Here is a 72,089-nt window from a genome sequence, read left to right as displayed (position 1 = left end):
TGCCTATGATTTGCTGACATGTGACCTCCCTGACATTCTCCTTTTTCCACAAAACACTTTAATACTTACCTAATTTCCCACTTAACTAACAGATCATTACCTGATGATTATATATTTTATGAGACAATATAATGGTCATTATATTCACAGCTCTACTTCTATCTTACAGCACAGAGCTGGAAAATTAAGTACTTAGAACATTTCTTGAATAAATGAGTAAGATATTCCAGCAGCTATGTCATGTGTTTCTTTGCCCTCAAAATATTTAATCTAGTAGAAGTAACGCTTGGTAAGATCAAACATGAAATGTCAAAGAGGCCATGACTTCTCCACTGTGTCCTGAGAAATCAGTTCCCCAGTCCCTGAGGTCTCTCAATAGAGGCCAATATTCAATGAGTGTCCAGGGGTTGGTTAAAGAGATTCCTGAATTGGCAGACCTGATTAAGTAAAATGATCTCCAAATTTCCTTTCAGTGTTTACTACTACTGTATATATCAACTTAACATTTTCAATAATTTTAGTGATTAAACAAAATTGAAACAAGTCAACCCAGTTTACACATTTTATATTTTGCTTACTTATGTTGGGAAAACTGGAGATGTTCTAAGATGTTCTAAGATACTCAATACAGATTAAGAAAATATCAGGTTCATCTTTTTTTTCTCAGTGAGCCATTTATTGATTTTATTTCATGTTCCTCCCACATTTACTATTTATCCATAACATTTAATGGACAACAATACTAGCAAATTAATATTTGAAGCCTCTAATTGAAGCTTGGCTTGCTTTTGAATATTAACACTTTTTTTTTAATTCTTATTTTTTAATTGGTGGAAAACTGCTTTACAGTTTTTAAAAATTTTTTTTTCCTTTTTTAAAATGTATTATTTTTATTTATTTATTTATTTTTAAATTAAATTTATTTATTTTAATTGGAGGTTAATTACTTTACAATATTGTATTGGTTTTGCCATACATCAACAGTTTTGTGTTGGTTTCTGCCATAAAACAACATGAATCAGTCATATATATATATATATATCTCCTCCTTTGAACCACCCTCTCCTTCATCCATCCCACCTCTCTAAGTCATCACAAAGCACAATCCTGGGCTCCCTGTATTATTGAGTTTGTCTTTAACGATCCATTTTATGGGCTTTTTAAAAATGTTAAGATCAGATCAGATCAGTCGCTCAGTCGTGTCCGACTCTTTGCGACCCCATGAATCGCAGCACGCCAGGCCTCCCTGTCCATCACCAACTCCCGGAGTTCACTCAGACTCACCTCCATCAAGTCAGTGATGCCATCCAGCCATCTCATCCTCTGTCGTCCCCTTCTCCTCTTGCCCCCAATCCCTCCCAGCATCAGAGTCTTTTCCAATGAGTCAACTCTTCGCATCAGGTGGCCAAAGTACTGGAGTTTCAGCTTTAGCATCATTCCTTCCAAAGAAATCTCAGGGCTGATCTCCTTCAGAATGGACTGGTTGGATCTCCTTGCAGTCCGAGGGACTCTCAAGAATCTTCTCCAACACCACAGTTCAAAAGCATCAATTCTTCGGCACTCAGCCTTCTTCACAGTCCAACTCTCACATCCATACATGACCACAGGAAAAACCATAGCCTTGACTAGATGAACCTTTGTTGGCAAAGGAATGTCTCTGCTTTTGAATACGCTGTCTAGGTTGGTCATAACTTTCCTTCCAAGGAGTAAGCATCTTTTGATTTCATGGCTTCAGTCACCATCTGTAGTGATTTTGGAGCCCAGAAAAATAAAGTCTGATACTGCTTCCACTGTTTCCCCATCTATTTCTCCTGAAGTGAGGGGCCGGATGCCATGATCTTTGTTTTCTGAATGTTGAGCTTTAAGCCAACTTTTTCACTCTCCACTTGCACTTTCATCAAGAGGCTTTTTAGTTCCTCTTCACTTTCTGCCATAAGGGTGGTGTCATCTGCATATCTGAGGTTATTGATATTTCTCCCTGCAATCTTGATTCTAGCTTGTGTTTCTTCCAGTCCAGCATTTCTCATGATGTACTCTGCATATAAGTTAAATAAACAGGGTGACAATATACAGCCTTGATGAACTCCTTTTCCTATTTGGAACCAGTCTGTTGTTCCATGTCCAGTTCTAACTGTTGCTTCCTGACCTGCATACAAATTATGTTAAAGTCAATATTAATTGTCATTTATGTAATGACCATTTATATTTGGGATTCCCTGGTGACTCAGATGGTAAAGAACCCACCTGCAAAGCCACAAACCTGGGCTCGATCCCTGGGTTGAGAAGATTCCTTGGAGGAGGGCATGGCAACCCACTGCCACATTCTTGCCTAGAGAATCCCCAAGGACAGAGGAACCTGCCGGGTTATAGTCCACACAGCTGAGCAACTCAGCACAGAACATTTATATCTGGATACAATTTTTAATTGGTTTTCCTGATAGCTCAGTTGGTAAGAATCTGGCTGCAATACAGGAGACCCTGGTTCAATTCCTGGGTCAGGAAGATCTGCTGGAGAAGAGATAGGCTACCTGCTCCAGTATTCTCGGGCTTCCCTCATGGTTCAGCTGGTAAAGAATACACCTGCAATGCAGGAGACCTGGGTTTGATCCCTGGGTTGGGAAGATGCCCTGGAGAAAGGAAAGGCTACCGTCTCCAGTTTTCTGACCTGGAGAATTCCATGGACTGTATAGTCCATGGACTCAAAAAGAGTCAGACAAAACTGAGCGATTTTCACTTCACTTAGCTTTATATGACTCAACTTTACACACAAAATGTGTTGGGTTTGAAGGACAGACTATTAGTTATTGACCAGGAGCCATGGAAACATGAAATGCTATTTTTTTTTAAAATGTTGATATTTAGTGCTTAAGCAGCTTTGGAAAATTATTAACATAGTTTCCTCTCTAATAATACTTTAAGAGGTGAGTGAAAAGTTCTGCTTAAAACTCAACATTAAGAAAACTAAGATCATGGAATCTGGTCCCATCACTTCATGGCAAATAGATAGGGAAACAATGGAAACAGTGACAGACTATTTTTTGGGGCACCAAAATCACTGAAGATGGTGACTATAGCCATGAAATTAAGACACTTGCTCCTTGGAAGAAAAGCTATGACTAACCTAGACAGCATATTAAAAAGCAGAGACATTACTTTGCCAACGAAGGTCCATCTAGTCAAGGCTATTGTTTTTCTAGTGGTCATGTATGGATGTGAGAGTTGGACTGTGAAGAAAGCTGAGTGCCGAAGAATTGATGCTTTTGAACTGTGGTGTTGGAGAAGACTCTTGAGCATCCCTTGGACAACAAGGAGATCCAACTAGTCAATACTAAAGAAAATCAGCCCTGAATATATATTGGAAGGACTAATGTTGAAGCTGAAACTCCAATACTCTGGCCACCTGATACAAAGAACTAACTCATGTGAAAAGACCCTGATGCTAGGAAAGATTGAAAGTGGGAGGAGAAGGGGAAGACAGAGGAAGAGATGGTTAGATGGCATCACCAACTCGATGAACATGAGTCTGAATAAGCTCTGGGAGTTGGTGATGGTCAGGGAAGACTGGCATGCTTCATTCCATGGGGTCACAAAGAGTCTGGCATGACTGAGTGACTGAACTGATTACTATAAAAAATAGATGTAATTTTTGTTTCTCTAGTCCATGCCAGCATTTTGTGCCTTGTATAAAATTGAGCTATAATATATATCTGTATATATGTGTGTATACATATGAAATGAATTTTAACAAACAAGGAAAATATAATTTCTTCATTCTCCTGATGTATATAACTGAACAATAATTTTATACCACAGATTCTAAAGTAGATAACTTAGCATATTGAGAAGTTTAAAAAGCAAAACTGCAGTAAGAACAGAACTTTTGTGCTTGTCATCATGAACACCACACTAGACTGAAATCTTTAATGACAAACCACTGCTTGAGTGTAGGAAATATAGACTATAAATGGAAAGCATATTTGAAAATTATCTTTTATGTATACAGAAAAATTTTAAGTCCAAATGTGATGTGTGTTCTAAATGAGATGCAACATCTAACAAACTTTTTATAGCATGCTTTTCAGAATTTATGATATTTTTGAAAACATATATAGATGTTGATATTTTCTATCAAGCATCTAACACAATAACATTTTTTTTCTTTATATATAAATGGTCACAGTTATTTGAAACTAAAACATATGAGCCCAAAACCCATGGGAGTCTAGTTCACATCACCAGTTTAGAAAATATAAGAGATCATGCTCAACATGGATTTTAGATGTGTTCTTGTGGATTTTCATGGAAGTGGGGCACATGCAGAGGGTTTTAGAACATATAAAAATATCCCTACATGGAGATTTGGACAGTCTGCAGAAGTAATTGCTCTTATACAAAGACCCCAAAATTAATTGTATGTATATATTTATCTATCTATCTACCTACTCATCCTAAATATTATGCTCACTCTGGGAAAGAATGATAAGATGCTAGCCAACAGTTGCAAGAGAAGGTGTGACTGAGAATGTGCTATGCAGTGACAGAATGCACACTTCCTTAAAATAAATCTAATTATTCAAAATGCTATACAGCCTTTGACAGAATTTTAATTACTACTCCAGATTCAATGGTCCTTCTTATTATCTGTCTTCTAGAAGCAGAGCACATAAACCAACACTAAACTCTTCATTCACTAAGTCAACCCAGGATTTAATTATGAAAGGGAGGAATAGGAACGATGCTGTGAGAAACATCGGGGCTTCCCTTATGGCTCAGCTCATAAAGAATCCACCTGCAATGCTGGAGACACTGGTTCAATTCCTGGGTTAGGTAGGTCCCCTGGAGAAGGGAAAGGCTGCCCACTCCAGTATTCTGGCCTGGAGAATTGCATGGAATGTGTAGTCCACGGGGTCACAAAGGATTGGACATGACTGAGCGACTTTCACTTCACTTGACTTCATGAGAAATATCCACCATGAAAAATACATCAGGCTTGAGTCATTGTCATATGAAAGACAGAATGTCTTCAGTCAGTCAGTCAGGTCTCTCAGTTGTGTCCGATTCTTTACAACCCCATGGACTGCAGCACGCCAGGCCTCCTTGTCCATCACCAACTCCCGGAGTTATTCAAACTCATGTCCACTGAGTCAATGATGCCGTCCAACCATCTCATCCTCTGACATCCCCTTCTCCTCCTGCCTTCAATCTTTCCCAGCATCAGGGTCTTTTCAAATGAGTCAGTTTCTCACATCAGGTGGCCAAAGTATTGGAGTTTCAGCTTCAGCATCAATTCTTCCAGGGAATATTCATGACTGATTTCCTTTAGGATGGACTGGTTGGATCTCCTTGCTGTCCAAGAGTCTTCTCCAAAACCATAGCTCAAAAGCATCAATTCTTTGGTGCTCAGCTTTCCTTATGGTCCAGCTCTCACATCCATACATGGCTACTAGAAAAACCATAGCTTTTACTAGATGGAACATTGTTGGCAAAGTACTGTCTCTGTTTTTTAATATTCCATCTACTTTGTTCATAACTTTTCTTCCAAGGAGCAAGCATCTTTTAATTTCATGGTTGCAGTCACCATCTGCAGTGATTTTGGAGCTGCAAAAAATAATGTCTGTCACTGGTTCCACTGTTTCCCCATCTATTTGCCATGAAGTGATGGAGCGAGATGCCATGATCTTAGTTTTCAGAATGTTCAGTTGTAAGCCAGTTTTTCACTCTCCTCTTTCACTTTCATCCAGAGGCTCTTTAGTTCTTTTTTGCTTTCTGCATAAGGGTAGTGTCATCTGCATATCTGAGGTTATTGATATTTCTCCTGGAAATCTTGATTCCAGCTTGTGCTTCATCCAGCCTGGCATTTTGCATGATGTACTCTACATATAAGTTAAATAAGATGGGTAACAGTATACAGCCTTGATGTATTCCTTTTCTGATTTGGAACAAGTCTGTTGTTGCATGTCAGTTCTAACTGTCACTTATTGACCTGCAAACAGATTTCTTAGGAGGCAGATCAGGTGGTCTGGTATTTCCATCTCTTGAAGAATTTTCCACAGTTGTGATCTACACAGTCAAAGGCTTTGGCGTAGTCAATAAAGTAGATGTTTTTCTGGAACTCTCTTGCTTTTTTGATTATCCAGTGGATGTTGGCAATTTGATCTTTGGTTCCTCTGCCTTTTCTAAATCCAGCTTGAACATCTGAAAGTTCATGGTTCATACTGCTGAAGTATGGCTTTCAGAATTTTGAGCATTACTTTGCCAGCATGTGAGATGAGGGCAGTTTTGTGCTAGTTTGAACATTCTTTGGGATTGGAATCAAAACGGACCTTTTCCAGTCCTATGGCCACTGCTGACTTTTCCAAACTTGCTGGTATATTGAGTGTAGCACTTTAACAGCACTGTCTTTTAGGATTTGAAATAGCTGAACTGTAATTCCATCACCTCCACTAGCTTTGTTCGTAGTGATGCTCCCTAAGGCCCACTTGTTTTTGCATTCCAGGGTGTCTGGCTCTAGGTGAATGATCACACCACTGTGATTATATGGGTCATGAAGTTCTTTTTTGTATAGTTCTTCTGTGTATTCTTGCCACCTCTTCTTCATATCTTCTGCTTCTGTTAGGTCCATACTATTTCTGTCCTTTATTGTGCCCATCTTTGCATGAAATGTTCCCTTGGTATGTCTAATTTTCTTGAAGAGATCTCTAGTCTTTCCCATTCTATTGTTTTCCTCTATTTCTTTGCACTAATCACTGAGGAAGGCATTCTTTCCTCTCCTTGCTGTTGTATGGAACTCTGCATTCAAATGAGTATATCTTTCCTTTCTCCTTTACCTTTGGCTTCTCTTCTTTTCAAAGCTATTTATAAGGCCTTCTCAGACAACCATTTTGCCTTTTTGCATTTCTTTTTCTTGGGGATGGTTTGATCACCACTTCCTGTACAATGTCACGAACCTTTGCCCATAATTCTTCAGGCACTCTATCTATCTGATCTAACCCCCAAATCTATTTGTCACTTCCACTGTAATCATAAGGGATTTGATTTAAGTCATACCTGAATGGTCTAGTGCTTTTGCCTACTTTCTTCAGTTTAAGTCTGTATTTGGCAACAAGGAGTTCATGATCTGAGCCAGAGTCAGCTCCTGTTCTTATTTTTGCTGACTGTATAGAGCGTCTCCTTTTTTGGCTGCAAAGAATATAATCAATCTGATTTTGATATTGACCATCTGGTGATGTCCATGTGTAGAGTCTTCTCTTGTGTTGTTGGAAGAGTGTGTGTTCTATGACTGGTGTGTTCTCTTGGCAAAACTCTATTAGCCTTTGCTCTGCTTCATTCTGCACTCCAAGGTCAAATTTGCCTGTTACTCTAGGTATTTCTTGACTTCCTATTTTTGTATTCCATTCCCCTATAATGAAAAGGACATCTTTTTTGGGCGTTAGTTTTAGAAGGTCTTGTAGGTCTTCAGGGAACCATTCAACTTCAGCTTCTTTGACATTACTGGTTGGGGTATAGACTTGGATTACTGTGATATTGAATGGTCTGCCTTGGAAACCAACAGAGATCATTCTGTCATTTTTGAGATTGTATCAAAGTACCGCATTTTGGACTCTTTTGTTGATTACTACGGCTACAGTGTCAGACTTTATTTTTTGGGCTCCAAAATCACTGCAGATGGTGGTTGCAGCCATGAAATTAAAAGATGCTTACTTCTTGGAAGTAAAGTTATGACCAACCTAGATAGTATATTAAAAAGCAGAGATATTACTTTGCCAACAAAGGTCCATCTAGTCAAGGCTATGGTTTTTCCAGTGATCATGTATAGATGTGAGAGTTGGACTGTGAAGAAAGCTGAGCGCTGAATAATTGATGATTTTGAACTGTGGTGTTCGAGAAGACTCTTGAGAGTCCCTTGGACTGCAAGGAGATCCAACCAGTCCATCCTAAAGGAGATCAGTCCTGAGTGTTCATTGGAAGTACTGATGCTAAAGCTGAAACTCCAATACTTTGGCCACCTGATGCGAAGAGTTGACTCATTGGAAAAGACCCTGATGCTGGGAGGGATTGGGGGCAGGAGGAGAAGGGGACGACAGAGGATGAGATGGCTGGATGGCATCACCGACTCGAAGCATGTAAGTTTGAGTGAATGCTGGGAGTTGGTGATGGACAGGGAGGCCTGGTGTGCTGTGATTCATGGGGTCACAAAGAGTCGGACACAACTGAGAGACTGAACTAAACTGAACTGACTGATGGCTACTCCATTTCTTCTAAGGGATTCTTGCCCACAGTAGTAGATATAATGGTCACCTCAGTTAAATTCACCCATTCCAGTATTTTAGTTCACTGACTTCTAAATGTCAATGTCCACTCTTGCCATCTCCTGTTTGACCACTTCCAGTTTGCCTTTATTCATGGGCCTAACATTCCAGGTTCCTATGCAATATTGCCCTTTATAGCATAGGACTTTACTTCCATCACCAGTCACATCTACAGCTGGGTGTGGTTTTTGCTTTGGCTCCATCATTTCGTTCTTTCTGGAGTTGTTTTTACACTGATCTCCAGTAGCATATTGGGCAGCTTCTGACCTGAGGAGATCATCTTTCAGTGTCCTATTTTTTTGCCTTTTCATACTTTTCATGGGGTGCTCAAGGCAAGAATACTGAAGTGGTTTGCCATTCCCTTCTCCAGTGAACCACATTCTGTCAGACCTCTCCACCATGACCTGTCTGTCTTGGGTGGCCCCACATGGCATGGCTCATAGTTTCACTCAGTTAGTCAAGGCTGTGGTCCATGTGATCAGATTGGTTAGTTTTCTGGGATTGTGGATTTCATTCTGTCTGCCCTCTGATGGAGAAGGATAAGAGGCTTATGGAAACTTCCTGATGGGAGAGACTGACTGAGGGGGAAACTGGGTCTTATTCTGATGGGTTGGGCCATGTTCAGTAAACCTTTAATCCATTTTTCTATTGAAGGGTGGGGCTGTGTTCCCTTCTTGTTATTTGACCTGAGGCCAAACTATGGTGGAGGTAATGAAGATAATGTGGACCTCCTTCAAAAGGAGGCACTGGAGTGCTGGCTGCCTGTCTGCTGGAGGAACTTTGAGAAGATACCCCATGTTCAAGGGCAAAGAGAAGCCACAGCAAGATGGTAGGAGGGGTAAAATTGTGTTTAGAATCAAACCCCATACCTGCCAGAGATGCTCAGATGGCTCAAACATACCTTGCACACACCAGGACCCAGAGACCCCACAGAGACTGAGACAGAACTGTGTTTGAGTGTTTCCTGAGGACGTAGTGGACTGCTCCTCAAGTCAGGTCAGCAGTGGACTGCTGCGGGGGCAGGGGCTCTGGGTGCAGTAGACCTGGGCATAGCACAAGCCCTCTTGGAGGAGGTCACTATTAACCACACCGTAGAGCCACCAGAACTTACACAAGACTGGGGAAACAGACTCTTGGAGCACACAAACAGAACCGTGTGCACAACAGGACCCCGGAGAAAGGAGCAGTGACCCCACAAGAGACTGACCCAGACTTGCTCATGAGTGTCCAGGAGTCTCCAGTGAAGGCTTGGGTTGGTGGTGGCCTGATGCAGGGGTGGGGACATTGAGTGTAGCAGAATGTCTTATCTTTTAATGTAATAATCCCTCATATCATATTGAGTAAGCTCTAAAGACTACATTCCACTTCGATATTGAAACCTCAACATGGAAGCAAGTGAACATTTCCTGTTCTCTCTGCTGATTCTTCCACAAGACTCCTGGTGTTGCCTTACTGCTGCACCCGTGTCAGCACATCCACCACTCGCAGGGGCCCTCTTGCTCCCTGACAGCTTCTGGTTTCCTTCCTGGCTCTGAAAACAGTGGCTCTTGTTAGCAGCTTCTCTATGAAACACAGGATCATGAAAGAGCACTGAGCTTGGTGTCATTTACTCAGAAAGCGGTTTTTCCCATTCAACACATTTATTGAAGGCCTATACTATGGAAGCAGTATCCTGTTTTAGCTAAAGTGATGATGAAATAGTGAGAGCATAATAGGCAGGAAGGCAGGGACCTCCAAAGGGAGGAAATAGGCTACAAGTGTCAAACAGTTTTTACCTCTCTCTTAAGTGGCAGGAGGAAACAAAAAAGTGTTAGATTTTTTTCCCCTTCTCTATACGAACTTAAAAAGAGGTTTCTCTTAAAATTCTGTGTTGCCATAACATCACATGGCTCCACCTTAACTTAACTTTTCTCAAACCTTGAGCTAACCAATATGTTTTTCTTATGGAAACGTTAGTCTTAAGTTATGTTAATGAAACTCTATATTTACCTGGAAACCTGCATTTCTTCAAGATTCATGTCAATCGTTTTGTGGACTGGGATGATTCACCTGGTGCCACTGTTATCTCAAAATGCATGTTGTGGGTGAGGGGCCTGGTGCCAGTCTCTGAGTTTTGAAACTTTTCCTTTCTCTAATTAGAAGCTTGCTAGTAGATACATAACATCCTGCTAAAGACTAGCAGAGGGGGAAGTCTTTTTGCCCCTTTCTGATGTCTATGTCAGAAGTTTTCTCTATCTCTTTTATACATTAATAAAACTTTATTGCACAAAAGCTCTGAGTGATCGAGCCTCGTCACTGGCCCTGGATTGAATTATTCTCCTCTGGAGGCCAAGAATCCCAGCATCTTTCATGGTTCAGCAACATCTTTTAGATAGTAATCTATGTCCATACCTTTATGGAGTTCTTACTTAAGAGAAAGGAGAGAGATAAATAATAAAGAAACACATAACAGTTTTCCTGATACGGTGTGTGAGAGAGAGAGAAACAGAGAGGGAGACAGAGAGAAAGACACACAGAGAAACAGAGTTTGAGAGAGATAGAGAGACAGAAAGGCAGAGACAAAGAGAAAGACACAGAAAGAGAAAGAGACAGAGAGAGCCATCAAAGATGGTCTTAGCATTTAGCTTGTACTAATGTGTAATCTGTTGTGTGTTGTTGTTTGTTTGTTAAATCACGTCCAATTCTTTGCAACCCCATGGGCTGCAGCATGCCAGGCTTCCCTGCCCTTCATTATCTCCCTGAGTTTTCTCAAGTTCATGTCCATTGAGTCAGTGATACTATCTAACCATCTCATTCTCTGTCACCCTCTTTTCCCTTTGCTTTCATTCTTCCCCAGCATAGGGGTCTTTGCTAATGAATAGGCTCTTCTCATTAGGTGGCCAAAGTATTGGAGCTTCAGTTTGAGCATCAGTCCTTCCAATGAGTATTCAGGATTGATATCCTTTGGGACTGACTTTTTGGTACTCCTGCTGTCCAGGGGACTCTCAAGAGTCCTCTCCAGCACCACAATTGGAAAGCATCAATTCTCTGGGGCTCAGCATTCTTTAGGTACTAACCTTCTTGCAGTGTCATGTACTAAATGGAGAATTCTAGGGAGCAACTCGGGTTGGAGTGTATGGAAATAATCAATCGAGATGCCTGCTACTATCCAATGGGGGCAATTAAAGTGCAGGGATTTGGGAAGAAACTCCTGGAGAGAACACAGGTATCTGAGAATGATATGCAGATGAATGATATGAAAGCCATAGGACATGATGAAGATATTTACAAAGCAATACAGATACAGAGCAGAGGTCTGATGAACAAAACTGAATCACTCAGAACAATGATATTGGGAATAAGAAGCAAGGGTCCTTCACTCCCAACTTTCTATCTGGGATGCTTTATCTGGACTTTTGACACATTATCCTGTCTCAGTTCCTCCTCTGGGAAAGGGTGAGAGTAAGGTTCATACAGATATTCTAGGACTGCTCACAAAGGACCAGACGCCCTGTGTGATCCACATGGATGGTCCTTGGCTGAACACAGCAGACATCATATTGCTTCTTGGCAGCATATTCTGTGCTTTGTTGCAGCAGCTTTCAGTGATTTCTTCAATAATTACTTTTGAAGTTCCTCTAATTAGTCTCATGTCTTTTGATACTAAAAGCATCCTCTGGCTATTAATTCAGTATGTGCTGTGTCCCTTCTTTGTCTTAAGACAGGAGCTGACTAGGTTGACTCTGGTGAGCTGTCCAAACCCAGATGCTGGGGGAGCCACTCTAGGAAGCACAGCATCAGGGAAGGAAATGAACCTCAAATACTGCACAAGGTTATGTTAGAATCCTCTCACCAACTCACTCACACTTCTATATTCTGTTTATTGTGAATTTCCAAATCCATTTATGATAACTTCTGTTTAACCTTAGCAGTGAATTCCCATGAATTCACCACATGAATGGTAAAGAATCTGCCTGCCAATGCAGGAGCCACAGGAGATTCACATTCAATACCTGGGTAAAGAAGATTCCCTGGAGAAAGAAATTGCATTCCACCCCAGTATTCTTGGCTGGAACATCCCAAGGACAGATGAGCCTGGAAGACTAGTCCATATGGTCTTAAAGAGTCAAACATGACTGAGCATGCATACATGCACCCTTTAAACCTAGTAGTAGTCAGATTAGGTAAAGCCACCCATTTATACATAAAAGCTTTCATTTCCCCAAAGGGAGTAGTGTGTGTGTGCAAATTAAGTTCTAAGGAAGGCCCTGAACTTGCCCTATTTAAGGCAACTTAGGTTTGCAGACTGAAATGAGTGTTTACCTTGAATGATAAGTCCAACTTCATTGATGCTGGCATATGACAACTCTATTTTTAGTTTTTTGAAAAAGAACAAAGATGGAGACTGTTGTCATATGTCAGCAATTCCACTCCTGGGCACAAACCCAGATAAAACTTAAGTTTGAAAAAGTACATGCACTCCTATGTTCACAGAAGTACCATTTACCATAGCTAAGACAAGGAAACAACCTAAATTTCCACTGACAGATGAATGGAAAAACAAGATGTAGTTATATAGAATGGAATGGACTCTCCTGGCGACACACCTGGTAAAGAATCCACCTGCAATGCAGGAGACTCTGGTTCGATTCCTGGGTCAGGAAGATTCCCCTGGAGAAAGAATAGGCTATCCACTCCAATGATTTTGGGCTTCCCTCGTAGCTCAGATGGTAAAGAATCTGCTTGCAATGTGGGAGACCTGGGTTCGATCCCAGGACTGGGAAGATCCCCCAGAGATGGGAATGACAGCCCACTCCAGTATTCTTGCCTGGAGCATCCCCATGGACAGAGGAGCCTGGCAGGATGCAGTTCATGGCGTCTCTAAGAGTCAGATACGATTGAGCAAGTAAGCACAGCACAGCACAAAGAATGAATGTTATTCAGTTATTTAAAAAAAATGAAATAATGTCATGTGTAGCAACATGAATGGACCTAGAGATTATCATACTAAATTAGGTAAGTCAGAAAAAGAAAAATATCATATGATATCACTTACATGTGTTAACTATAGTATGACACAAATGAACATATCTATGAATCAGAAACAGACTCACAGACATAGAGAACAGATTTGTGTCAAGAAGGAGTGGGTTAGACTGAGAGTTTTGGATTAGAATATGCAAAATATTACCTATGGAATGGATAAACAACAAGACCCTACTGTAAGGACTTTCCTGGCAGTCCAGTAGGTAAGACTCTGTGCTCCCAATGCAAGGAGTATGGGTTTAACCCCTGGTTAGGGAACTAAGATTCTGCATGCCAATGGTGCAGCCAAAAGTAAATAAATAAAATTTGGGGCTTCCCATCAGGCTCAGTAGTAAAGAATCTGCCTGCCAATGCACCATACACAAGAGACCCAAGTTTGATCCCTGGGTCAGGAAGATCCCCGGGAGGAAATAGCAACCCACATCAGTATTCTTGCCCGGGAAATGCCATGGACTGGAAAGTCTGGTGGGTTACAGTCCATAGGGTTGCAAAGAGACAGACATAACTGAGCAACAGAGCAGATAAATCAAATTTTAAAATACATATGTATATATATGTTAAGAAAAGCAACCCTCCAAAACAGGGTCCTACTGTATAGCACAGAGAGTGATATTCGATATCTTGTTATAAACCATAATTGAAAATCATATGAAAAATTATATATACACATATATGAGTCACTTTGCTGTATATCAGAAACTAACACACTTTAAATCAACTATACTTCAATTTAAAAAATTAAAAGACATTATTTGAAAAATTAGAAGGCAATCCAGAGATTAGAGAAGACATTCATAATTCTTATATCTAACAAAGAACTTATACCAAAAATATATCAATAACACTTACAATTCAATACTAATAAGAAAAACTCAAAAATAAGAAAAATATTTACACAGACACTTTACAAAAAAAATATGTGCAAATGGTCAATAAGCTTATGCGAAAATACTTTATATCACTAGGGAAATGCAAGCAAAAATGTCATACAAATCTACACCCATTACAACAGCTAAATTTAAAAAGTCTGGCCGTAAAATGACTACTATTGGCAAGGATATAAGGTGACTGCAACTTTCATGTATTTTTGTCAGGAGTGCAGTATCATATGAACAATTTGACAGTTTCTTATAAAATTAAGCATAAATTGAGCATATAACCCAGCAATATTACTGCTAGCTATTTACCCAAGAAAATGTCATAGCACATGTGCATACAAAGACTTGTAAAGGATAGTTTTTGCAACTTTATTGATGAAACTAGTAAAAGTGACAATAACTCATATGTCCAACCTCAGATACATGAATAAATAAACTGAGTGAAAAAACTAATTTTCATATATCCATATATTGGGAAACTACTCAGCAATATAAGAAGTGTGATACTGATTGATACATACAATAACAACTGGAATGAATATCCAAATCAATATGCTGACTGAAAATAGCTAGATTTTTTTTTAAAAAAGTATACAATCTACAGTTGCCTCATATGAAATTCTAGAAATGACAAAACAAATCTATATTTATGGAGAGTAAGTAAGTGGTTGTGTCAGACTGATGATGGAGGAGAATTGCAAAGAGATAATAGAGAACTTTGGGGGGTGGGTGGGTGATGGAATAGTTTCATAGTTGAGTGTGGTGATGTAACATTTCTAGAAACATTTCTACAACCAAACTGGTTATATTTTATTGTATGTAAAGTACATCTTTATAAAACTGATTAAAAAGCAAAGACAAAAAATAGTCAACAAGCTAATAATATGACATTTGGAGAATTGTTTGCTTTATTTGAAAATATAACATCATCTTATGGTGATGTATTTCAAGGATCAGTTGGTGTGGTTCTATTATCAAATATCCAATTAACTTGGGTTGTGACCTGTACAAAATCACTTAGTTGCTCTGTTTCTAACTTCTTCATTTCAGTATGAGAAAATCACTTTGGTCTTAATAGACTGGTACTTTTTTAGTAATTGATCACAATATGCACTGTAATGTCAGCTTATTCCTCACTGGTCCCCAAATACTCAGGAAATAGACTTAATAAAATGTTTTCCATATATGGATTTAAGGGAGCAAGAATGTACAATGAAAGTGTAGATTAGTATGAAAGGCTTCAAAAAAAGATGTCTTCATCATGTTTTTCTTTTTGTCCCTGAAACTGTTTCCAATGATGATGCCCTCTTGGTAGTGCACCACTTCTTCAGACAGAAAAACTTAGTTGTGACACACACATTTGTTGTTCAGTCATTCAGTCATGCTCCAACTCTTCTACAACCCCATCGACTGTAGCCCACCAGGAGAATCCTCTGTCCATGGGATTCTCCAGGCAAGAATACTGGAGTGGGTTGCCATTTCCTTCTCCAGGGGATCTTCCCAGACCAAGGATATAGAACCCATATCTTCTGCTTGGCAGGTGGATTTTTTTTTTTTTTTTTTTTACTGCTGAGCCACCAAGGAATCCTAACATACACATGTGACAGTCTTAAATGTATTGCTCTTCATACTGCAATTGGGTGCATTCTATATGCACAATTTCCTTGTCATGGAATTTAAAATAACACAAGAATCTTGAATAAATCATTGATATTTGGAAGAGAAAGTATAAACTAGATATACAGTTTTACTCTTTTCCTGTGAAAAGGTAGTTATTTCATGTTTTCCATATTATGAAGATAACCAGATTCAGTCAACTCAACATATGTCATTTTACAACTTCAATATTTGAAGTTCTTTTTAGAGGTAGTCCTGTGTCTTCAGATTACTCATGTGAAATCATACCTCATCTATCTCCCCACCTCTCTACCTTTTCCTCGCATATACAGCAACTCCAATTCATTTCTGGACCACTATGGTGGTGGTGAGTGGTGGTTTATTGATTTGGTTGTGTCTGACTCTTGTGACCACATGTACTGTAGCCCACCAGATTCCTCTGTCCATGGGGTTCTCCAGGCAAGAATACTGGAGTGGGTTGTCATTTCCTTCTCCAGGGAATTTTCCCTGACCCAAGTATTGAACCCGCAACTCCTGCCTTTGCAGGCAGATTCTTTACCAAATGAGCCACCAGGGAAACCCTGGACCATCATGATCCCTCTCTAACTTGCCTGCTTGCATCTCCTTACACATCACTTCCCAGGCAGCAGCAAGAGAGATCATTTTAATAAGTTAATCAGATCCTAATAAAACACCAATTTTAATGGCTTGGCAGAAGACTTAGACTATAGTTTTAGAGCAAACAATCTGCTCCCTGTGTGTGTTCTGGAATGTATCCCCTACCTGTGTGCTCCAGGTTCACCATCCAAACCACATTTGTCTGTTCCTGTCTCAGAATCCGTGCACCTAAAGCTGTATCTTAAAAATCCCCCAAATACTATCTGGGCACTTGTTTATCACTCAGGTCTCCTTCACACAAGATACACTGTTATCTTTCTTATGTAATTTATTATCACCTGCAATTACATTTTTCACATACTTATTTTCTGGGGCACATAAACCTTATTAGAACAAAGTTTATGTCATCTTCATTGGTATTGCCTCCTTGGCTGAATTACTCTTTAAAAAAAAAATTTACTCATTTTTCCTACAATTGTCACAGTATTTTTTCAAAAAATATATACAGTTTTATCATTGTCTAAATGATTTTTAATTTGACTAATATAAATGAAAACAATAATTTTTAGAATATTTATTTAGAGAGATGTAATATAAAATTGGAGGATAATTCAGAAAGTTTAAGCTTTATATAAAACTAAAAAGTTCCATATAGACCACATACAAACTTTCATTGTGGTTCAAAGCCTTAGATAACCAATTCAGAACTTGAGTCTGCATTTTAGCATAGTATTTTCAGCACAATTTGAAACCTTTAGATGACCAGCTTTATAATTCTTTATGGGATATCATTTGAATCTAAATTTTCATTAGCTGTCAGTACTATCCTACTGTGTAAAATGTTTCACCAAGAACAAACAGTTGGCCCCAAATGGAAACTAAAAAATTGGAATTATGAGATGATTCGACCATATTTTCCATTTGTTTAACTTAATTCAATTTGTTCTTAGAGCACATTCTAGTTTACTGCTTCAAGAAAAGAAAACCAAGTAGATGAATTTTATATAACAATTTAAATCACAGCATATGTTATTATTAAAAATACAAAAATGTAGTTTTTACAAGAAGATAGCCAGCGGGAAGCCGACGCTTCCACAGGAGGCCCAGTCTGGCGCTCTGTGATGGCCTAGAGGAGTGGATTGGTGGTGGGGAAGCAGAGAGACTCAAGAAAGAGGGGCTATATGTATATAGTTATGGTTGACTCGCGTTGTTGAGTCAACATTGATTCACGCTGTTGTACGGCAGAAACCAGCACAACATTGTAAAGCGATCATTCTGCAATAAAAAATAAAAACATTAATCCACCATAAAAAAAAAAGAACTTAGTACCAAGGGGAGTCAATAAATACTCCCTCAGTATAATGTTTAAATAAATAGAAATTTAAAATTACTACATCATTTACAATTTAAATTGCAGGAAGATTCAGTAGGCATATGGAAATCCATGGGTAAACCATGGGCTAATGGGATTTCTTTGGAAGGAATGATGCTAAAGCTGAAACTCCAGTACTTTGGCCACCTCATGCAAAGAGTTGACTCAATGGAAAAGACTCTGATGCTGGGAGGGATTGGGGGCAGGAGGAGAAGGGGACGGCAGAGGATAAGATGGCTGCATGGCATCACTGACTTGATGGACGTGAGTCTGAGTGAACTCTGGGAATTGGTGATGGACAGGGAGGCCTGGCGTGCTGCGATTCATGGGGTCACAAAGAATCGGACATGACTGAATGACTGAACTGAACTGAACTGAATGCATATAAATATTTTTTGAACTAAGTTTTCACTTGTCATCAAATTATTTAAAATTTATCATATTAAATTCGGTTCTGGCATTTTGGGTAATTCCAGGAATGTGGAACATAAATATGAGGGAAAAATTCAGAGTCTTTCGATTTTCACCTGCTACTAAAATGTATAAAATATTACATCCGTCTATTTTGATAAATATTTCTCAGAATATTATCTTTATTGGATATTTTCAAGTAGTATAGCAGAATTCCTGGAACCGTGTGAAATGTTGGAGAAATATTTTTTCAGCTTATTATATTTTATTCTTATAAAAAATGAACAGCAATTTGCTGTTGTTTAGTCGCTAAGTCATGTCCGACTCTTTTGTGACCCCATGGACTGTAACCCACCAGCCTGCTCTGTCCACGGAATTTCCCCAGGCAAGATACTGGAGTGTGTTGTCATTTCCTCCTCAACCCAGGGATCAAATCCATACTTCTGCATTGTAAGGCAGATTCTTTACCCCTGAGGCACCAGGGAAGCCTGAACAACAATAAAATGTACTAAATAAATCAAACAATTTATAGACTATATCTGAATACTGAGACGTCTTAGTGACATCATCCACTTAAAATGTCCACTCACTTCACTTCAAACTGTCTTCAGAGAAGACTCTATGTACTGAAGGTCTATGCCTAGCTCTGGGGTCCCTTGGCCTTCTGGCTACTTCAGAACTCCACTCAATGTGCAGAATTCTTCTGTCCCACAGACCCACTAAGCCATTTTCTAATAGACATCACTTATTCTCTCAAAGCCTACCTACCCAATCATTGGTGTCAGGTAGGAAAATCTGGTGTGCTAAATTGCTCATCAAGTTTTATTGTCACCACTCCTATCCTCATCTTTTTGTGCAGTGTCTATTCCTCATGAATGCACTGAACTCATGCAGCTCAATAACAAAAACCACAACAACAAAAAACAAATAGCCCGATCTAAAAATGGGCAGAAGACCTAAATAGATATTTCTCCAAAGAAGACACATAGAGGGCCTAGAGGCACATGAAAAGATGTTCAACATTACTGATTATTAGAGAAATGCAAATTAAAACCACAGTGAGGCTTCACCTCACAACAGTCAGAATGGCATCATCAAAACATTTACAAACAATAAATGCTGGAGAAGGTATGGAGAAAAGGGTACTCTTGTACCCTTGGTGGGAATGAAAATTGATGCAGCCACTATGGTGAACAGAATGGAGGTTCCTTACAAAATCAGTTTGTTTCTTAAAATGAATTTTGGATATAGTACTATTAGGTCCAGATTTTGCAAACATTTTATTCCACCTTGTCATTAGATACTGTTAATAGTCTTTCCCAGAACAGTTTTCAATTTTAATAAAGTATTCTTGTCTTTGGGCTTCCCAGGTGGTGCTAGTGTGAAAGATCTGCCTTCCAGTGCAGGAGACACGAGACACGGGTTTGATCCGTAAGTAGGGAAGGTTCCCCAGGAAGCCATGGCAGCCCACTCCAGTATACTTGCATGGAGAATCCCCATGGAGAGAGGAGCCTTGTGGGCTACAGTACATGGGGTTGCAAAGGACTGGACATGACTAAGAGACTGAGCAGGCACACACAAACACATATACATATCTGATTGTAGCCTGCCACTCTCCTCTATCCATGGAATGCTCCAGGCAAGAATACTGGAATGTGTTGCCATTTCCTTCTCCAAGGGATCTTCCTGACCCAGGAACCAAATCCATATCTCCTGCATTGCAGGCATATTCCCTACTGTTTGAACCATCAGGGAAGTCCGTACACACATGCACACACACACATGCACACGCACACACATATCTTTATAAATTTTGAAGTTCATGCACTATCAATACTCTAATTTTGCTCTCAGTTTTCTGTCGGCTATTTCTGCTCTCTGCTCCCAGCGAGCTCTGTGTCTCTATTTACAGTCTTTTTTTCCCTATGTACCTATATGATCACAAAGCCATCTCTTTTTAAAATTTTTAATTGGAAACTAATTACTTTACAATATTATAGTGATTTTTGTCATACACTGACATGAATCAGCCATGGATGTACATGTGTCCCCCATCCTGAACCCCCCACCCACCTCCCTCCCCATCCCATCCCTCAGGGTCATCCCAGTGCACCAGCCCTGAGCACCCTGTCTCATGCATCGAATCTGGACAGGCAATCTATTTTACATATGATAATATACATGTTTCAATGCTATTCTCTCAAATCATCCCATACTCGCCTTCTCCCGCACAGTCCAAAAGTCTTTTCTTTACTTCTGTGTCTCTTTTGCTGTCTCATATATAGGGTCATTGCTACCATCTTTCTAAATTCCATGTATATGCATTAATATACTGTATTGGTATTTTTCTTTCTGACTTAATTCACTCTGTATAATAGGCTCCAGTTTCATCCACCTCATTAGAACTGATTCAAATGCATTCTTTTTTAATAGCTGAGTAATATTCCATTGTGTATATGTACCACAGCTTTCTTATCCATTCGTCTACCATTGGACATCTAGGTTGCTTCCATGTCCTGGCTATTGAAAACAGTGCTGCGATGAACATTGGGGTGAACATGTCTCTTTCAATCCTGGTTTTCTCAGTATGTATGACTAGCAGTGAGTTTGCTGTGTCGTATAGCAGTTCTTTTTCCAGTTTTTAAAGGAATCTCCACACTGTTCTCCATAGTGGCTGTACTAGTTTCCATTCCAACCAAGAGTTTAAGAGGGTTCCTTTTTCTCTTACCTTCTCCAGCATTTAATGTTTGTAGACTTTTTGATAGCAGCCATTCTGACCAGCGTCAGATGCTACCTCATTGTGGTTTTGATTTGCATTTTTCTGATAATAAATGATGTTGAGCAACTTTTCAAGTGTTTGTTATCCATCTGTATGTCTTCTTTCTAAGGCCCACTTGACTTCATATTCCAGGATGTCTGGCTCTAGGTGAGTGATCATACCATCGTGATTATCTTGGTTGCGAAGATCTTTTTTGTACAATTCTTCTGTATATTCTTGCCACCTCTTCTTCATATTTTCTGCTTCTGTTAGGTCCGTACCATTTCTGTCCTTTATCAAGCCCATCTCTGCATGAAATGTTCCTTTGGTATCTTTAATTTTATTAAAGAGATCTCTAGTCTTTCCCATTCTGTTGTTTTTCTCTATTTCTTTGCATTGATCACTGAGGAAGGCTTTCTTATGTCTCCTTGCTATTCTTTGGAACTTTGCATTCAGATGCTTATATCTTTCCTTTTCTCCTTTGCTTTTTGCTTCTCTTCTTTTCACAGCTATTGTAAGGCCTCACCAGACAGCCATGTTGCTTTTTTGCATTTCTTTTCCATGGGGATGGTCTTGATCCCTGTCTCCTGTACAATGTCACGACCTCCATCCATAGTTCATCAGGCACTCTATCTATCAGATCTAGGCCCTTAGAGCTATTTCTCATTTCCACTGTATAATCATAAGGGATTTGATTTAGGTCATACCTGAATGGTCTAGTGGTTTTCCCTACTTTCTTCAATTTAAGTCTGAATTTGGCAATAAGGAGTTCATGATCTGAGCCACAGTCAGCTCCTGGTCTTGTTTTTGCTGACTGTATAGAGCTTCTCCATCTTTGGCTGCAAATAATATAATCAATCCGATTTTGGTGTTGACCATCTGGTGATGTCCATGTGTAGAGTCTTCTCCTGTTTTGTTGGAAGAGGGTGTTTGCTATGACCAGTGCATTCTCTTTTCAAAACTCTATTAGTCTTTGCCCTGCTTCATTCCATATTCCAAGGCCAAATTTTCCTGTTACTCCAGGTCTTTCTTGACTTCCTTCTTTTGCACTCCAGTCCCCTATAATGAAAAGGACATCTCTTTTTGGGTGTTAGTTCTAAAAGGTCTTGTAGGTCTTCATAGACCCGTTCAACTTCAGCTTCTTCAGCATTACTGGTTGGGGCATAGACTTGGATTACTGTGATATTGAGTGGTTTGCCTTGAAAACAAACAGATCATTCTGTCATTTTTGAGGTTGCAACCAAGTACTGCATTTTGAACTCTTTTGTTGACCATGATGGATTCTCCACTTCTTCTAAGGGATTCCTGCCAGCAATAGTAGATATAATGGTCATCTGAGTTAAATTCACCCATTGCAGTCCATTTTAGTTCGCTGATTCCTAGAATGTCGACGTTCACTCTTGCCATCTCCTGTTTGAGCACTTCCAATTTGCCTTGATTCATGGACCTAACATTCCAGGTTCCTATGCAATTTTGCTCTTTACAGCATCGGACCTTGCTTTTATCACCAGTCACATCCAAAACTGCGTATGTTTTTGCTTTGACTCTATCCCTTCATTCTTTCTGGAGTTATTTCTCCACTGATCTCCAGATCAGTGCACTAACAAAACTAGTGGACATGATGGAATTCCAGTTGAGCTATTTAAATCCAGAAAGATTATGCTGTGAAAGCGCTTCACTCAATATGCCAGCAAATTTGGAAAACTCAGCAGTGGCCACAGGACTGGAAAAGGTCAGTTTTTATTCCAATCCCAAAGAAAGGCAATGCCACAGAATGCTCAAACTACCGCACAATTGCACTCATCTCACACTCCAGTACAGTAATGCTCAAAATTCTCCAAGCCAGGCTTCAGCAATACGTGATCCATGAATTTCCAGATGTTCAAGCTGGTTTTAGAAAAGGCAGAGGAACCAGAGACCAAATTGCCAACATCTGCTGGATCATGTAAAAAACAAGACAGTTCCAGAAAAACATCTATTTCTGCTTTATTGACTATGCCAAAGCCTTTGACAGTGTGGATCACAATAAACTGTGAAAAATTCTTCAAGAGATGGGAATACCAGACCACCTGACCTGCCTCTTGAGAAACCTATATGCAGGTTAGGAAGCAACAGTTAGAACTAGACATGGAACAACAGACTGGTTCCAAATAGGAAAAGGAGTACGTCAAGGCTGTATATTGTCACCCTGCTTATTTAATTTGTATGCAGAGTACATCATGAGAAACGCTGGGCTGGAAGAAGCACAAGCTGGAATCAAGATTGCCGGGAGAAATATCAATAACCTCAGATATGCAGATGACACCACCCTAATGGCAGAAAGTGAAGAGGAACTAAAAAGCCTCTTGATGAAAGTGAGAGAGGAGAGTGAAAAGTTGGCTTAAAACTCAACATTCAGAAAACTAAGATCATGGCATCTGGTCCCATCACTTCATGGGAAATAAATGGGAAAACAGTGGAAACAGTGGCAGACTTTATTTTTGGGAGGCTCCAAAATCACTGCAGATGCTGACTGCAGCCATGAAATTAAAAGAAGCTTACTCCTTAAAAGGAAATTTATGACCAACCTATATAGCATATTCAAAAGTAGAGACATTACTTTGCCAACAAAGGTCAGTCTAGTCAAGGCTATGGTTTTTCCAGTACTCATGTATGCATGTGAGAGTTGGACTGTGAAGAAAGCTGAGCTCCATAGAATTGATGCTTTTGAACTGTGGTGTTGGAGAAGACTCTTGAGAGTCCCTTGGACTGCAAGGAGATCCAACCAGTCCATTCTGAAGGAGATCAGTCCTGGGTGTTCTTTGGAAGGAATGATGCTAAAGCTGAAACTGCAATACTTAGGCCACCTCATGCGAAGAGTTGACTCATTGGAAAAGACTTTGATGCTGGGAGGGATTAGGGACAGGCCAAAAAGGGGACAACAGAGGATGAGATGGCTGGATGGCATCACTGACTCGATGGACATGGGGTTAGTTGAACTTCAGGTTTTGGTGATGGACAGGGAGACCTGGTGTGGTGCAATTCATGGGGTTGCAAAGAGTTGGACACGATTGAGCGACTGAACTGAACTTAACTGAACTGATGTCTTCTTTGGAGAAATGTCTGTTAAGTTCTTTGGCCCATTTTTTGATTGAGTATTTTATTTTTCTAGAATTGAGCTGCACAAGTTGCTTGTATGTTTTTGAGATTAATTCTTTGTCTGTTGCTTCATTTGCTCTCATTTTCTCCTATTCTGAAGGCTGTCTTTTCACCTTGCTTATATTTTCCTTCACTGTGCAAAAGCTTTTAAGCTTAATTAGGTCTCATTTGTTTATTTTTCTTTTATTTCTATTACTGTTGGAGCTGAGTCATAGAGGATCCTGCTATGATTTAAGTCAGAGAGTGTTTGTCTTTGTTTTCCTCTAGGAGTTTTATAGTTTCTGTTCTTACAGTTAGATCTTTAATTCAGTTTGAGTACTTTTTGTGTATCGTGTTAGAAAGTGTTCAAGTTTAATTCTTTTACAAGTGGTTGGCCAGTTTTCCCAGCACCACTTGTTAAAGAGATTGTTTTTAATCCGTTGTATATTCTTGCCTCCTTTGTCAAAGATAAGGTGTCCTTCAGTTAAGTTCATTTGCTCAGTCATGTCGGACTCTTTATAACCCCATGAATCGTAGCACGCCAGCCTCCCTGTCCATCACCAACTCCCGGGGTTTACCCAGACTCATGTCCATCGAGTCTGTGATGCCAACCAGCCATCTCATCCTCTGTCATCCCTTTCTCCCCCTGCAACCAATCCCCCTCAGAATCAGAGTCTTTTCCAGTGAGTCAAGACTTCACATGAGGTGGCCAAAGTATTGGAGTTTCACCTTCAGCATCAGTCCTTCCAGTGAACACCCAGGACTGATCTCCCTTAGGATGGACTGGTTGGATCTCCTTGCAGTTCAAGGGACTCTCAAGAGTCTTCTCCAACATCACAGTTCAAAAACATCAATTCTTTGGTGCTCAGCTTTCTTCACAGTCCAACTCTCATATCCATACATGACTACTGGAAAAACCATAGCCTTGACTAGATGCACCTTTGTTGGCAAAGTATTGTCTCTGCTTTTGAATATGCATTTTAATATGCAGTGATTTTGGAGCCCCCCCAAAATAAAATCTGACACTGTTTCCACTGTTTGCCCATCTATTTCCCATGAAGTGATAGGACCAGAAGCAATGATCTTAGTTTTCTGAATGTTGAGCTTTAAGCCAATTTTTTCACTCTCCTCTTTCACTTTCATCAAGAGGCTTTTTAGTTCCTCTTCACTTTCTGCCATTAGGGTGGTGCCATCTGCATATCTGAGGTTATTGATATTTCTCCCGGCAATCTTGATTCCAGCTTGTGCTTCTTCCAGCCCAGCGTTTCTCATGATGTACTCTGCATATAAGTTAAATAAGCAGAGTGACAATATACAGCCTTGACATACTCCTTTTCCTATTTGGAGCCACTTGGTTGTTCCATGTCCAGTTCTAACTGTTGCTTCCTGACCTACATATAGGTTTCTCAAGAGGCAACTTGGTTGGTCTGGTATTCCCATCTCTAATGCAGAGTTCCAAAGAATAGCAAGGAGTGATAAGAAAGCCTTCCTCAGCTATCAGTGCAGAGGAATAGAGGAAAACAACAGAATGGGAAAGACTAGAGATCTCTTCAAGAAAATTAGAGATACCAAGGGGACATTTCATGCAAAGATGGGCTCGATAAAGGGCAGAAATGGTATGGACCTAACAGAAGCAGAAGATATCAAGAAGAAGTGGCAAGAATACATAGAAGAATTGAACAGAAAAGATCTTCATGACCCAGATAATCACTATGGTGTGATCACTCACCTAGAGCCAGACATTCTGGAATGTGAAGTCAAGTGGGCCTTAGAAAGCATCACTACGAACAAAGCTAGTGGAGGTGATGGAATTCCAGTTGAGCTATTTCAAATCCTGAAAGATGATACTGTGAAAGTGCTGCATCAATATGCCAGCAAATTTGGAAAACTCAGCAGTGGCCACAGGACTGGAAAAGGTCAGTTTTTATTCCAATCCCAAAGAAAGGCAATGCCAAAGAATCCTCAAACTACTGCACAATTGCCCTCATCTCACATGCTAGTAAAGTAATGCTCAAATTTCTGCAAGTCAGGCTTCAGCAATACATGAACCGTGAACTTCCAGATGTTCAAGCTGGTTTTAGTAAAGGCAGAGGAACCAGAGATAAAATTGCCAACATCCACTGGATCATGGAAAAAGCAAGAGAGTTCCAGAAAAACATCTATTTATGCTTTATTGACTATACCAAAGCCTTTGACTGTGTGGATTAGAATAAACTGTGGACAATTCTGAAAGGTGTTTGTAGGTGTGTGAATTTATCTTTGGGCTTTCTATTTTGTTCCATTGATCTATGTTTCTGTATTTGTGCCAGTACCATACTGTCTTGATGAGTGTTGCTTTGTAGTATAACTTGAAGTAGACTAGTAGATTCCTCCAGTTCCATTCTTCTTTCTCAAGATTGCTTTGGCTATTCGAGGTTTTTTGTATTTTCATACAAATTGTGAAATTATTTGTTCTAGTTCTCTGAAAAATACCATTGGTAGCTTGATAGGGATTGCATTGAATCTATGGATTCCTTTAGGTTGTATACTCATTTTCACTATATTGATTCTGTTGATCCATGAAAGTGAATATTTCTCCATCTATTTGTGTCATCTTTGATTTCTTTCATTAGTCTTTTGTAGTTTTCTATATATAGGTATTTTGTTTCTTTAGGTAGATTTATTCCTAAGTATTTTCTTCTTTTCGTTGCAGTGGTGAATGGAATTATTTCCCTAATTTCTCTTTCTGTTTTCTCATTGATAGTGTATAGGAATGCAAGGTATTTCTGAATGTTAATTTTATATCCTGCAACTTTACTGTATTCATTTATTAGCTCTAGTAATTTTCTGGTAGAGTCTTTAGGGTTTTCTATGTAGAGGATCATGTCATCTGCAAACAGTTTGAGTTTTACTTCTTCTTTTCCAGTCTGGATTCTTTTTATTTATTTTTGTTCCCTGATTGCAGTGGCTAAAACTTCCAAAACTATGTTGAATAGTAGAGGTGAGAGTGGGCATCCTTGTCTTGTCCCTGACTTTACGGGAAATGATTTCAATTTTTCACCATTGAGGATAATATTTGCTGTGGGTTTATCATATATGGCTTTTATTATGTTGAGGTATGTTCCTTCTATGCCTGTTTTCTGGAGGGTTTTTTATCATAAATCGGTGTTGAATTTTGTTAAAGGCTTTCTCTGCATCTATTGAGATAATCATATGGTTATTATCTTTCAGTTTGTTAATGCTTCCCTGGTGGCTCAGAGGTTAAAGCGTCTGCCTACAATACGGGAGACCCTGGTTTGATCCCTGGGTCAGGAAGATCCCCTAGAGAAGGAAATGGCAACCCACTCCAGTATTCTTGCTTGGAGAATCCCATGAAGGGAGGAGCCTGGTAGGCTACAGTCCACGGGGTTGCAAAGAGTCGGACACGACTGAGCTGCTTTACTTCACTTCACTTCACTACATTGATTGATTAGCGAATATTGAAGAATCCTTGCATCCCTGGGATAAAGCCCACTTGGTCATGATGTATGATCTTTTTAATATGTTGTTGGATTCTGTTTACTAGGACTTTGTTAACGATTTTTGCATCTATGTTCATTCAGTGACATTGGCCTGTAGTTTTCTTTTTTTTGTGGCATCTTTGTCTGCTTTTGGTGTTAGGGTGATGGTGGCCTCATAGAATGACTTTGGAAGTTTACCTTCCTCTGCAATTTACTGGAAGAGTTTGAGTAGGATAGGTGTTAGTTCTCTAAATTTTTGGTAGAATTCAGCTGTGAAGCCATCTGGTCCTGGGCTTTTGTTTATTGGAAGATTTCTAATTACAGTTTCAATTTCAGTGTTTGATGGGCCTGTTAAGATTTTCTTTTTCTTCCTGGTTCAGTTTTGGAAAGTTGTACTTTTCCAAGAATTTGTCCGTTTCTTCCAAGTTGTCCATTTTATTGGCATATAGTTGCTGATAGTAGTCTCTTATGATACTTTGTATTTCTGTGTTGTCTGTTGTGATCTCCCCATTTTAATTTCTATTTTTACCGATTTGATTTTTCTCCCTTTGTTTCTTGAGTCTGGCTAATGGTTTGTTAACTTTATTTATCTTCTCAAAGAACCAGCTTTTGGGCTTGTTTATTTTTGCTATGATCTCTTTTGTTTCTTTTGCATTTATTTCTGCCCTGATTTTTATGATTTCTTTCCTTCTCCTTCACCTGGGGTGCTTCATTTCTTCTTTTTCTAGTCGCTATATGTGTCCTGTTAGATTATTTATTTGATTTCTCTCCTGTTTCTTGAGGTAGGCTTGTATTGCTATGAACTTTCCCCTTAGCACTGCTTTTACTGACTCCCATATGTTTTGGGTTGTTGTCTTTTCATTTTCAATCATTTCTATGCATATTATGTTTTCTTTTTTAATTTCTTCTGGGATTTGTTGGTTATTCAGAAGTGTGTTTGTATTTTTTAATATTTTTTTTTTTCCCCTGTAGTTGACATCTAATCTTACCGCATTGTGATCAGAAAAGATGCTTGAGACAATTTCAATTGTTTTGAATTTACCAAGGCTAGATTTATGGCCCAGGATGTGATCTATCCTGGAGAAGGTTCCGTGTGCACTTGAGAAAAAGGTGAAATTCATTGTTTTAGGGTGAAATGTCCTATAGATATCAATCAGGTATAACTGGTCCACTGTAATATTTAAAGTTTGTGTTTCCTTGCTAATTTTCTGTTTAGTTGATCTATCCATAGGTGTGAGTGGGGTATTAAAGTCTCCCACTATTATTGTGTTACTGTTAATTTCCCCTTTCATACTTGTTAGCATTTGCCTTACATATTATGGTGCTCCTTTTTTGGTGCATATACATTTATAATTGTTAGATCTTCTTCTTGGATTGACCATTTGATCATTATGTAGTGTCCTTTGTCTCTTTTCAGCCTTTATTTCGAAGTCTATTTTATCTGATATTAGTATTGCTACTCCTGCTTTCTTTGGTCTCTATTTGCGTGGAAAATCTTTTTCCAGCCCTTCACTTTCAGTCTGTGTGTGTCCCTTGTTTTGAGGTGGGTCTCTTGTAGACAGCATATATAAGGGTCTTGTTCTTGTATCCATTTAGCCAGTCTTTTTTTTTTTTTGGAAGATTTCTAATTACAGTTTCAATTTCCTTGTTTGTGATGGGTCTTTTAAGATTTTCTTTTTCTTCCTGGTTCAGTTTTGGAAAGTTGTACTTTTCTAAGAATTTGTCCGTTTCTTCCAAGTTGTCCATTTTATTGGCATATAGTGCTCATAGTAGTCTCTTATGATCCTTAAGGTAATTATTTATAAATATGATCCCATTGCTATTTATTTTGCTGTTTTGGGTTTGAGTTTATACACCTTTTCTGTGTTTCCTGTTTAGAGAAGATCCTTTAGCATTTGTTGAAGAGCTGGTTTGGTGGTGCTGAATTCTCTGAGCTTTTGCTTATCTGCAAAGCTTTTGATTTCTCCTTCATATTTGAATGAGATCCTTGCTGGGTACAGTGATCTGGGTTGTAGATTTTTCTCTTTCATCAGTTTAAGTAGGTCCTGCCATTCCTTTATGGCTTGAAGAGTTTCTATTGAAAGATCAGCTGTTATCCTTATGAGGATCCCTTTGTGAATTATTTGCTGTTTTTCCGTTGCTGCTTTTAATATTTGTTCTTTGTGTTTGATCTTTGTTAATTTGTCTTGGGGTGTTCACCTTGGGTTTATCGTGTTTGGGACTCTCTGGGTTTCTTGGAATTGGGTGGCTATTTACTTTCCCATTTTAGGGAAGTTTTCAACTGTTATCTCCTCAAGTAAAGACATCTTTTTTTAATGGCTCCTTTTTACTTAACATTACCAAATACAGCTTGCATTTCTAGCACAAAGCATTAAATGACAATGTGTTATTTCTCATATTACTAAAGCGGAATCTGTTAACAAAGCAGCTATTTTTGAGCATTCTATTGTTCCATCAGTAGACTTGGAAATGCTTTGACAGTCTGAAGTGAAGTGAAGTGAGGTTTGTTCAGTGTGTCTGACTCTTTGTGACCCTATGGACCATAGAGTTCATGGAATTCTCAAGGCTATAATACTGGAGCAGGTAACATTTCCCTTCTCCAGGGGATCTTCCAAACCCAGGGATTGAACTCATGTCTCTCTCATTGCAGGTGATTATTTTCCAGCTGAGCCACAAGGGAAGCCCAAGAATACTGGACTGGTTAACCTATCCTTTCTCCAGGGGATCTTTTGAACCCAGGAATCAAACCGGGGTCTCCTGCATTATAGGTGGATTCTTTACCAACTGAAGCCATTGACAATCTGATAAATTCCTTAAAGTGAATTCCCAGTAAAGCAAAATTCCTGGGTTAAACAGAATGAATAATTTTAGAGCTTTCAATTGTACCTGCTAAATAATTTCAGCAATATTTTTCTATTTCTATACTCTCAGTTCAACTTGAAGGGGTAGGATACCCAAACTGTGACATCAAATACCAATTTGTATGCAAACAAAACTGAAGCTAGTCAAGAAGTCCAAATGTTATGAATTAGCAGATGGGGAATTTGATTAGAGAAAATAGATTTTGCATCTCTATGTCCACTATGCCCTATTTATTTGTCCATCAACGTACCTGAGAGACCCTGTATGTTTATCAACTCCTTAAAATGTAGAATCATGTATTATTCATAAAGGTCTTATTCCTATAGTCTACTCAAATGAATGAGTGAATAAATAAATACACGGAAAAGTGACCACAGCTGATAAACTTTCTTCTCCTTGCCCTCTTCTCCACATATGCCATCCCAACACAAGGAATATCCTGAGGATTTTATAGGCTGCTTCCACTCCTATATCTGGTGTCATACATTAGCCAACCTACATTAGCATAAGAAGTAAGAATGTATGCCATCACCAGGACAAGAAGCCTGGCAATAAGGCAGCTGCAGATTTAGTTATTAGTTATATGACCTCTTCAAAGACCTGGGATCTATGCATCTTCTTGGTGTTGTGATCTGTAGTGTGTTAGCTCTTTGCTTAGGCTATCATCCAAGAAAACGGATGTAGCAGTTATAGGCTAAACATCTATACAATAGCTAGGAACAGGAAAACACCAAGCCAAAAACAACAGGCTCTTATTTATGTGTATCCCTTTAAGAATGAGGAATCCTTCTCTAGAAGCTTGTGATAAGACTTTGCCCATACTGATTTTCAGCAAGGGTACAAGGTCAATGTGATTTATTTCAGGAATCTGAGCTCTTCCTTCCAAGGAGATGTATGAGGTCAGCTTCCTTTACAGCACATGTACATGCAAAAGTAGGTGAACTACACAGGACTTGAGTTTGGTGAAATGAGGAAGAAAGGAAAGGGTCTGGGTTGAGTGATAACATTTACCTCCTTTAGCCTGTGAGTCAACTTCACAGATTAGTTCTTTGTAGAGTAAAATTACCTAGTTTGCTTTTGCTCTTGTTGTCTCATAGAGTCTTGTAGTGGTGTAGTGGTTAAACCACTGACAAGGAGATGAGCTTTTATTCTATTGAATAGGAATTCCAGCCATGATGGGAATGAGTGGTGAAATGTATCTGGGAAAGACAAAATTGTTCATTTATCGATGAGTGGAATTTAAGTAACCTAAATTATACCATCACAGTTTTTCTGTTTGTTTGTTTTTAATTGTTCAAGCATGGTTAGTAGACTGTGTCCATCCATAGCCCATATCCAATCTTACTTACACATTGGAAAGTGGAACATCTTCTGCCATATCAGTAAACAAAGGTTGTCACAGTCATCAGTGATAGCAGCCACCACTCATTGTGAGCTGGCAATCCCTGAAGGAATTCAGAAAGGAAAGAATACCTGCCCTTGAGCAGCCATCAGACTGCAGCCACTCCCCACAGTGAGCCCTAAGGAACTCAGGGGTGAGACATAGCATACCAGCCCTAGATAGCTGAGGTGACATATCAAAGGGATGATTTCAGTAAGCCCAGATTCTTGCATCTTCCCGTACACAGACAAGCACTAAATTCCAAAACTTCTGTATAACCTGGCTTTTCTCCTCACCTTCATGCAGCAATTGTCTCAGAGTTAGTTACTTGACATGCTGCCTACCAGGCTTAACATCCTAAAAATTCCCACCAAATGAAACATAATTCAGTGTTTAGGTTATGAATATTCTTTAAGTCTACAATGGTCTATTATGTCAATCATTATCTAAAACACACATAATTGTAGAATTTATTAACTGTTTATAACATTATTTGCTGTAATTCCATCACTTCGTTTTACAAACAAGAACAACAACAAATGTGGTTGCTCCTATGAAAAGATGCCCTAGAAGTCTGACAGAGTGCACCTTGTGCAGGTAGAAGAGTCCTCACTCACAACTCAACTGCAACTCAACCTCGCAGAGTGACACAGCCTCATCACAGGACACAGCCTCTCAGAGTGAGGACCATAACTCAAGAAAAAGAATCATCACTGCAGTTACAAGGACTGGCTCTGAGTCACCTCCTCCTTGAAACTTGACACCTCCTCCTCTCATTGCTTTGTTTTCTTAATTTCGATTCACTTTTTACTGAGTCCAGGGAATTTTCAAAACTTCTAGAAAAACACTGTGTCAACTTGAATTTGTGTTGCTATAAAACTTTAATTATTCTGACCTTTTTATTTCTCCTTTCAAAAAATAAAGCATAATGAAACAAACAAAAAAATAGTGCAACAAAATGACACTTTACTTAGCATACATTTTTATCTCATTTAGCTTTATGGCAATTTTTTAAACCCTCTAAAGTTTATAGAGCAATTAAGCTATGTTCTCAGGGAAAAACACACACATATAAAAGAGCAATAAGGCAAGTAGTAATTTCCAGATACCAGGCTCATTTTTACTACTGTTTATTCAAGTTCAATGAGTATTTGTTATGTAAAATAAGTAGTTCCTGCTGCAAATGAAAGTTTACTTTTGTTTCTCAAAGACACGTTGATATTTTTGTTGTAACAGAGAATCAGAATATAGCCTTATCAGATCAATCCATGAATTAAAAATTATTCACAAATTTAAATGACCCTTTTCTATTGCTTTTTATTTGAAGTGCTGCATAGAACACTGGATTGGACTGAATAAAACACATTGATATTAACAGGATCTTTTAAAGATAATGTATCATTACCTAATGAAACTAATCAAATATTGAACCTTGAGGAAATTGATTCTGTTTTGATACGTATCAATACTTCAAAAATTCTGCAGAGATTACTAAGTGGAAGAAAATACTTGAAAACTGTGCCACTCTATCAGTCAAATATAATAGTAGACTTTATAAAAGTAAGTATAGACATTTAAATGAAACCTACACAAATATTTCCAGTGACTTTTCTTAAAAATTCAGCAAAACAGCATAATTTATGAATTAAAATATATGTGCATTTGTTTATAAAAATAGATAAATCAGGTTAAAATTATAATCTACTTAAAAATTCAACTATTGAAAGTCAATGAGTGTTATAACATTATGACTATTCCTTGGAAATGTATTTTCAAAATGTGTGTGTTTGAGGGTAGAGGAAAAGAAACTAGTGCAGTTTTTCCACTTACATAAAAGATAACTACAAAAGGACTTATTTTGTGCTCCTTCTTTCCAAAATACTGTAATTTTTGTATGATAAAGGTTAAATGTACCCTCTCTTAAACAACTTGTACTGGACTAATACTTACATAAATTTTCTTGAAAGATAGATAGAAGGAATAATTATTGTGCAACACTCTAATGAATTACCTGGTCTATTTTAAAATACACTGCTAATATTATTATTGCAATAAAGTAAACATCAAAAAATTAAAGGTCTCAAATTTAAAAATGAAATATATTTTTCTTTGGAAAAATCACTTGTACCTACAAGTCTCAGTCTCAGAGCTATCTATACCTGAATATTTCTATTTGTATTTCCATAGGTTATTGACTCTGTAGTTATAAACAGCATACTTAGGCTCAGATGGGAAAGAATCTGCCTGCAATGTAGAAGACGTGGGTTTTTCGGAAAGATCCCTGAAAGAGGAAATGTCAACCCACTCCAATATTATTGTCTGGGAAATCCCCAGGACATAGAAGCTTGAGGGCTAAGTCCATGGGGGCCTAAGAGCTGGACATGACTTAGTGACTAAACTACCACTTTGCATTATACATTTTATTCTGTTTCTTAATTTTTGTTCGTTTGGCACTAGGTCTGTAAAACATGTTTTTGTGTGTGAAAGTGAACTTCTCTCAGTCTTGTCTGACTCTCTGGGACCCCACGGACTATAGAGTCCATGGAATTCTCCAGGCCAGAATACTGGAGTGTGTGGCTGTTCCCTTTTCTAGGAGATCTTCTCAACCCAGGGATCACACTGGGGTCTCCTGCATTGCAGGCAGATTCTTTATCAGTTGAGCAGCAAGGGAAGCCTAAGTCTATACGTTCTTTCACGCTCTTCTAAAGTGTATATCTACTTTAAAGAGAGAGAGCAGGCCTTCTATTAAAAACAATTTGTTAACGTCCCTGAAGTAAGATTCCATACTTCAGGGGGTGCAGGTTTGATCCCTGGTCAGGGAACTAAGATCTCACATGCAATGTGGAATGGGCCTCCTTTGCAAAATCTTTTGATCGAAAACAAAACAAAAAATAAGAACAATCTGTATGTTCAACTGTCCAGAAATGACTTAACAGCTAGTTCTATGTGAAAATGTAAGTTATCCATTTATTCTTGCAGATAAATATACTTTAGAAAAAGTAGAACTTCAAAAAATATTGTAAGGTACTTAGACAATCAGAAAACATAGTAAACACCTTTTTATACCCTGTTAAGTGTTAAAATTTCTTGATCTATTTTGCACTTTGAGTAGTTTTTTTTTTTTTTTTTTCAACTCATGCTTAATTGTATAACCTCATGGATGCACTATCAAAAAACTGTTGGCTCACTGTAAATGTAAAATTTCCAAATGCTGATGCATCATTACATGGTGATGTTGGGAGACATCTGCCACAGACGCTTCCCGCATGAACATGATCTCAAGGCTGTGACCTACACTTTTCTGAGACCATCAGTTCTCCAGACAGTGTGTGGAGGTGGAAAGAGAGGCGAAGACTATACTGCATATTTTCAGTGCTATTTGGAGGATTATCATAGTGGGTTCCTCCAGCTGAGGGTTCTCTCCTGTGCTGGACTCAATGCATGCACAGGCTCCCCATTAATCATGCTGTGGGATTTGGGACCCAGGAAACAGGGGGGATTATACTCATATTCCTACTACTTTCTTTCTGTGAGTAAACAATCTGATACAGCAGAATCGGTAGTCTAGCATCTTCTGTCAGCATCTATGGGGTTTGGAGAATAAGTTAGTAGTTAATGCAGTTGCTCTGGTAGAAGAGCTGTCTCTTGCCAGGAGCTGGCATATTGCATATTGAGTGCATATTGCATATTGAGTGCAGCACTTTCCACAGCATCATCTTTCAGGATCTGGAATAGCTCAACTGGAATTCTATCACTGCCGGGAGCCAGCGTGAGGAACTCCGCCCATGACAAAGGTCATGAGGAAGGAGGCTCGGCATACGGCATACGCAAAGGGGGGATCGAGCCTCAGGAGTCCCCCAAAACCAGAGTCTGCCTACTTTCTGCTTTGTGCTTTCACCTATACCTCTGACTTTACAGGGGGGCTGTCCCCCACTACCTCTCTCTGAAAAAAGAGCTAGCTTACAGCTCCAGTTAATAATTCCTGGGTGTGACAGTGTTTCAACCTACAAACTCCTTTGGAAATCCTCTAGCCTGCCTGAATAGGTTTTTCTGGCCACATGTGATTGTTCAGAGCCTCCCAACTATGAGAGGCAGGAGATGTTCTAAACTGTCTAAACACAGATTATTTTGAGTAGTTAAAAGTTTGATTAGAAATTGTATTGGTGAAGGGATTTTCACTTGTTGGGCCAATGTTTGCTGCTAAGTTTCCATATCCCTTACCTGCTGTGTCCCTGGCAGTGTATTGATTAATATAATTGGTGTAAATAGTAGCTTTAATGTTTGTAACCTGGGACCCTTGAGTTAATTCTTTTTCTTGTTATAGCCCACCACACCTTTGCTCTGTAGGAATGCAACTTTATCTAATGCTTTTGGAGGGTGGCACTTGACTTATCACATTTAGAGAAAAATAAGTTTTCTGAAGAAAGGGTCTTAAAATGTTAACAGGCCTCCAGGCCAGAAGATGATGCAAATCACCTAAGCTTTTGCATATGATAAGTTTGCAGGAAGAAAGCCTGGCTTGCTGCATGACTACCCCTTCCCCCATTATCCTCTATGCATAACTTAAGGTATAAAAACTACTTTGGAAAATAAAGTGCGGGCCTTGTTCACCGAAACTTGGTCTCCCCATGTCGTTCTTTCTCTCACCTTCTGGCTGAATTATTCAGCCTCTTTTCTCCACTGAATTTCCTCACTGAGCTATTCTTATTCTATTACTCTTTATATCCTTAATTAAAGTTTAATTAAGCAGTTGTTTCCTGATCCTCGCCGACGCCGTCCCCGCTTCGAATTCCCTGGATCCACTGTGGCTGGACCCCGGCAGTCTCTAGAGTCCCTTTGCGTTGTCAAGCTGACTTTTGTGGTTCTTATTTAGTTGCTAAGTCATGTCTGACTCTTTGCGACCCCATGGTCTGTAGCCCACCAGACTCCTCTGTCCATGGGATTTCCCAGGCTAGATTATTGAAGTGGGTTGCTATGTCCTCCTCCAGAGGATCTTCCTGAGCATTGAACTAGAGTCTCCTGTGTCTCCTGCTCTGCAGTCGGATGTTTTTACCCACTGAACCATAAGTATATTTTCCAAAATGATCAATAACTTAAAAACAGGTGAATCTAGAGTGAGGGTTCCAAAGTTCATGAGAGCTTCTATGAGAGCTCATGGAAACTCTTCTAGGAAATTCTTATCTGCTTCCCAACAATTTGGCATAATGACCATGAAACTCAAGATGAAGCAATTTTAAAACTTGCATCCAAGAAAGAAACATTGCCATGATGAAAAATCTGAGACTACAATCCTTGCAGTTGGCATTTACTCCTCTCTCTAGGTACTTATTCTTCAAGATCTCTTATTTTTACTAACTTTATTATCTCATATTCCCTGCTTTTGTCCTAATGTCACCTGATTAAGGTACTAACCTAACAGTGGGCTTCATTTTGTTGAATAATGGATAGTCAACTGGTTTTATCTCTCATTTGTAAAAGGGGCTCAAAGAATATTAAAATGGCTGAAAAACAAAACCTGCAATGAGGTACCACTGCACAATGGTCAGAATGGCCATCATCCAAAAGTCTACAAACAATAAATGCTGGACAGAATGTGGGGAAAAGGGAACTTTCATACACTATGAGAGGGAATGTGCAGCCACTGTGGAGAACAGCATGGAGGTTCCTCAAAAAGCTAAAAATAGAGCTACCATATGATCCAGCAATCCCACTCCTGGGCAGATATTCAGATAAAATTATAATTTGAAAAGACACATGCACCCCTCTGTTCATGGCAGCACTGTTTATAATAGCTAAGACACAGAAGGAACTTAAGTGTTCGTCAACAAATGAGTGGATAAAGAAGAGGGAGTCTCTCTCTCTCTCTCTCTCTCTCTCTCTGCCATTGGCAGCTACATGGAGGAAGCTAGATTTTATCTTGCTAAGTGAAGTCAGTCAGGAATAGGAAGACAAGTATAATATGGTATGACTTACAAATATGGATTCTAAAATGTGACACAAATGTACTGACTCAGACACAGAACAGACTTGTGGTTGCCGAGGGGATGGGGTTGGGGAAAAGATGGAGCAGGAGTTTGGGGTTAGCAGATGGAAACTACTTACATTGGATGGATAAACAACAAGATCCTACAATACAGCTCAAGGAACCATATTCAATATCCTGTGATAAACCATAAAGGGAAAGAATATGAAAAAGACTATATATGAGTATAACTGAATCATTTTGCTCTACAGAAGAAATTAACGCAATATTGTAAATCAACTACACTTCAATAAAAAATTGAAATAAAATAAAAGGGTTGAGAACAACGGAATATTCAGTCTTTAAAAAGAAGGAAATCTTGCCATTAGCAACAACGTAGATAAACATGGTAGACATTGTGCCAAGTGAAATAAGACAGATATAGACAGACAAATATTGCATAATGTCAACTCTACATGGGATCTAAAAATGATGAACTCATAGTAACAGAGAAAAGAATGATGCTTAGCAGGGATTTTGAGGTGGGCAAAAGGATGGTATTTATCAAAGTGTACAAACTTTCAGTTCTAGAGATCAAATCTTCAGCATAATGATTACAGGTAATAATAAAGTATTCCAGAAATTTGTTAAGAGGGTAAATGTCAAGTGTTCTCACACACAGAGATGCAAAAGACTCACACACACAGCTTACTATGTGAGGTGATGGGATCAACATATGAATTAACTTGATTGTGGTAATCATTTCACAATGCATGCATGCATCGATTCCTCATGCCATACACTTAAGTGAATATTTTCATTTGTCAGCCATTGGTCAGTAAAACTGAAAAATTAAATATTAACTTTTTCTCTTATAAAAATTAAAATATGACAGAAATTATACTGGATGATAAAGAAGGAAGAGATGATATGTGTTCAGCTTCAAATATATGTTCAGATTAAGATATATAAACATGATTAAATGGAAAATAATTTGAAATGTCTACGTAGAATTTTTTTTAAGGTAAAGATACTGCATGCATTTCCATATGATTCAAATGGAACTTCACTGTGTCTGTGGATATTTGAATGTTGTAAGGAAACTAGTCCAAGGACATTTGCACCAGGATTGCAAAGTGTCCGTTTCCACTACTTTCCCGACAGTTTGCAGATGAGCTCTGCAGAGGCTATTTGGATCCAGTTCAATCGTGTTTGCAGATCCAGGTGGCAGACCACCCACTCTCCAGACTTACTGGGATAATGCAATTGAAAGGAGAATTAGCCCCTGTGCAAGGCAGAGACCCGTCGGTAGCTTTTAAGTAAGAGCTGAGAAGCCCTGTGAAATCTGTGCAGAGAGAACGATCAGATGTGTCTGGCCTCTGTGCTGTCATGGCAACCTCTCACCCAAGGCACTCTTGCTATTTTGAGAAGTATGAATTTCCCCTGAGGGACTGTAACATTCCCCCTAAACAGGGTACAGAGGGCTTTCATTTTAATCCATGTGTTTTATTACTTTTGTACTAAGATATTTTTGCTGTTATTGTTTTAATTTTATTTTGTCAAGTGCGATATTAAAATTTTTAGAGTAATTTAAAAAAATGATGATTCTCCTGCTCCACCATCAAAACCTCTATCATGATATTCTTCAAACCACTGGACTCTGATTTGTTTCTATATCTTAAGGAAATTTCCCCCAATATATCAATAAAATATCTAACATATTGCTATTAAAGATTAAAACTGAATTTGCATACATAATACATTTATCCATAAAAAGAAGGTGGCATGGGTATTAATCTAACAGAATATGTTATTTTGTCTCAAATAAAAGATTTTAATGTTAAAGTTGTGCATGTAGTAAATAACATGTTCTTGACATTTTCTTCATACTTGCCTCTAAAATCCCTATACACATATCACATGTTCAAAATTCACAATAGTATAGAAATCTATTTGAGCAAACTCCAGGAGATAGTGAAGGACAATGAAGCCTGGCATTCTGTAGCCCATAGGGTCACAAAGAGTTGGACATGACCTAGTGATTGAACAACCAATGACTTCTTTAAATATTTGGTAAAATTTACCCATGAAGTCACCTGGTTCTAGGCTTTTCTTTTTTGGGAGACTTTTATTACAAATTCAATACCCTTAGTACTAATGTGTGTCAGTTGCTCAGTCGTGTCCAATTCTGCAATCCCATGGACTGTCCCACCAGACTCCTCTATCCATAGGATTTCCTGGACAAGAAAACTAGTACGAGTTATTCAGATTTTTTATTTCTTCCTTATTCAGTCTTGGTTCAGTTCAGTTCAGTTCGGTCACTCAGTCGTGTCCGACTCTTTGGGACCCCACGAATCGCAGCATGCCAGGCCTCTCTGTCCATCACCAACTCCCAGAGTCCACCCAAACCCATGTCTATTGATTCGGTGACACTATCCAACCATCTCATCCCCTGTCGTCCCCTTTTCCTCCTGCCCTCAATCTTTCCCAGAATCAGGGTCTTTTCAAATGAGTTAGCTCTTTGCATCAGGTGGCCAAGTATTGGAGTTTGAGCCTCAACATCAGTCCTTGCAATGAACACCCAGGACTGATCTCCTTTAGGATGGACTGGTTGGATTTCCTTGCAGCTCAAGAGTCTTCTCCAACACCACAGTTCAAAAGCATCAATTCTTTGGTGCTCAGCTTTCTTTATAGTCCAACTCTCACATCCATACATGACTACTGGAAAAACCATAGCCTTGACTAGATGGACCTTTGTTGGCAAAATAATGTCTCTGATTTTTAATATGCTGTCTAGGTTGATCATAACTTTCCTTCCAGGGAGTAAGTGTCTTTTAATTTCATGGCTGCAATCACCATCTGCAGTGATTTTGTGCCTTGGTAAGTTGTATGTTTCTAAGAATGTTTCCATTTGTCCTAGCTTGTCCAGTTTGTTAGCACAAAGTTGTTCATGGTAGTCTTTTCTATCAGTCAGAGTCCCAGCTGTTGAGCTCCATGGATTCCTCCTGGATCCCCCAAGGGTGAGGTAAGAATAGGGGCTTCCTCAAAGTGGACCTCAATGCTGCAGGGGGCAGTTGTCCCTCCTGGGCCCTCCTTTCCTACTGGATGAACCAGTGATGCAGGGGAGACCCGTCTACCTGGTGCTGTGCTGGCCTGGGGGCAGGGGCAATGTGGTCAGCGTGCAGACACTTGTCCCCCTTTCTAACACAGTCTGTCTTGATGTCTGTGGTGCAACAGTGTTTCAGCCTCACACTTGTGTTCTAGATTCTCTCAGTGCTGTCCTGTCATGAATAGTTGTCAGTTGTTCTTCTTGTGAGAGGGATGGAAAGTAGGAACAACTTATATCACCATCTTGGTGACATCCCTACCATTATGTTTTCTTAAAGCAAACAACTATTGGTTTCCTAGATGGAATATCCAGACTTCTTTTTAGCTGCTGCAAAATACTCAAGCAGGAACCTATTGATTCTCTAAGACTGTGCTTGGAGAACTACGTCTTAACTAATTGATCTAATAAAAGCTGATGCATTCTATGCAGCTGGTAATGTTCTGGGTATTATATGCACCACTGCACATATTCTTTCATTCCAGTTTCATAAGATATGTGAAATGGAAAGTAGTTAAGTGATGTACTTACACATACTCTTTCTATAAGATCAATAAAAATCCTGTTACAAGCTGTACTCCCAGGTGAAAAGAGAATACATGATTGACATCTTATACTGGATAGTCATTTACAAGCTCAAGACAGATATTTTTTTCCTTTCTGAAAGTATTATACTAATAACATAAAAAGAGGTCAGGGTCCCATAGTAAACTGAAAAGAACTAAATTATAGTTCATGTTTATCTTAATATGATAATCTAAATGCCACTGTACATATTCAAAGGTAGTTTTTAAACACCTTTTATCTTTGGGGTGAAGACATGGGGATCTTTGAAGTGAAGACATGGGGATCTTTGAAGTAAAGACATGGAAAAAAAACATTATTGTTTCCTTTGAAAGTAAGGACAATGTATGTTGATGAAAATTCTACTTCATAGCTTGTATATTTCAGTAACAGAGCAATCCATGAATAGAGAGAGACTTCAGACATAAGGAAACCATTAAACCCTAGAAGCCCTAAAATAGTCAGAATAGCTGTTTTCAGGGTAAGTTAATATAACATAATATTGAAGAAAACAATGTGGCTAAGTTACTGTAAAAGTTGATTGATTATGTCTTCCCCAGGTTCCCTGGTGGCTCAGACCGTAAAGAGTCTGCCTGAAATGCAGGAGACCCAGGTTCAATCCCTGGGTCAGGAAGATTCCCCTGGAGCAGGAAATGGCAACCCACTCCAGTATTCTTGCCTAGAAAATCCCATGGACAGAGGAGCCTGGCAGGCTACGGTCCATGGGGTTGCAAAGAGTCAGATGTGACTGAATGACTTTACTTTTTCTGTCTTTCCTATATTAACCTTCTTTTCTTCAAGATGCCAGAACTTCATTACTTTTTAGTTTCCTTTATTAAAGCCAAAGGACAGATAACGGATTTTTGAGTTGTGTGTCTCTGTGTGGGATTTGTGGGTTCTTGTGTGCCAGGGTTACTGTTTTCACCTAGTTTCTCATGGATAAAATTGCATGTAAGAAGTCATGGGGCTTCCCTGGTGGTTCAGTGGTAAAGAATCTGTGTGCAATGCAGGAGATGCAGGAGACACTGGTTCAATCCTTGGATCAGGAAGATCCCTTGGAGAAGGAAATGACAACCCACTACAGTATTCTTGTCTGGAAAATCCAGTGGACAGAGGATTCTGGTGGGCTGCAGTCCAGGGGGTTGCAAAAAGGCAGACATGACTGAAGCAACTAGCACACACACACTCAAGCAATTATGAATTTTGTGTTAATGCTCACATTTATTCTTAATATATCAGTTATGTCATAGCAAATTATTTTAAAAATAAACTTGATGGAAGAACTGACCATATATGGTATTATTTAGTGGGTATTTTTGAAACACATAAATGGTATTGTACTACCTGTGCAAAAAGAAAAAAGAAACACACAAAATCAACCCCTAGATGAATGCCTATATTAGTGTCTTACAGTTTTGTTGGTCAAAATTCAGGTGAAATTTGCTGATTTTTTAGAAGTGATTTTTCTCTGTTCAGCAACACTGAAGAGTGATGAAGACTGTGCCAAAGACAAAACTAAAGGCCAATGTTGCTCACGAATATCTTTGGAATAATCTTAAATAAATGAGGAAACATAATACAGTACCACATTTAAAAGTAACATGTCGTACCTAGTGGATTTTTTTTTAAATTTTATTTTATTTTTAAACTTTACATAATTGTATTAGTTTTGCCAAATATCAAAATGAATCCGCCACAGGTATGGAATTTATTTAAGAAGTACCAGAAGGCTTCAATGTTAGGAGATATTTCAGAACAATGTCTTATGTTAATTGTTTTAGTTCAGTAAGCTTATTATGAATACTGAGTTTATGGCATTAATACTAAACATATATACCTCCAACTTTGAATTGGAAGTTGGATTATAGCTTTAAATTGACCAGATGTATTTGAAATCAACAGAAGATTGTGAAATCTGCTGAACATTTCATGAAAAAACAGAAAATAGAGAGTTTGATTTAATACAACTGAGAGCAATTGAAATTTAGAAATTACCAAAAAAATCCATAATTAAAACTCAATATATGAAGAGTCCCTAACAAATTGACAATTTACGATGGGAAAATAACTGGAAACATTGAAATGCACGCTGGGTACATGGATAAATATATAATGGGGAATATTCACAAAACATTTAGTATAGCAGTTAAAAACAAATGAGTTATCACTCTACAAATTAATAGTAATACTCATTAAAAATATCAGTTTACAAAAAAGAAGAAAATTTCAGATGTAGTAAGTGAAATATGAGGTGCTTAACCTTGCACATCAATGCAAATAAATTACATTTTGGAAGAGAAACGAAAAGTTGTTAAAATTCTTTGAGAACCAGATAGCATGATATGACTTACATTTTTTTAAAGTATCACATCAGTGCTGAGGATTTACGGTAGGACTATAAGGGAGAATAATCAGTAAACTGCAGTGATCCAGACCAGTGGTTAGAGTGGTTTGTTTCAGGTTGGTATCATTGGAGGCAAAGAGATGTGCTTATATTTTCAGTAAACAGACAATCAGGGTGGAGCTGACACCATCTGTCCCTGCTTGGAGGGTAAGAATTGAGAAAATGAGCAGAACCAATGAAGATCCAACATGATTTGAGCAAAGGGAAGATGGAAATGTCATCAATTGGGACTGGGAAGGCCGCAGAAGCAGTACGTAGGATAATCCATTATCTTATAACTCACTGAGGTTCTGTATCTTTGATTCACCATGATGGAACCCTCACTGAAGAAGCAGTCATTGGGGGTATAGATGATATTTAAAGCTAAGGAGCTGAGTGAGGTCAGCGAGGATGTAAGTTTACCTGAAGGAGAGTCCATGTACCGAGTCCAGAGTGGGCATTCTGAAGCCTGTTAGTAACTGCGGTGAGACAAAAGCCACAGAGAAAGCTGAGAAGTAGCAGCCGGATGGCATACACGGACGCACTAACATCAAGTCTAGGAGATGTTCCCAGAAGAATGGAATGATGGAGGCTGTCAAATATTTTAGGAGGTCCGGTAAAACTGAATTGAGCAAAATGGTTTCCAGTGATTAGCTTGTTTTGGTGCACTGCACTGGATATATTAACGAGATAAAACAGAAAATAATTTGGGACAAGTTAAAACTGTCGTTAAAACTGGTGGCTAAATGGTAAAAAATCCACCTGCCAGTGCAGGAGACATGGGTTTGATTCCTGTGTCGGGAAGAACCCCTGGAGAAGGAAATGACAACCCACTCCAGTATTCTTGTCTGGGAAATCCCACGGCAGAGGAGCCTGATGAGAGTTGGATATGACTCAGTGAGCTAAACAAAAGAAAACATCTGCTAAGAAGTAAGAATAAAGGAGGGTCAAACTGGAGGGGAATAATGTGTAAAGTGATTTAAAACATTAAATGAAATGTTATAAAATATGTTTTATGATAACCAATAAGGAAATGAAACTGGCAAGACAGAAGAGACGAGAGGGAGACTACCTGGATGAAGGTCTGCAGAGAGCTCATTGATACAGAGGAAGACAAGGCAGAGGGGGCTCAGATGGAAGCCAGTGGGTCCACCTATGAATGGCTCAGGGTATTTTTTGAAAGATTTATTTTTACATTTATGGCTGATTCATGTTGATGTATGGCACAGACCAACACAATATTCTAAAGCAATTATCCTCCAATTAAAAACAAATATATGAAAATATTTCTTCTTATATGATCCATTTTTAAAGTCTTTATTGAGTTTGTTACAATATTGTTTCTGCTTTATGTTTTGGTTTTTTGGCTGCTAGTCATGTGGGATTTTAGCTCCCAAACCAAGGATTGAACCTGTACCACCTACTGTAAAAGGCAATGTCTTAACCACTGAACCACCAGGAAGTCCCCGCTCAGAGTATTTGAAAGCTTTTTGCTCCACAAGACAAGAAAATAGTTCATCAGCTGAGAGTGAGGAAGGGAGATGGGGTCTTAGGTGTTCCAGTAAGGACAAAGCATGAAAAGCCACCTAGGTAAGTGGGTAAGGAAAGGAACTGAGGGTGAGACATTGACATCAGACCTCTGCACAGTACTAAGAGGCCAATTAAGTTAAGTGATAGTGAAGTCAATACAAGGCCATCCAGTTTCATGTTTTTTTTTTTTTTCTTTCTTTTTTTTCCTTCTGCTACATTGGGTAATTCAGGTAAGTTATAGAGTAGATAAAAGCTGAATCTCCTCAAGGTGGGATGCTTGTAGGCTAATCTTTAAAAGGGAGAGAGGAGCAAGGGAGGCAGGTGTGTAGCAAAGGGGTGATCTGAACGGATTGTGAAAATTAAATTGGGAAAACAATGAGGGCATGCACAGGGAGAGAGAAAAGGGCCTCTGTAGAACTAATTTTAATGTCAAATCTAAGAGATGGAAGCAGGCTGGAGTTGTGCTTGGAAGATACGAGTGGATGATAAAGTAGGATACTTGAAACAGTTGTGGGTGGTTTAGTAATGCCATGATGCTAAGATAAATGGGAAAGTAGGGTGAAGAGTTAGCAAGTTAGAAAGAAGGAAAGGAAGTCAAGAAGAGACTCAAAAGCTAGGATATAGGAAAGAATATCAAAATTTCATAGTCACTCTCACAAAATTCTCTGGGGTCATCTTCAACTTGACTTTGAGTGGTAAGGATTCTTACATCCAAGACTGATTATTTCAGAAGGACAATTCTTTCAAATTATATTATCCTAGATATTAAGACGACCTCAAAAAGTCACTATAAAAAGAACTTCCCTCTAAAGTTACAGGGAGAGATCCAGTTTGCCTTTTTCATAAAAATTCCTGAGCAGGTGACCCAATATTATGCAGTTACAGTAAGTTATACTTTGAACCATACTTTGCTCCCTAAATTGTATGTACTTTTAGTCACTATAATCTGTAAAGGATATAAAATATTTTTCTGCATCTTAAGAAGAAATTTTCCTCTGCTCAGTGACACTGAAGACTGATGAGGATTGTGCCAAAAAAAAAAAAAAATAAAGTCTAATTTCACTCATGAATATCTTTGCAATAATCTTAAATGAATTAGGAAATAAAATACAACAGAACATTTAAAAACAATGCATCATGCCTAGTGGAATTTATTTAAGAAGTGCCAGAATGTTTCAATATTTTAATATAATTTATTAATTGTTTTCATTTAACAGAATTTATTATGAATATCACAGATGCTGAAAAGACAGCTAGCATCATTCAATACACAGTCATATTAAAAATACTCTAGAAAATGGATAATGGATAATTTCATCATGTGATTCATGGGTATGTATCAATATAGATCTAATATTTTACTGAATAGGGTATTCTTGCTAAATACAGAAATTAAAACATTCTCTGCTACAAACATTATTTAACACTGTAGCAGAAATATTAGCTATTGAGTCTGAGATTTCATTTTACAAGCTTTGTTGTTGGTTAGTTGCTAAGTCATGCCCGACTCTTTGCGACCCCATGGACTGTAGCCTGACAGGCTCCTCTGTCCATGGGATTTTCCAGACAAGAATACCAGAGTGGGTTGCCATCTCCTCCTTCAGGGGATCTTCCTGACCCCAGGAATGAACCCAGGTCTCCTGCGTTGGCAGGCAGATTTGCTACCACTAAGCCACCAGGGAAGCAATTTTACAAGCATATAAATTAGCTAGTTACTGCATATATGCTGCAAAAGACAGCTTCTGCCTCAGGGGCACAGGACTGTATGACTTAACACAGCAAGCTGCCTAAGCCAGATTTGCAGCCTGCACCTTGCCCAGGCTTGGGGGAATGTGCAGGGGTGGCCCAAATGGATGCTGCAGAAGTACTGGGTGTGCTTCAGGCATCTACTGCTTTCTACTAAGTGAGAAGCAAACTTAGTCTTTGTCCTGGAGAAAGACATTATGATCTCATCTGCCAAAGTTCCTTGCTGCAACGAGCCTGAAGCAAGGGTCGGTGAGGAGTACTCAGGGCTCTGAGCTTGTGATGTAACTGGAAAGATGGGTAAGAGTTTGGAAGGGAGCCATGAACCAGGAGCTCCCAACATTAGTCCATAGAATTTGATAAGACAGAACAATGACTTGCAGAGGAGATTGAAAGGTGTAAATAAAACAATCTATTTAATAAAGGATATAATTTGTGTCATAAAACCAAGGTCAAGGAGAAAAAAAAAGAGCCCTGCTAAAAGAACATATTTAACAGAAACAAACAAATGTAATGCTCAAACATTAAAGGTCTCCATACAAGGAGAGTGTAATTTGGTATAAGATATATTGGAGGACCTCTCTGGTGGCTCAGTGGTAAATAATTCACCTGCCAATGCAGGGAACATGGGTTCGATCCCTGGTCAAGGGAGATGCCACACTCTGAAAGGCAAATAATCCCAGGTGCCACATTACTGAACCTGAGATCTAGAGCCCAGGAGCCACAACTTCTGAAAACCGCAAGCCCTGGCGCCTGTACTCCACAACTGATGTGCTTCCCCCCCTCCCCAGATACTTTATAGTCAAAATGTTTGTATAATGACAGTGCAACCACCAAAACCAGGAAACTAAACATTGGTAAATTACTACCATCTAATTATCAGTCCCTTTGACATTTCATGCTAAGTCACTTCAGTCATGTCTGACTCTGTGTGACCCCATGGACGGCAGCCTACCAGGCTTCCCTGTCCCTGGGATTCTCCAGGCAGGAACACCGGAGTGGGTTGCCATTTCCTTCTCCAATGCATGAAAGTAAAAAGTGAAAGCGAGGTCGCTCAGTCATTTCTGACTCTCAGAGACCCCATGGACTGCAGCCCACCAGGATCCTCCATCCATGGGATTTTCCAGACAAGAGTACTGGAGTGGGGTGCCATTGCCTTCTCTGTGACATTTCATAAGGTGCCCCAAAATGTCCTCTAATTAATAAAAAAGTTCAGTTCACAATCATGTGCTATTTTATTAGTTAAGTCTAGGTACTTTCCTCGTGGAATAGTTTCTTACTCTTTTTTTGACCTTTATGACCTTGAAGTTTAGAAATTAGTTGTAGTACATATACACAATGGAATATTAACCAGCCATTAAAAAGAATGAAATAATGCCATTTGCAGCAACATGGGCGAACCTAGAGTTTGTCATTCTGAGTGAAGTTAAATTAGACACAAAAACAGAAATATTATATGAAATAACATATGCAGATTCTAAAAATATATGATACAAAAGACCTTATTTACAAAAGAGAAACAGACTTAGAGCACAAACTTACAGTTACCAGGCAGGCAGGGATGGGGGAAAGGGACAGTTAGGGAGTTTGGGATGGACATGTACACACTGCTAGATTTAATGGATAAACAACAGGGTCCCACTGTATAGCACAGGGATTGCTGCTCAATGTTATATGCGAGCCTGGATGGGAGGCGAGTTTGGGGGAGAATGGATACATGCATTTATATCCATGTAAATAAATAAATTTTATTTATTTAAGGGCTGGGTCACTTTTCTCTTCATCTAGAATTATCACATCATTATCACTTGGCTATACTCCAGGATAAAATAAAAAATGATTTTAAAAAGAAATGACAGGCCAGTCATTTTTTCAGAATATCCACCATTTGGATGTGTTATGGTTCCTCATAAACAGATTCAAGGTACTCACCATTTTCAGGAATATCAAAGAAGTGCTATTTTCACTCCATCTTACTGGGGGTAAATGATTTTAATTTGTCCCATATTGGCAGTGGCAACTTTAATGACTTGACTAATGTGGTATTTATAAGAATTTTCATTTATGAACTTACTTTTTTAAATAATGCCCATATTTGTTCCTCACAAAATTTTTAGTTATTTGTTAAGCATAAGTGCAGATTCATGGATTTCTGTTCTATTTAGAAGTTAAAATATATTATTTTTATCCTTTATTTTAACACACAAATTACCCCATATTTCTCTAGTTCTTCCAAACTGATTCTTATTTCCTTTAGATATTTCCCATTGGTTCTGTAAGCACATTTTTACTTGCTGGTTCAACAAGTTCTTTCAGGTTCATCTTGTCTTTAAAAGTAAATCAGGTTTTACTATAAGGTACTTGCACTACTCATAAAGTCCTGTCATGATATTTGAAACTGGACTTGATAAGTGGTAAAAGAATATTGCAAACTCTAGGAAACCACTGAAAATGATTTAAATAAAAGTATAACTGATGCATTAAAAAAGGAGAGAAAATAGTATTGTGTTTTCAATACTATTGAAAAAAAAAAAACTTTTCAATTAAAAACACAAAGGAGAGCAAGTAGAAGAAAAAAATATACATGAGAAACAGGTGCAACAAGTAAAAAACAGTGAGAAATGTGGTAGATATAAATTCACTACTTCAATGATTACTTTAAACATTAACGATCTAAACATACCAATTAAAAGGCAGAAACTGTACGAGATGATATTAAAAAACAACAACAACAACAACAAAAAAAAAAAACCAAAAAAACCCACCAAATTCTAAGCTGGTAATGTACAGGGAAGCCTGGTGTGTTGCAGTCCTTGGGGTCGCAAAGAGTGGGACATGACTGAGTGACTGAAGTGTGCCTCTAGACTTGAATTTCCACAGCACTGGTCATTTATCTCTTTTATATGAGATAGTGTGGTTGGTGTGGGTTGGGGTTGGGCATTTCCCCCGTCTCAGTTGGAAGGGTACAGGGTAACATAGCTGGGTATTTTCCATCTTCCAGGTCAGTTAGACTCTGCTGAACTAGCTTCCTCATGAAGGCTGACCGTGCTGAGAGCAGAGTACTCCGGAGCATGTCTTAAGATTCCTTTCTCCTGGCCTTGATGAAAGCATAAGGGGATTTTAATCTGATATTTCCTATTAGAACCTCTCAAACTCCAAGATGTAAAATTCACAGAAGTGTGGTCCCAGCCCCCCAATACTGGGTTCCCTGGAGTTTGATGTCTCAGACTTTCCCACCCAGGGCCTCCAGCAATTTGTTGGTTATAATCCTGGTTTCTCTACAAGGTTTCAATGACTGGATTTCTTTTCCCTTAAGTTGTGACTTCCTGTAGTTGCTCAGCAATCTCTTCCAATTGGAGGTGGAAGGGGGTGGTAGCTTGCCTTTTGACCTCAACTCATCTTGTAGATTTAAGGAGAGCTTTCGAGTTTTTCAGTTTGCTTAGTTTGTTGGGATAAATGATGACTTCAGGTTCTCATGATATTTTCTTGGGAAAAGGCTAAAACTTCACTGATGGACCCTTCTACACTTCCATCCACTTTATTTTTCTTCTCCTCCTCCTATTTCTTCTCTTTCTCTCCGATATCCTTTTGTTCCTTCCTCAGAAATTATACACACACACACACACACACACACACACATATGTAAAAATCTCAAAACATGTTTTCCCTGGGACAAGGAGAAAGAAGAAACTTTTTTATAATTGCACCAGGCTTTAGCAAGGACCTAGAACAGAGGCAGATTAATCTATAGACTCATTTCCAGAGATGGTAACCATTTAAAATATAAAATCAAATAGTTCCTGAAAAACTGAGCTAACAGGGAACATGTGGAAGATATGCAGAAGCCCAAAACAAAAAGCAGAAACATATCTAAATATAACCTAAATTAGCTCACATATAAATTTTGTTTGAATCTATTCATCTAGAAAAGGTAGAAGTTGTCTCAGGTAATTCTGAAGTTCTCTTTCCACTTTTGAATCCTATAATTATGTGATCATAAACACAATGGGATATTCACTACTTCTTAGTGATAAAGACATTTATCACTAAAGACATTTTCTGCCAATCTGAAGCAGAAAATTAATGTTATTATTACAAGTAAGATGGCCATAATTAAAAAGGAATTAACATCTTCCTTTCCTTTTGTAAAAAATTATAGATTGGGTGATGAGAAATTTAAAAAAATAACTTTTAAGAAGTCTTGATACTGATCTACACTGGTAATTTCAAATTAGCTTTTGAATAATTTTGATTAACTCTATTTGAAAAGAAAATACTTTTGTAGTAATTAATTACAAAGTTAAGCACTATTCCATTTTTCATCATACTGAGATGGTTAAAATCATAAGGCAATGGCATTAAGTGTAGATTTGTTTTGATTATTTTGGATTCAAAAATTACTAATTGAAAACTCAAACAAAAATTATAACTTTATAACTCATTTATATCTAATTTTATGTTTGTCTTATATATTCAAATAGCTCTTAATGTTTTAGCTAAGCAATGGCAAACAAAAACTCCAAGATGAGATGGAGGAAGTGAAAAGTTGTGGTTGCTAGCCATCTCTTATGCTGGAATTTGTGACCTCCAGATGAGAGGATCTCCATCTGGGGCCAGAGACTAGGCTTGACTACTTGGAGCTTTTTGTGTGGCAAAATTTTATTAAATTAAAATAGAGATATGGAAAGCTTCTGGCGTAGACATCAGAAGAGGGAAGGAAGAATGTCTCCTTTCTAGTTTTTTAGCAAGGCCTTTTATGTCTGTTAGCAAGCTGCTGATCAAATAAGAGAGACACACCAAGGCTGAGGGAGTTTTACCAGGCCTCTTTCCCACAGCATGCATTTTTGAGATAGGATGGCATCCCTGGCCATAAAGCAATTGACATGAATACTGGTTTGTTGAGCCATTATCAGCTCAAGGTATGAGAAAAGACAAAAACTAAAAAAAGGTCAGTCTTAGGCCGAACCCATTTGAAGAAAGGCAGATTCCAAAGCAAATACATAGTTTGACGAACATAGCTTAAGAAAAACATTTCCATAAGAAAATTGCATTGGTTAGCTGAAGGTTTGAGAAAAGTTAAGTTCGGAGGGAACCAGGTGTCCTCAGCAGAGAAGTGGAAAAAAAAGCTTATTACTTGCAGTTTGTTTCCTTCTGCCAGCAGGGGACGCCTGGCATTCCTACCTGTACCCTTCTCAGAAACAAGGAAAAATTAAAATATTTAGTTAGTTTCTTTTTCTTTTTCCATTATGGTTTATTATAAGATACTGAATATAGTTCTCTGTGCTGTAGAACAGACCTTAGTGTTGATCCATCCTATATATACTATTTTGCACCTGATAGTCCCTAACTCCCAATCCAACTTTGTCTTGATTACTGACCACCATCAGGCTTTCATTCTAGTTATCCAGTGGACATGGCCACAGCCTCTGAGGCCACAGTCCTCATGTTGCTTTGTCCCCAGACACAGTACTAGAAAAGGTCAGTTTTCATTCCTATCTCAAAGAAATGCAATGGCTAGGAATGTTCAAATTACCATACGAGCATACTCATTTCATGTACTAATAAGGCAAATGTTCAAACTCCTTCAAGCTAGGCTTTAATACTACATGAACTGAGAACTTCCAGATGCACAAACTAGATTTAAAAAAGGTAGAGGAACCAGACATCAAATTGCTAACATCTATGATCCAACATTTGTTAGATCATAAAAAAAGCAAGGTAATTAAAAAAAAAACATCTACTTCTGTTTCATTGACTACACTAAAGCCTTTGACAATGTGGATCACAGCAAATTATAGAATATTCTTAATGATATGGGAATCAGTCAGTCAGTTCAGTCCCTCAGTTGTGTCCGACTCTTAGCGACCCCATGGACTGCAAAACACAAGGCCTCCTTGCCCATCACCAACTCCCAGAGTTTACTCAAACTCATGTCCATTGAGTCGGTGATTCCATCCCACCATCTCATCCTCTGTCATCCCCTTTTCCTCCCACCTTCAATCTTTCCCAGCATCAGGGTCTTTTCAAATGAGTCAGTTCTTCACGTCAGATGGCCAAAGGATTGGAGTTTCTTTCAGCTTCAACATCAGTCCTTCCAATGAATATTCATGACTGATTTCCTTTACTATGGACTGGTTGGATCTCCCTGCAGTACAAGGGACTCTCAAGAGTCTTCTCCAACGTCACAGTTCAAAAGCATCAATTCTTCAGTGCTCAGCTTTCTTTATAGTCCAACTCTCACATCCGTACATGACTTCTGGAAAAACCATAGCTTTGGCTAGATGGACTTCTGTTTGCAAAGTAATGTCTATGCTTTTTAATAAGATGTCTAGGTTGTTCATAACATTTCTCCCAAGGAGCAAGTGTCTTTTATTTTTTTTTTATTTTTTATTTTTTTCTAATTTTATTTTATTTTTAAACTTTACATAATTGTATTAGTTTTGCCAAATATCAAAATGAATCCGCCACAGGTATACATGTGCTCTTTTAATTTCATGGCTGCAGTCACCATCCTCAATGATTCTGGAGCCCCCCAAAATAAAGTCTGTCAATGTTTCCACTGTTTCCCAATCTATTTGTCATGAAGTGATGGGACCGGATGCCATGATCATAGTTTTCTGAATGTTGAGCTTTAAGCCAACTCTCCTCTTTCACTTTCATCAAGAGGCTCTTTAGTTCTTTGCTCTTTAGTTCTTTGCTTTCTCTTTAGTTCTTTTCTTTGCCATAAGTGTGCTGTCATCTGCATATCTGAGGTTACTGATATTTCTCCGGGCAATCTTGATTCCAGTTTGTGCTTCATCCAGTCCAGCATTTCTCATGATGTACTTGGCATATAAGTGAAATAAGCTTATATATATAAGCTATATATATGACAATATACAGCCTTGACATATTCATTTCCTGATTTGGAACCAGTCTGTTGTTTCATGTCCAGTTCTGTTGCTTCTTGACCCACATACAGATTTCTCAGGAGGCAGGTCAGGTGGTCTGGTACGCCTATCTCTTGAAGAGTTTTCCACAGATTGTTGTGATCCACACAGTCTAAGGCTTTGGCATATTCAGTAAAGCAGAAGTAGATTTTTTCTGGAACTCTCTTGCTTTTTTGATGATCCAGCAGATGTTGGCAGTTTGATCTCTGGTTCCTCCACCTTTTCTAAATCCAGCTTGAACATCTGGAATTTCTTGGTTCACATACTGTTGAAGCCTGGCTTGGAGAATTTTGAACATTACTTCGCTAGTGTGTGAGATGAATGTAATTGTGTGGTAGTTTGAACATTATTTGGCATTGCCTTTCTTTGATTGGAATGAAAACTGACTTTTTAAGATTTCAAATAGCTCAACTGGAATTCCATCACCTCAGCTAGCTTTGTTCATGATGATGCTTCTTAAGGCTCACTTGACTTCCCATTCCAGGATGTCTGGCTCTGATACCATACCATATTACCTGTCTCCTGAGAAAACTATATGCAGGACAAGAAGCAGCAGTTAGAACTGGGCATGGAACAATGGACTGGATCCAAATTGGGAAAGGAGTACGTCAAGGCTGTATAGTGTTACGTTGCTTATTTAACTTAAATGCTGAAAACATCATGCAAAATCCTGGGCTGGATGAATAACAAGTTGGAATCAAGATTTCTCAGAGAAATATCAACAAGCTCAGATATGCAGACACCGCCCTTATGGCAGAAAGTGAAGAAGAACTAAAGCACCTCTTGATGAAAGTGAAAGAAGAGAGTGAAAAAGTTGGCTTAAATCTTAACATTCAGTAAACTAAGATCATGGCATCTGGTTTCATCACTTCGTGGCAAATAGATGGGAAAGCAATGGAAACAGTTCCAGATTTCATTTTCTTGGGCTCTAAAATCACTGTGGACAATGATTGCAGCTACAACATTAAAAGACTATTGTTCTTTGGAAGAACAGCTATGACAAGCCTAGACAGTGTATTAAAAAGCAGAAATATCACTTTGCAGACAAAGGTTCTTATAGTCAAGATATGTTTTTTCCAGTAATGGTGTATGGATTTAAGAGTTGGACCATAAAGAAGGCTGAGTGTCAAGAATTACTACTTTCAAACTGTGGTGCTAGGTAAGACTCTTGAGAGTCCCTTGGACAGCAGGAGAGCCAACCAGTCAATTCTAAAGGAAATCAACCCTGAATGTACATTGGAAGGACTGGTGTTTTTGGCCAATAATTTGGCCACCTGATGCAAAGAGCAGGCTTATTAGAAAGGACCCTGATGCTGGGAAAGATTGAGGACAAGAGGAGAAGGGGATGGTAGAGGATAAGATGGTTGGATAGCATCACTTTCTCAATGGACATGAGTTTGAGCAAACTCAGGGTGATACTGAAGGACAGAGAAGCCTGGCATGTTGCAGTCTGTGGGGTCACAAAGAGTCAGACATGACTTAGCAACTAAACAACAATAACAACAAATAACAAGATTCAGATCAGATCAGATCAGTCGCTCATCTTGTCCGACTCTTTGTGACCCCATGAATCGCAGCACGCCAGGCCTCCCTGTCCATCACCAACTCCTGGAGTTCACTCAGACTCACATCCACCGAGTCAGTGATGCCATCCAGCCATCTCATCCTCTGTCGTCCCCTTCTCCTCTTGCCCCCAATCCCTCCCAGCATCAGAGTCTTTTCCAATGAGTCAACTCTTCGCATCAGGTGGCCAAAGTACTGGAGTTTCAGCTTTAGTATCATTCCTTCCAAAGAAATCCCAGGGCTGATCTCCTTCAGAATGGACTGGTTGGATCTCCTTGCAGTCCAAGGGACTCTCAAGAGTCTTCTCCATCACCACAGTTCAAAAGCATCAATTCTTTGGTGCTCAGCCTTCTTCACAGTCCAACTCTCACATCCATACATGACCACAGGAAAAACCATAGCCTTGACTAGACGAACCTTTGTTGGCAAAGTAATGTCCCTGCTTTTGAATATGCTATCTAGGTTGGTCATAACTTTCCTTCCATGGAGTAAGCGTCTTTTAATTTCATGGCTGCAGTCACCATCTGCAGTGATTTTGGAGCCCAGAAAAATAAAATCTGACACTGTTTCCACTGTTTCCCCATCTATTTCCCATGAAGTGGTGGGACCAGAAGCCATGATCTTCGTTTTCTGAATGTTGAGCTTTAAGCCAACTTTTTCAGTCTTCACTTTCACTTTCATCAAGAGGCTTTTGAGTTCCTCTTCACTTTCTGCCATAAGGGTGGTGTCATCTGCATATCTGAGGTTATTGATATTTCTCCCAGCAATCTTGATTCCAGTTTGTGTTTCTTCCAGTCCAGCATTTCTCATGATGTACTTTGCATATAAGTTAAATAAACAGGGTGACAATATACAGCCTTGACGAACTCCTTTTCCTATTTGAAACCAGTCTGTTGTTCCATTACTAGTGTTTAAAATGATTTTTTTTTTTTTGCTCTGTGAAGGTTTTTAATTCAATTTTATTTTTGCTAAAATAAATTTATTTATAAATATAATATGAAACATAAAATCAATTGTGTTATCATCATAATTCTTTCTTTCTTTATAATTAGAGGATGATTCTTTTACAATATTGTGTTGGTTTTTGCCACACATCCACATGAATCAGCCATCAGTTCAGTTCAGTTCAGTCGCTCAGTCATGTCTGACTGTTCACAACCCCATGAATCACAGCACACCAGGCCTCCCTGTCCATCACCAGCTCTCTGAGTTCACTCAGACTCACGTCCATCGAGTCAGTGATGTCATCCAGCCATCTCATCCTCTGTCGTCCCCTTCTCCTCCTGCCCCCAAGCCCTCCCAGCATCAAGGTCTTTTCCAATGAGTTAACTCTTCACATGAGGTGGCCAAAGTATTGGAGTTTCAGCCTTAGCATCAGTCCTTCCAATGAATATCCAGGACTAGTCTCTTTTAGGATGGACTGGTTGGATCTCCTTGCAGTCCAAGGGACTCTCAAGAGTCTTCTCCAGCACCACAGTTCAAAAGCATCAATTCTTCAGTGCTCAGCCTTCTTTACAGTCCAACTCTCACATCCATACATGACCACTGGAAAAACCATAGCCTTGACTAGACAGACCTTTGTTGGCAAAGTAATGTCTCTGCTTTTCAATATGCTATCTAGGTTGGTCAAAACTTTCCTTCCAAGGACTGGCGACTCGTTTCATACATGATATTATACATGTTTCAATGTCATTCTCCCAAATCTTCCCAAATTTCATGGCTGCAATTACCATCTGCAGTGATTTTGGAGCCCCCCCAAATAAAGTCTGACACTGCTTCCACTGTTTCCCCATCTATTTCCCATGAAGTGGTGGGACCAGATGCCATGATCTTTGTTTTCTGAATGTTGAACTTTAAGCCAACTTTTCCACTCTCCTCTTTCACTTTCATCAAGAGGCTTTTGAGTTCCTCTTCACTTTCTGCCATAAGGGTGGTGTCATCTGCATATCTGAGATTATTGATATTTCTCCCGGCAATCTTGATTCCAGCTTGTGCTTCTTCCAGCCCAGCATTTCTCATGATGTACTCTGCATATAAGTTAAATAAGCAGGGTGACAATATACAGCCTTGACGTACTCCTTTTCCTATTTGGAACCAGTCTGTTGTTCCATGTCCAGTTCTAACTGTTGTTTCCTGACCTGCATATAGGTTTCAGCCATAGGTATACATATGTCCCCTCCTTCTTGAATCTCCCTCTCATCTCCCATCCCATCCCACTCCACAGTGTCATCACAGAGCACAAGATTTGAGCTCCCTACATCATAGAGCAAATTCCCACCAGCTAGGCATTTTACATATGGTAATATATTTATGTATGTTTAAATGTTACTCTTTCAATCTGTCCCTCCCTCTCCTCTCACTGTCTCCACAAGTCTGTTCTCTATGCCTGAGTCTCCACTGCTGTCCTGTAAACATGTTCTTCGGTACTATCTTTCTAGAGTCCGTATGTTCAGTCTTTCTAGAGTCCATGTCCAGTTCAGCCTTTCTGGAGTCCATGAGCTCATGAGTTCAGTCACTCAGTTGTGTCTGACTATGTGACACCATGGACTGCAGCGCGCCAGGCCTCTCTGTCCTTCACTGTCACCAAAGTTTGCCTACGTTCATGTCCACTGTGTTCGTGATACCATTCAGCCATCTCATGATGCTATTTTCTCCTTCTCCCCTCAATCATTCTCAGCATTAGGGATTTTTCCATTAAGTCAGCTTTTCACATCAGATGAGCTAAATACTGGAGTTTCAGCTTCATCATCAGTCCTTCCAATGAGTATTCAGAGTTGATTTCCCTTAAGATTGACTGGTTTGATCACCTTGTGTCCAAGGAACCCTCAGGAGTCTTCTCCAGCACCACAGTTTGAAGGCATCAATTCTTCAGCGCTCTGCTTTCTTTACAGTCTAGCTCTCACAGCTGTACATCTAGATTCCATATTTATTCATTAATATATTTGTTTTTCTATTTCTGATGTACTTAATTCTGTATAATAGGCTCATCCATCTTATTAGCAGTGAGTCACATATGTTTTTATGACTGTGCAATATTCCATTGTTTATATGTACCATAACTCCCTTATCCATTCATCTGTCGATGGACATCTAGGTTGCTTCCATGTCCTGGTTACTGTAAATAGTGCTACAATGAACATTGGGGTGTATATGTCTTTTTCAGTTACGTTTTTCTCTGGTTATATACCCAGTAGTGAATTTCTGGGTCATATGGTAGTTTTATACTTAGTTTTTTAAGGAATATCCTTACTTTTCTCCATAGTGGAGCTATCAGTTTGCATGATTCTTGAATTATGGCAAAATGCAACCAAGTTGTCACTCAAACATATACCAAACATAGACCAGATGTGAAATTGAAAGTTGTAGATAAACTTCACCCCTGCAGCTACACAACGATTCCTTCCAAGGACACAGAACCCTATATAGGTGAGTGATATGACTCAGCTTAGCATCACATCCAGTTCTCCCAATTAGAGGAGAAAGTCCTCATACAATACACGTGTAAGAAGTAAATGCCATTTTGGACAGAGAGGTAAGCAGTTGTGGGGTCTACTCTGGAAGACAAATTTGCAGTAGAATTTCAGAATGTTTTGATAAGATAGCCCACAACTTTGAGAAATTAACCCATATCACTTGGCATGTATGAGCAGTGCCTACCAACGATGCCCCAGAATCCTGAGAGCTTGTGTTGTGATTACCTTGGTAATCACATGGGTAACTTGGACACTGATGTCCTTTTGCTTCCGTTTTTGTGAGCCTACATACATAAACAACTGTTCATAAAAGCACCACCTCATCTGTTCTATTTGTGATAATCAATTCATGGGAGGAACATCAGACAGATGATCAAAGGAAAGTTCAGTGTCTGGATAGTTTTATTATAATTTCAACCACCTGTGGTTCATCCCCAACTATCTACTATGAATGTTCACCTTTTTGCTTGAAGCTGCCCACTAAGACTAGATTTCTCCATGCCTGAAGAAGGTAGAAGGGGCAATGATGGGAGTGGGAGATGAGGGACTCATTCAGCATATAGTAGACTTTTCTCCAAAAACCATGATCCTGGTAGTATTGGGTTGGTCAGAAAATTTGTTTAGTTTTTTCCACAAAATCTTACAGAAAAACCGAATGAACTTTTTTTTTTTGCTAACCAATATTTATGCACTTTTTTTTCTACTTCTCTTGTTATGTTTGTTGTTAATGCTGTAAAAGGCTGCTCAGTGGTCAGCCTTTACAAATCATTAACCATATTCTAAAAGGCTTTGAATGATTTCATATGAGGAAACTATTATAGTGAGTATGCATGCTCGTACGTGCTCAGTTGTGCCCGACTCATTGTGACCCCATGGATTGTAGCCCAGAAGGCTCCTATGATCATGGAATTTTCCAAGCAAGGATACTTGAGTGCATTGCCATTTCCTGCTGCATGTAGTAGTGAGTGCAGCCTTATAATTTTTGTGCAAACTTAGGATATTTGTAAGCATAAAGGAGAGCACTAATAATTATGCTGGTACAATAGGCATGAAATGAAATGATTCCCAGAAAATTGAAACATTCAGTCATTCCACACATGGCCAAGATAGTTCCTTAATGTACAGGATGGATTTGAAAGCATGCCATCCTGTATTTAATCATTCCCAATCTTTATAAAACCTTTATGACACGTAACAGACTCTCCTATTTTAGAACATCATAGTTCCTTTCTCATCAACTGCACTATCAAAACCTGCAGAAGAGCTAAATTTTAATAATGGATACATTAGAAGATAGTTTTTCCAGCTCCTATTCCTTCAGCCTGCAATGCCTTTCCTTCTCACATATACACAGTTGTGTCTCTTACTGTTCAAATATCTGTTAACAGTAAGGCCATCTCTGAAAAACTAATCTGAAATTTCAATGTCCCCAAAATTCCCATCCCTCTTGTCTGACTGACTTTTTCTCCTAGGCATCTAGTGGTCTAACATAAATACAGTCATTAATCCCAAAATGTGACATACATGTTTCTAAAAATATTTGCATATTATTTAAAACTTTTTAACAACCACAAGACTCATGTGAAAAAATGAGGTTAGAAGACAACATTCAAAAATGTTGTTAATAAGACACTAAAAAAGATCAGAACCTCATAAAAATGGTAGCACAATTTTACATACTGTAAAACTTTAAGATAAACATGTTCTCTACAGTGGATATGCCATGTCACCTTAAGAAAGAGCTGAGGTTTTTGTGGAGGGGTGTCAGAGAGTGAGCATTTGGAAGTGCAGCTAGGGAGTCCTTGTGAAGTGTTGGAAGGAGGCTTACGTGGAATCTGACTGAAAATTGTAAAACCAGGTGTGGGTGAGTGCAGCTGGTAACACAAGTGGTGAAGGAAGGGCAGCTGGTAGCTGCTGAGGGGGTGTGTGTGCATGTGAGTGTGCACAGGCAGCGTGCTTCTGTTTATGTCTGTGTCACTTGGTTCAGCCAAATGCAGTTTTCAGCATTTACTTGGTGTTTCTTGTGCAGGAAATGGTGCACAGGTTGTTAACAGGAAATATGCACCATGCTCAAATCATTGCCTTGTGTGTATGTGCAAGTCTGGGTGTGCTTGTATATAAGCATATAATGTGTACATGTGTGTATATAGCGTGTAAATGTATTATGCATGTGTGATCTATAACAAAATGCATGTGTAAAAGCATTATGGTAGGACTGACTGCACTTCTTTTTTACCGTCTCTTTCCCTCACTCACTAGTACTTCTAAACTATGTTTTCCCTACTACAGGTAATATCTGACACATAATGAATGGATAAAGAAAATGTGGTACATATATACAGTGGAATATTACTCAGCCAGACAAGGAATGGATTTGAGTCAGTTGAAATGAGATGAATGAACTAGAGCTTATACAGAGTGAAGTAAGTCAGAAAGAGAAAAACAAATGCCATACATTAACACATATATATGGAATATAGAAAAATGGTATGGATGAACCTATCTGCTGGGTAGGAATAGAGATGCAGATGAACAGGACAAACTTGAGGACACAACAGAGGAAAGAGAGGGTGAGATGGATTGAGAGAGTAACATTGAAACGTATACATTACCTTATGTAAAATAAAGTATGGGAAGCTGCGTATAACATAGGGAGCTCAGCCTAGTGCTCTGTCATGACCTGGAGCAGTGGGATGGGGAAATGGGAGGGAGGCTCAAGAGGGAGGGGATATATGCATACATACGGCTGATCACATTGTTGAACGGCGGAAGCTAATACAACATTGTGAAGCAATTATCTTCCAATTAAAAATACATTTTTAAAATTTAATGAATGAGTAGGAGTAAAATTTCTTTAATGACGTGAGCCCTTCTCACCTCTTGAACCTCAGCTCTCATCCTCGTGCTCTGGACCTGAGAGACACACTCACTTATCTCAGTGACAGAGATGTGAGTTCCCTAAGACATGGAGTCATCACCAACTGCATTTCTGTCACCTCCAGACTGTCACACATGATATTTCCCTGGCTTATAATTTTTTCATCGCTCATCAAATCTCTAAATCCTAGATATTCTAGAATTATTATCTTAAAAGTAAAGGTCTTCTGAGAGAACCTGGACTAGATTCAGATGTTTGTCCTGTCATCCCATTCTACCTGGTGTTCCTCTTAACAAGATATGCAATAGTTGCTAATTTAAAGATGTCTGCATTTTTAGACTTGCTGTCAGGAAAGGAATACACTTTCCTGCTCATACGGCATCCTTAGCCTCTAATGTTGTGCCTGCTACAAAGTAGAGTCTCAGTAAATGTTTGCAAAATGACTAAAGAAGTGTTTCCCAGCTATAAGCATACTGAGGTCAGAGAGATGGATCAAATAATCAGTTTTTGAGAGGAAAAGCAAAGGATTTTGAGCATTCTGCACATGCATGGGCTTTCCTGTCATCAAGAAATAACAGTAGCTTCCCAGACACTGTTCAGTGTCTGGAGTTCAGTAGACATTCCTTTCCTGTTACTGATAAATTTATTTTTCCTTTCAAAGCACACCATCTTCCATTTTCATTAGCTCTGCCACTAACTACATGTATTTATTTGAAACCTTTTAATGATCAGTTTATTCATCCTCAAAATAGGGAAGAAACTCGTAGAAGTAAAAATCACATGAATAGGCAATGAATGCCTAATAAATGTTAGAAGTGATCAGAAATAAAAATGAGGTTTATTTTAAAAGATTAAATTAGTTACAGATTAGGTTAATAGAACATGTAGAACATCTTTCAGTGCTGTTCCTCACCAGAAATCTTTTCTCCTTGTCCTAGGTTTGGAAGCCTGATATTCACTTAGCATGTACTTAAATCTCACAGTAAGGAAATTACACAAATGAGCTGGAATATTCTCATTCCAAAATTCCCAGAGGAGTGTCCAAGCACAGCCTCGGTCAGGGTCTTATCCCTGTTCTAATTATCTGTGTTTGAAAATGCAGTGATGTTTTAGACTCATGACATTTGAAAGCTAGCTAGGAAATCTTTGAGATCCTGGTGAGCCTAAAACCTGCATTGTCATGCTTAAGGATTTCAAGTCAGCCGTTTCCAAATACATTAATACAAAAGTATACAAGATTGACAAAGACACATTCTACGGATGCAGTCAAGCTAAGGGATTACCAGGATTTGGGCAATATGCTTTTTAGTATAAGATAACTGTAAATAGCCAGCATTCAAGATTTGTATTAATACCTTTTCTCTACTATAATTTTATCCCCTTCATACTATTCAGTTTTTCATTTCCTAATTTACATTTCAACCATAATTCTTGGGCAAAGTTGGTCAGTATATAAGCAATATGTGAACATTTTAAAATTAAAAGTTACAGGGATGTACCTAGAGATTATTAGACTAAGTGAAGTTAAAGCCATACAAAGACAAATATGGTATTGCTTCTACACAGAATCTAAAAAATAATAATACGAATGAACTTATTTACAAAACAGAAATAGACTCACACACATGTAAAATAAATTAATGATTACCAAATGGGAAAGGGTGGAAAGGGATAGATTAACAGTTTGGGATAGAAATACACACGTAACTAGGGCTTCCCAGGTGGTTCAAGTGTAAAGAATTTGCCTATCAAAGCAGGAGACGTGGGTTTGATCCCTGGGTTTGATCCCTGGGTTGGGAAGATCCCCTGGAGGAAGGCATGGTAAATCCACTCCAGTATTCTTGCCTGGAGAATCCCATGGACAGGGGGGCCTTGGCCAGCTACATTCCTTGGGTCACAAAAGAGTCAGACATGACTTAATGACTAAACAACAACAATAACACACATACAGTTATAAGTAAAATAGATAACCAACAATGACCTACTGTAAAGGACAGGGAATTCTACTCAATATCTTACCATAAACTATAATGGAACAAAATGTAAAACTAAAAAGTAACAAAAGAATATACATATGTATGTATGTATATATACAAAACTGAGTCACTCTACATCTGAAAATAACACATTTGAAATCAACTATATTTCAATGAAAATATTTAAAAATTTACAGGTAGGACAGAGATAAAGGTAAACATATATTGCAGGTTTTCAGAAAGCTGAAAGTTATTTAGTAGCCAACTAAATTTGCTAGGATAACCTTAGGCTGACATTGTCAAGAACCATTGAGATTTTATCAAAATATGTCTTTCCACAGCCACCCTCAGACTCAGACTGTTACTGTCTGCTGGAGCAGTTTATTCTGAAGCTGACATTGGCTGTCCTGTTGAAACCAACCTCCCATCACTCCTGTGGGCCTAGTATTTGCTTCAGATGTGATGGGATTAAAAAAAAAAAAAACAAGTATTTGAGAACTTTGGAGCCAGGAATGCTAGGGAGCATGACAGTTTGTGCTTGCTGCTGTGATATACTTTTAAAACTTCACCAAAAGAACAGAAGGCATGGTTGCTTATGCACACAAAAATATATTCCCCAAACTCATCCAGATCTTGATTAGAAAGAACACATGCTCACACAACACAGGAAATCAGTCATTTTAAGGAGGATTTTATAAGATCATAACTTTATTTTATTTTATAATGGTTCCACAAGGGGATAAATTATGGATTATTAGTATCTGTAAAAAGAAATATTGGGCCAGAAGAATAAAGTCCACTCCTATTGGGGTATATCCATGGAGTTCAATAACTGCTTATCTTAGTAACCATTTATCTCAAGGTAAAATAAAAAAATATTTAAAGCTATAACACACTGTGCTAAAAGGCATTACTTGTCTTTGCTCCTTGCAGGAAGAGATCCAGAATTTACATACATAGATTAAATAGGTTTGACAAATAAGAGCATTAAGCTAAGTGATATTAAATGGAAGAAAAGAGTAAGAGATGGCCAGATGATAAAGTCAGGTGAAGCCCCATTTCCTGAGCAAAGCACATCCCAGATGTAGAGACAGCCAGAGGGATGAACTTTTATATTCACTTAACAAAGAAATTCACAATTGAGTGACTTTCACTTTCAACCAAGAAATTCAGGAAATTCTATTTATTTTCCAGCTTCACTCCTAGCATACCTCATGGCAATGCTGGAACAGAGTGCCTGGGTAGTAGGAGTTAGTATTTAGTCCTGTTTTTGAGCTCAGCAGCTCAGTCAGGTACAACTCTGCCGTCCCAGGGGCAGCAGCTTGCCAGTCTCGTCTGTCCATGATTGGATTTACTAGAGAAGAGTACTGGAGTGAGCTGCCATTTCCCCCTCCGGGAGATCTTCCCCACCCAGGGACCAAACCCATTAACCCATGTCTCCTGTGGCTCCTGCATTGGCAGGCAGATCCTTTAGGACTGAGCCACTCGGGAAACCCAGTCCTGTCTTAAACACCTGGAAATAATTGCATAGGAAAGTTAGCTTTTGTAGCACTTGTATTTCTTACCTGCCGATGCCATAAACAGGGCTTTCCAGGTGACTCAGTGGTAAAGAATCCACCTGCCAATGTGGGAGGCTCAGGTTCAACCCCTGGGTCTAGGGAGATCCCCTGGAGAAGGAAATGGCAACCTGCTCCAGTATTCTTGCCTGGAAAATCCCATGGACAGAGGAGCCTAGTGGGTTACAGTCCATGGGATCGCAGAGAGACAGACACGACTTAGTAACTGAACAACAAGAGCAATATCATAAAGAGAAGGCTCAGTTTGAGACATATGAAAGGTAATACTCAGTCCCTTTGCTCATTAGAGAAACATATTACCTTTAGTGGATAATACCCAAGCAGGGAGTCTGCACTATTTAAGGGTTTTGTTACTCTCTATTTGAGTATTTTAAGTTACTGATTCAAAGGAAATATTTGCTTCAATTTCCCATCTATATTAAAATTGTAGTTGTTGGAAAACTACTTCACCTTGTTTCCTTTTAGGCATGGAATATTTCCTACAATTCACTTTTATAATGTTTTTCAATATCCTATTCAGAAATGTTCATGTAAAACTGTTCAAAATTAAAATATGTTCTCTGGTAAAGGAGTTTATAATATGTAATGGTATTGCATTATTAAATTACAGTACCTTAGTATTCTAGTGGGAAGACTTCAGAATATAAATAATACAACAAATAGCCATTAATTTTTCTTTATTTCTAAACATTTAGTATCAGCATCTCTAAAATTAGTAGTGAATTGCTGAATGATTTATAAAATGATCCTTAATAAGAAGCAAAGAAAAAAATGTGTGACAGGTACAGGTCTGATATAGTTCAATCCATAAGCTTATATCTTACACACACACATAGACACACATCCACACAGAGATAGATAAATTAACATCTCTAGTACAGTAATGAAGGATATACAAAAGGGAAAAATTTGGTAAGAAACCTACTACACAAAACAAATGGGAGCCCTTATTTATCAAAAACCACAGAATTGGACTCCCTTGGTGATTCAGTGGTAAAGAATCTACTTGCCATGAAAGAGACAGGAGTTTGATCCTTGGTCTAGGAAGATTCCAGGGAGCAACTAAACTCATCCACCACAACTACTGAGCCCATGCTCCAGAGCCCGGGAGCTGCAGCTCCTGAAGCCTGTGCCACTAGCCTGTGCTCTACAACAAAAGCAACTGCAGCGAGAAGCCCCCACAGCAGCTAGAGAGTAGTCCCCTCTTGCCATAACCAGTGAAAAGTCCACAAAGACCCAGCACAGCCAAAAAGGAGTAACTTTTAATTAATTTAAAAACATCACAGAATTTTTGATAAAAGAAGTAATAATCATATGGTCTGTTCTGAATTTTAGGTTTGATAAATTCTTTCAAAATGTATGACTTAACAAATGAATTCAATTTGATCTGGATTTATGCACTGTAATAAATTAAGAACATTAGATAAAGGGATATAAACAATTCATAATTATAAATGAAGCACATAAGATAAATGAGGACACATCAGGGAATCAAATAATCTCTCTTCGGTCTCTCTTTTTAAACTGTGTATTGAAAGAGAGTATGTCAAAGCTTTTAGGTTTGCATGAGTTTTAAACAAGTGAATGTTTCAAATCGAAGCAACTTAAAGTTTTATTCACTCCCTGAAGTGCTGATAGAAATCATGACTTCTCAGAAGGGAAGCTAAATTTTCTGCCTCAGCTCAAATCAATTGGAAATTGAAAATAACTTTGTCCATAATTTCTTATTACCACTGACCTTGCCTTTCTGGATTGTTGGTTCATGGAAAGTGCCAAGCCAGTCCACAGCAGCACAAATAAAGTAAGTGTGTCAACTGATAAGCTTTGTTCTCATTTTCTATTTTGCAACTTCTAATTCCAGGCTAGAAGGAAGCATTGTAAGCTTCGTTTTACAGAGTGAAATTCTTGGTTTACTTGAAAATTATTCAGTGGGTGAAAAATAAAATGCTTTGCTTTGCTTTGCAGAAATAGAGCATGGCTTCGGGGTTTATAAGGTTTTAGGGTTTATGCTGATTCTACACACTGTCAACTGTTGATAAAATTGATGGTGGTTTCAAGGGTAGAACTCATATTAACATTTACCTTAGTGTTAGGGAAATATGGTGTTAGGAAAATATGGGCTACCCTGGTGGCTCAGTGGTATAGAATCTACCTGCAAATGCAGGAGACTTGGGTTCAATCTTTGGGTCAGGAAATCCCCTGGAGAAGGGAACGGAAACCCACTCCAGCGTTCTTGCCTGGGAAACCCCATGGACAGAAGAGCCTGGCGGGCTGAAGTCTGTGGGTCATAAAGAGCCAAACAGGACAACTCAGGCACCGAGCACACATGCACCTCTTCAACTAAGGCATCTGTTCACTGCCAACCTGACTGACGCAGGCAGCATGAGGCCACTGAGCTGGGGGCAGAGAAGGCCCACAGATGGTCCATGTGCACTGTGAAGAAGAAAGGAAAATGGAAAAGCACTCAGAGATTTACTCTGCTTCAAGAACACAATTTTATAAATGAATGTGTAATGGCTAATTCTAAGATCACAACATTTTACATTGCATTTGACTTTCTTCTGTCCATCATATGATATGGAAACTAAAAGCAATATGCTAAACGTTTCAACATTATGCCACACTTTCCTCAAAGCACTTTTTTCTTTCCAGACTGAACAGTTTTATATGGTATGTTGCAGCTGAATGCCATGTTGAAGTGAAAGTGTTAAAAAATCTTCTAAATGAAATTATTTTTGAGCTTCAGTTGCCATAACAACTTCCTTTGCTTTTCAAATAATGTTGAACTAAATATGATACAGCATATGCTTCATATAGGCACTGAAATCATAAGCAGTGACACTGAGTATAAAACATTAAAGAAAAATAACTTGCAGAGGAACTTATGATTTGAAGGATGAATTTCAACTGTAGTAATTAACCAGAAGTATAACCCAATTCACACATTTTCTTTCATAAATATTGCTCCTTCTCTTAACATAAGAAGCCATTTCGCTTCCTTGACCCATTTCTGAATGTTCTCTTTTTTTTTTTTTTTTTTAAGGTACAGCACTCAAAGGACTTGAATTTGAACAAACTTTGGGAGATAGTGGAGGACAGAGGAGCCTGGCAGGCTACAGAGCATGGGGCCGCAAAGAGTTGGACACAACTTAGCAATTGAAGAATAACAACAGAGGTAATGGTTTCTTTATGTGTTATACAGGAAACATTTTTCTCCTGTAAAAGTACATAGGTTATAAAGTTTCTAAAAGGAAGTAGCATAATTTACACACCAATTTAAAAATAAAAAAGCACAACATACAGGTATGTCTCTTCTTTCAAATATACATTTTCTCCAAGATATTACTATGCATTATACACTGGACAAGTTATAATGTAAATTTAAATTATTTTGCTATAGTATTAGCAATGGCTTACATTGCTTTTTTTAAAAATCTTGAAATAGGCTAGATTATTTAGTTTGAAAATACCTCCTTTACATTGAGGTTAGATTGAGAATGCTAACAGAAAAATTAAGTAGCTTGTTAGGGAGGAAAATATCAGAAAATTGCTTAGAAAATAAAGGAAATATACAAATTTATATGTCCTCGAGTATTATCATAGCTTCCTGGGTAGCTCATTGGTAAAGAATCCACCTGCCAATGCAGGATCCCTGGATCGGGAAGGTCCCCTGAAGAAGGAAATGGCAACCCATTCCAGTATTCTTGCCTGGGAAATCCCATGGACAGAGGAGCCTTTCGGGCTAGTCCACAGGGTCTCAAAGAGTCAGACATGACTGAGCAACTAAGCATACATGTGAAAAAAATATCATAATAATATCACACTGTCTACACACATAGTCTTTCAACTTATTAATCAATCATTAGTGTATACTATATGCCTAACAGAAAGAGAACAAAATATGCACTTTTAACACAATATATGTATAAGTTTTTTAAAATATTTCAACATTATAATATATAGCACATGGCATATAGGTACAATGCTACCACCATTAGGTTCAAATAAGCCATGCAAAATAAAATATATATTTATAAATGATATTTTGTATTATATCCCTATTCCAGTGAGCATTCATCAATAATTTCAATATTTCTCTCTCTTAAGGTAATATATTAGTAGATGTATTTTTAAGATTTTATTTTTTCAGAGCTGTTTTGTTTTCACAGCCAACTGCTGGAAACTTTTCTGTCCTTTTCTTTCACCAAATTTTTCAAAGTATTTCTTTCAAGGTCCCTGCTAATTCAAGCAACCTACGGCTTATTAACCACTGTAAATTTAGAAATTCATATCTTAGCCAAATTTTCTTCCTACAAAATTACATATTCAGATATATATTATATACATGTGTATATAAATATGTATACATTTATATACACATATACGTAAATACATATATATGGTCTTCCCTGTTGGCTCCACAAGTAAGGATCCGCCTGCAACGCAGGAGACATAGGTGACATAGTTTCAATCCCTGTGTCAGGAATATCCCAGGATAAGGAAATGGCAACCCACTCCAGTTTTCTTGCCTGGGAAATCCCATGAACAGAGGAGCCTGGTGGGCTATAGTCCACGGGGTCGCAAAGAGTCAGACAGGACTGAGCACACAGCACACACACATAATTATTATACATAATTGTTGGATATACTCTCGGAAGTTACACCCACTGAAAGAATTCCTGGGTAACCACTGCTACCCAACATGAAGTTGTAAATACAACAAATTTTAATGAAAAGGCTGTTTGCAGAGGTGTGGGAAGAGTTAAGGGAGACAACAAACGATGGTGGAGTTAGCCATAGTGGAATTATATTGCAATTACAAGGTTTTATAAGAATCTGGTGAGGGCTGTAGCTGAGAGTGTAAAAGACAGTCAAAAGATCAGTGGCTGTCAGGGACTGCAGACGATATATCCAACGAGGATATACCTGTTTATAGCCTCTCTACAGTCCTTTCTGTTGGCAAACTCCAGGCAGTCTCTCCTACCCTCTCCCTCTCGCCTTGGTCATCTTCTTCGTATTCTCCTTTTCCTTCTTCTTCTCCCCAGAATTAGAGGTCTAGTTTACAGATCAAAAGCTTAATGAAGTGTGCTAAAATCATGTCTGTAGGTGGTGATGAGAGCAATGGTATCCTAAGTCATTAATATACTCTTGGTGTTCATTTGCTTAGTTCGGCAACTTTTAAAAACTAAAAGCTGTTATCTTAAAAAAAAAAAAAAAACGTAGTTAAGTCAAGAGTAGAAAATGCCTAAGGTGTGTGACAAACAGTATATCAAGCAAAGCAAGTCTGTATAAAGCCAGCCAATTCAATCCTGCAAGCAAGGGATATTGGTACATTTTACCAGAAAGTGCATATATTCTTTCATTCAATAATTCTGTATCTTGAAGCTCTGTGTTGTTTTACACAAGTGCAGAGCAAGGTACTACATCGTGTGGTTTATAGTCTTCAGAGGGAGCACAGTTGTGTACTTCTGAAAGGTGTGTCACGATTCTGACATCGCGGCCAGTCCCCACACCCAAGAATAATTTGGTGCCAAAAGTCCACGTGTCCTGCAGGTCACTTCTGAGCAATGCCAAGTTGCTGGGAGGACAGCAGCTATGTGAGTGGGCATTCATGCCGATGCGTATGGTGTTTACAAACTGCAATTCAAACTAAGAAACCAGACAAATTTTGCTTGTAAATATTTGCAATCTGTTACTTAGATAATTGCTTCATCCACATTGGGATATATTTTTAGGCATCTAACAACGCAGACAGGCTCACTTGCCATAGTGAAGTGAGAGATGTTTATTTAACACCAGTAATCAACGTAACAAAACACTCACTATATTAATCATCTTAACTTATTTGAAAGAACAAAGCCATGAGTTTATAACACATCTTTTGTGTCTTTAAGCATGATGAATACTGGTTTGGTGGCTTTATTTCTTATGGTGTATCTTCCTGATTTTCTTTGAAATTCTGGATTCAAAAACAAGCTAGAAATGTCTCTCCTTTTTACCATCAAGAAGAACTTGAGTAGAATTGGAATTCTTTAGTTCTTAAGCATTTCCTAGTATTTACCAGTCAAGTCATCTGAGCCTGTCATTATTTTTATAGTTAGATTTGTAACTACAAATACAAATTTTTAAATAGATATGTTGATATAGTTTCTGTATTTCCCCTTTAGTCAGCTTAGTAGTTTGTGTTACATAAGGAGTTTTCTTTTTTTTTTTTTTTCCATTTTTGTGTAATGACTTCAATTTATGGGCATAAATTGAAGAATTTTCATTAAGCATTGTGTACACCATCACACTATGTCTCAGTTCAGTTCAGTTCAGTTGCTCAGTCGTGTCCGACTCTTTGTGATACACGCCAGGCCTGCCTATCCTGGAGTTTACACAAACTCAAGTCCACTGAGTCAGTGATGCCATCCAACTATCTCATCCTCTGTCACCCCCTTCTCCTGCCCTCAACCTTTCCCAGAATCAGGGCCTTTTCAAATGAGTCAGGTCTTTGCATCAGGTGGCCAAAGGATTGGAGTTTCAGCTTCAACATCAGTCCTTCCAATGAACATTCAGGACTGATTTCCTTTAGAATG

Source organism: Bos grunniens, chromosome 8, assembly GCF_055505025.1.
Source record: "Bos grunniens cultivar Pamir isolate PY7600 chromosome 8, Bosgru_T2T1.0, whole genome shotgun sequence".
In the NCBI taxonomy this organism is placed as follows: Eukaryota; Metazoa; Chordata; class Mammalia; order Artiodactyla; family Bovidae; genus Bos; species Bos grunniens.
This window is presented reverse-complemented; position numbering follows the sequence as displayed.